General features: G+C 44.4%; 1 protein-coding gene across 1 annotated transcript; it reads right to left on the minus strand.

The window, feature by feature from the left end:
• Positions 1 to 8,318: 8,318 nt before the first annotated feature.
• LOC137504793 (uncharacterized) lies at positions 8,319 to 60,284 on the minus strand. Its single transcript, XM_068233384.1, has 9 exons — positions 60,239 to 60,284; positions 58,855 to 58,987; positions 45,053 to 45,234; positions 43,599 to 43,731; positions 41,231 to 41,412; positions 37,915 to 38,066; positions 33,784 to 33,922; positions 26,159 to 26,283; positions 8,319 to 8,846 (listed from the first exon to the last, which is right to left on the minus strand). Exons 1-9 carry the CDS (start codon positions 60,282 to 60,284, stop codon positions 8,319 to 8,321), a joined length of 1,620 nt encoding a protein of 539 aa, XP_068089485.1.
• Positions 60,285 to 65,059: the final 4,775 nt, after the last annotated feature.

Raw genomic sequence — 65,059 nt, forward strand, 5'->3', positions numbered from 1 at the left:
ATAGCCTGAGCTTTATGATTGGCCCAAAAAAATCCTCCCACTCCTTCCTAATGATAGAGACATTTTCTGTCAGGGAAAAACTGAACGGAAACTGATGCAAAACTGCTGCACTTTCATCAGTTTGCAGTACGGTGGGGTACTTCCCCTAATCTTCCCCTGATCCGGACTGCAGTGTCCATCCTGCAACTGTGTCAAGTGTGGACCTAGCCTAATGCTATGGGCTGTCGATTTTTCGACTGTACAATCAATCACCAATCTTACCACTTATGTAGTATAAGACACTACCTCAGGGCCCATTCACACTTAGAAACGCAAAACGTCGGCGATTTTTGCCAGCATTTTGCAGGAGTGATTTCACACGGAAAAATCACTGGACAGTGCAGTCATTTCTCCGCGATTGCGTTTAGCACTTCTATAGCCCTGAAACGCGATCGCAGGGAAGTCGTCTGAAAATGGTGCAGGCGACGGGTTTGCGTTTCGCGTTTTTGGGCGATTTGCGGCGATTAGCTCAAATCGCCCAAGTAAGAATGGGCCCATAGGGTTTAATTACAATATGCAATAAAATCAGACCTCATTACAGAGCGGCTTACCCCCTAAATGACTGACAGCAGTGGGCCCCTTAGCGTAACCCTCCTCACATAATATGCAATAAAATCAGACCTCATTACAGAGCGACTGACCCCCTAAATGACTGACAGCAGTGGGCCCCTTAGCGCAACTGTCCCCACATAATATGTAATAATATCAGACCTCATTACAGAGCGGCTGACCCCCCTAAATGACTGACAGCAGTGGGCCCCTTAGCGCAACTGTCCCCACATAATATGTAATAAAATCAGACCTCATTACAGAATGGCTGACCCCTCTAAATGACTGACAGCAGTGGGACCCTTAGCGTAACCGTCCCCACACAATATGTAATAACATTCTACCTCATATCAGCGCAGGGTGGGGGAGAGAGAAAGACAGGGACACCAAGATGGAGAATAAGAGAGGAAAAGGGAAATCAGGAGAGGGAAGAGGAGATAAAGAAGCAAACCGAACACAAGAGACGTTAGAAAGAGAGGAAAGCTTTGATGATGATGATGATGATGAGTAAGCAGCACAATCCAGCAACTAACAGGTTACATTTGTTGTGAATAAATCACTAGCTGCTTCCCCCTTCCTCTGCAGAAACATGCTGGCTGTCTGGGGGCTGGAGAGTTTATGAACTCTGTGAAGTGTCCGGGAGTCTGCAGCTCATGGAAGCCAGCTCTGATCTCTGTGCCTCCTGATTGATGTTTACACTGGTCGGGCACATCTCTGCAGATCAGCGCGGAGACTCCATGTAACCAGCGAGGCAAGCAGTGCCCTGTCACAGCGCTGTATAGTACACACACAGGAAGCATGCATGAAGCTCTTGTGTGTGAAGTATACAGAGCTGTGACAGCCAGAACGCTGCTCGCTTCCCTGATTACAGAGTCACCATGCTGGTCTGCACATTAGCATATGGCCGGGCTGGCTGGTAACGCCCCTCCTCCTCCTCCTGCAGAAGCCTCCTCCTCTCCTGGCTGAGTTCCCACATGCTCTTTCGGCACAGGACTGAACGCCGAGGCGCTGGCCAGACACTGGGGGAGGGGATACATCAGTTTCACTAAAAATTAGGTATCAAATAAATAAATAAAAATATTTTTGGGGGAAGAATGTCCAATAAAGTATATATAGGCAGGGCCGGATTTGTACTCTTTACCGCCCAAGGCCGCTGTCACCAACCGCCCCCCTTCAGTATAGGTAGCAAGATGACCCCTTCCCTCTAGTATAGGTAGCCAGATGACCCCTCCCCCCCTTCCTTCTAGTATAGGTAACCTGATGACTCCCTTAATCCCTCCTTTTCCAACTTCCCACCTTTCAGTATAGGTAGCCAACTTTCCTTCACCGCAGCAGCCATCAGTGTCTTTCATTTCTCAGCTTATCTCCAGTGCAGAAGCTTCCTTTTCCCCTCTGTCTCCAATGCTGCCCAAGGCCATAGCTGCCTGCCACAATGCAAATGTGCACAGAGAGCAAGGTGGCTGCTGCACAGGTGGCTAGCAGGAGAGTACCGTGGTCAGGCGCTCACATGATCTCCCTGCATTGCAGCATTTGCAAATGCTGCATAAGGTCAGCCTGATGCTTTGGTGCCCTTGCTACTGTAGTGCCCTAGGCCATGGCCTAGGTGGCCTTGTCCTAAATCCGGCCCTGTATATAGGGGGCTAAAAATTAAGGCAGCAATATTTGGTCTCGGATCCACTTTAAACGAATGTGGATTAAGGTGGTGAATCTAAGTAGAACACCTGACAGCTCTGTAGCCATGACGTCACTTCCAGCATGGTAACAAGCGTGATCTGTGGTCAGTGCCATAGCAATAGCAACAGCAGCCATAGCAGCTGCTATGTGGCATTGGAGCCTAAGTTGGGCAGGCTATATTGAAATTTTGCTAGGGCCCAACAATTTCTAGTTACACTACTACTTCCATAATTAGAGCCTTGACACATCTAAAAGTGGCTGTGCAGGCATCTTCTATATGCAGACCCATGGCATGAATCCAATAGATAAGAAAAAGGAGAGAAGGGAAAAAGGGGTGACGCCTGGTCAAAGAGATATTTCTTACTTTCCATTGCAGAATTTTTGCCACTACAAAATCAGCATGTCATCATAAACAGCAGTTTAAAAAGTCACCAGATTAAACATACAGTGGCACATTCTAATTGAAAACTGTAAATAATTACAGAAAAAATACATTATTGCAGCCCTAAAAAACACTGATACAAAGGGGGTACATTAGTCTAAAACAGTAAAAAAAAAAAAAAAAAAAAGCGAGATCTAGGCCCATATGCAATTCACTTTGTCTCCTGAGCTTTCTCCTAGGTGATGCATTCAAAACTTCTCATAAAATGCCTTTTAACCAACCTGCGAGTGAGAAAATACTCAAAATAATTTTGATTGTACTTTTTGTTTTGTTTTTTTGGGGGGGGTAATTTTTCAATTGCAAAATGCTGAAAAGTTATTTTAAAAAGACACTGAAAAATTATCTCCTAGGAGAAAACTCTGGAGAAAAAGTTAATTGCATATGGGCCCTAGTGTCAATAGAAAACAACAAAAAAAAAACCTAATGGATTATCTACAAATTCAGATCTATTTCTTTGAATGAACATAATGTAATTCTAACTAATAATTCTAACTAATTAGTAACTACTGATATTAAAAATCCTTTTTTAACCTTCCTGGACGTAAAAGTTACGTAAAAGTTAGGAGGTCATGTGCGCTCCCGCGGCCGATCGCGCGCGTGCACGCGTGCTCCCGGCCGCGATTCGTTAGCCAGGGAATCAGTGAATCGGGCCATGGTGCCGGATCACTGATTCCTCTCCCCCGCAGAAAAAGCGTCAGCTTCCCTCAGAAGCTTCGCTTTTTCTGCTTCCTACGTCCTAAGCGTACATGTTACGCTTAGAGTGACGTCACATAAACAAACTCATCTTGTGGCCAAAAAGTAAAACTACGCCTAAATGTAAAAAAATATAGAAACACACATATATTTACATTTAAAAATTACAATTTACATCCCACCCTCCCAAAAATACCCACATTAAATGTTTAGTAAAAAAACATTACAATAAAATAAAAAACACGTAAATATTTACCTAAGGGTCTAAACTTTTTTAATATCAATGTAAAGATGAAATATTTCTAATTTTTCTAAATATTTTTTTTTAATTATAAGCTTGTAAATAGTGATGGATGCAAAACGGAAAAAATGCTCTTTGATTTCCAAATAAAATATTGTCGCCATACATTGTGATAGGGATATAATTTAAACGGTGAAATAACCGGGACAAATGGGCAAATACAATACATCGGTTTTAATTATGGAGGCATGTATTATTTTAAAACTATAATGGCCGAAAACTGAGAAATAATGATTTTTTTCAGTTTTTTTTCTGATTCTTCCTGTTAAAATGCATTTACAGTAAAGTGGCTCTTAGCAAAATGTACCCCCCAAAGAAAGCCTAATTGGTGGTGGAAAAAACAAGATATAGATCAGTTCATTGTGAAAAGTAGTGATAAAGTTATAGGCTAATGAATGGGAGGTGAACATTGCTCGGATGCATAAAGTGAATACGACTGAATGCGAAGTGGTTAATTTAGCCTCTAAATGGGATGCTGCACTTGGGTAAGTCTTGCTTGTTGCATTTAGGGATGGTCAGAAATGCCCATTTCCGATTCTGCTGAAATTCTGATTTCCCTCAATGGCAATTTTCGATTTTCCGATTTCCAAGGAGTATTTTATGAATCATGTTTTGCATCAGAGAATGCAAAAAAAAATAAAAATCTGAAAAACAGATTGTGATTGGTCTAAAATTACCACGGTGATACAATTTTTGCTTAAAAAAAAATCTGCATTCTCTGATTGGTCTGATGCTTCAGAGTTAAATTACGGAGTTGCAGTAAATCCGATTTCTGCAGAATTCCATTTTCCAATTTCTGTTTTTGGAATTCAGAGTGGAAATGCTGATTTCCGATTGGAAATACTGAAATTTCAATCCCGCGGAATCCGAATGAGTATCCTTAGTTGGAATGCCAGATGTGATGTAGACAGAGTTTTATGAGCAATCGCATCTCCCCTTCTGTTCAGAAGCAGGCTTGGGGCCTCAGGTGCTGAGCTGCCCTGTGCCAGTGTGCCTGCAGCGATTGCTCCAATTCGAGGCCACCCTTCTGTCCTGAGTTACTTGCAGTGGCTGCAGTGTAGTGACAACTCACATATGCACAATGACTCACTGCTCTCTTCTGCCGATAACCGTCCAGTAACATGGTTCTGTCTGGCCCCTCTCATAATGATGTCATCATGAGGGGCAATGCCTGGAACCATGGTGACCAGGTGCTTATTTGCGCTGCATCAAGTATATAAAGAGTTCCCCACTATGCCACAGCCACCACAAGTAATTAACTCAGGGCAGAAGGGGGGCCTCGCATCACCATCTGAGCAGGCAGAATGGAGGACATCTCTGCCTACCTATGTTGGGCTGGGTGAGTTGGACATCTAGCTACCTACACTGGTGGGGGGGGGAGGACATATGACTACCTACACTGGAGGTAAGGTGGGAGGACATATGACTACCTATACTGGGGTTGGGGGTGTATGAATACCTATATTGGGCTGGGGGACATATGACTACCTATACTGGGCTGGGGGAGGGGGGCAGGTGGGAGGACATCAGACTACCTACAGTAGGAGAACAGAGGCGCCAGCAGGATGAAAGCGGATAAAAACTTTAAAATTTGCTGGGAGGAAGTGGTGGACTTACCTCCATAAAGCAGACACGAAAGACTGTCTGAATAGTAGCCATCACATTTATTAAATAGTACCCCAAAAAAGTGCAACGCGTTTCGCAGGCCCAGCCCACTTCATCAGGCAATAAACGTGGGGACAAAAACAGAATTTCGGCAATAGCAGGTGTAGTGCCTCAGACTGCTATTGCCGAAATTCTGTTTTTTCCCCACGTTTATTGCCTGATGAAGCGGGCTGTGGCTGCGAAACGCGTTGCACTTTTTTGGGATACTATTTAATAAATGTGATTGCTACTATTCAGACAGTCTTTCGTGTCTGCTTTATGGAGGTAAGTCCACCACTTCCTCCCAGCAAATTTTAAAGTTTTTATCCGCTTTTATCCTGCTGCTGCCTCTGTTCTCCTACTGCTATACGGTGTCCACCCCTGGTGGAGGGGTGATCTACCCCCTTTCGCATCTAAAGAGAGCGACTTCTTATCCCCGAGTGAGGACAGGTCTAATCTCCTCACCTGCCTATACAGTGGTTGCCTTTGTGGTAACCCACATTTGTGAGTATAATTTTCTCACGATTACCTTTACTTCATTTATGCTTAACATACTACACTATATTGGGCTCTCAGTTTCTCTACACTTTTTGGAGTGCTTTATTACCCATACGGATATGGATTCAGGCCTATGAGTTACTTCCCCTAAGTGTGCCCTGTTCATCAGTGTGCCCTATAAGTGCTCATATGAGTTGCCACTTTTATTACCCCATTTGTGTCACGTTTATTCCTGTGCTACCACTAATGGCCTGATTATTCATGTGCTCATCCAATGCATAGTATATGCAGGTAAAACATGTGTGTTGGAGTGGTATGTACAGGGCTGGCGTTACTATAGAGGCAAAATGGTGAAATTGCCCCAGGGCCCCAGAGCCTATAGTGGCCCCCAAGGTGTCTTCCCCCCAACTTAAGTGTACTCCCCGCGGCTTCTGCAGAGTCTTTGGCAGAGTGATGTCTCACTGGTCTCAGCAGGTGTACTCCTCTGTCAGTCTGTGGCTCTGTGCACTTCAATCTTAATACACCACTGGCTGCATCTTCTCTGTGACCTGCAGCATGATATTACGTAATAACATGAACTGGGTCATGAAGGAGTGGCGCCCCTGTGAGGATGAAGTCTGTGCCCGCCGGGACAGGTGAGACACTACTCTGCCAAAGACTCTGCTGGGGCCCCCCGGGGAGCACAGTTAAGTTAGGGGGTGATGGGGGGTGGGGGGAATTGGGTCAGCAGCCGTCTTAGGAACCCTAGGGTAAGTCTGGCTGCAACAAAGCCCCTAATGCTGATTTTTGGTCAGGGAGGGTGCCTGTTGGGGGGCCCATAGGTGAATTTTGCCCAGGGGCCCCATTGTTACTAGAACCGGCCCTGGGTATGTATAACTTCTCATCTGCATTGCCATTCTGCAAACCTCTCTTACCCTGATGCTCATGTCATATCACATGAAGCAGCTCTCACATGACAATTGGGATCAGAGGAGTGTGCAGAACAGCACTGCAGGTGGGGTACAGAAAACATAGCTTTAAAGAGAGCTTACAGTCTATGCTATACGTGTGCTAGACGTGTGCTGCACCCTATTGCTTTATTGCAGTTTGGGTCCAAAAGGTTATGTCGTGTTTGTGATTATATGATGACTAACCACTTATTTGAAACAGAAGAGGGGTTATTTAAACTGTGTAATGTAATACACGTTCCAAGCACCTTTTGTACGGATTTGCCCTGTGTTGGGCAACATACAGCTGTGGCAGTGCATTCAATATTATGCCTGATACACACCATGCAATTTCCCCTCATACAGGACAAATCGATTATTTCCAACAAGACCGATCTGATTTCTTGCATGGTATGTATCAAACATTACACAAGATTTGTGCTGGGATCTTAGGGCTGATTCACTTAGGGCTGTTTTATTATTTCACCTTACTTATTAACTCACAATTTATCTCTCCTTAAATGATTTAACACATTATTTATCTTTCTTTATCTGATTGATTCTAGGTACACACCATACAAATGTCCGATCTTAATTTTGATTGATTTTCTGGTCAATTTCCATAGAATTCGGACATGTTAAAAAAAAAAATCAATCTGGCAGGTAAAGCAGAAAATTGTATGGTATGTACCTAGCATAACTTAAGGTGTACCAGAGATCAATAGTATACAAAAATCGATACTTACCCAGGACTGTCTCCCGCCCCATAAACACGTGTGAGTCCCATGCCGTCCTCCCATGGCCTGACATTCAGCCGTGATCAGCCCCGGTAACTCGCTCAGTCATATCCAGTCTGGGACTTCTGCGCATGAGCGGACCTCCCGCACATCCGCAGTAGACCCGGACTAATGTCACTGAGCAAGTTACCGCAGCTGATCGTGGCTGAACGGCAAACCACAGAAGGACAGCTTGAGACTCACACGTGTTTATGGGGCAGGAGGAAGCCCCGGGTAAGTATTGATTTTTAAATACCATTGATCTCCGGTTTCCAATAACTTGTGATTTCTCTCTCCTTATCTAAATTAACTAATGATTTCTTAATCTCTTCTTATCCGTTTTATCTCATGAATTATTTCTCCTTATTTGATTATCTCATGCATTAGCTATTCCTTTGCTGGGAATACACGGCTCGATTTTGAGAGATTAAGATGACTCGATAGATAATTTCCGACATGTCCGATCTCCCGCCCGATCGTTTCGCCGCTCGATTCTGTATTGAAGTGCATGGAAAAATATAAGAAAAATGAGCGGAAGATAAGAGAATTGACTGCGGAATCGAGCGGCGAAACGATCGAGTGGGAGAATCAAGCGGCAAAATCGAGCCGTGTATGCCCAGCATTTCAGTTAAGGTGAAAAATAAGGAAGCTTTGTGAATCAACCCCCCTTGCATGATATCTACTCGAGAATGGAGAGAGACCAGGTAACCAACTGATTGGTTTCTGAAAGATACTAACCGTTTATGTATTACAAATTGTATAGTGTATGCTTATCATTACACTGGCCTGGGATAGGATTTCTCAGAAATGCTATTATGGATTATTTTTGGATCATTGACATAAAAACGATGCAATTCTCTCTCCTGGTTGAAATATAACTGTTTGGTCTTGTTGCATTCCTTCTTACATGCAGTCAGGTCATTGTAGTAAACACTTAGGTTAGAAATCAGTGGGTAATGTAGACACGGATTGTCCTTGGTGTACCTTGTATCTGATGAAATCCAAACATCTGGATATTCTGAAGTGATATAGCACTCAGAAGCATTTCTTTCATAAGTGGAGTTTCTGAGTTCCAATGTCTTGTTCAAAGGAACATGAACATCATTCTGTATGAAGTTGACATAGTCTTTTCTGCAGGTTTCGGTTGAAACATATCTCTTGTTTTCTGGATGCTTTTGAGCTTTGTTATCAGCTTCCAGGGTGTATCTGGGATATTGCATACCTTCAAACATGAAGGGAGCCGAAAACGGGTCATCAGATTTGTTGTCGCTTCCAATTGTTTTGGGGTGCAAACCATTAAAAGCCTAATAATACAAAAGTATATAGCAAAACATGAATAAATGTGTTATTGGAAAAAAATACAATATTTATATTAACTCTTTATCAAGAGAAGTTACCGGTAAATGCAGATTCCGTTTAGATTAGCAACAAAGGTCCTTATTTATATAACCTCCTCTGAATAGGTATTGCATCGCCACCGCAACAGTTGGCTGTGCTGATGCTGTTATAAACTGTTCTTATCACCTTGCTTCGACACCATCGTCTCACAGACTGTGAGATCACTTGACTCTCCACACAGCAAACAGGATATAGACTTGCTCAGGCTTCTTTCAATGTTTCCGTTATTTATTCAAGTCACAGGAATACAGATAGATACATTCATCATATCCTAGCCATGCCAATCTTCATGTTGCGTTATAAGCTCATGATTAGACTCCCTCTTGAAGTCAATCAGGTACCTTCTTCCTAACTACGTTACACTAAACTACCTATGTACAGCCAACATTATATCAGATTACATAAAGGAATAACATGCTTAGAGGTCCAAGTCGGCCTTGCGAGCTAGTGCGGAAGGAAGAAGCAGAAGTGAGTTCTCCATTGCTCGCTCCAGATTTAATACCGGCTAGGAAAGAGTTAAATATGACATCATCTTCGCCACCCCCTAAATAAGTCTATTGGTGGACTCACTTGTGGTGTCATCATACACACCTACTCGATTAATAATCGATGAGGCACTTGACCCAGATGCGGGAATGTGAATGTTTAGTAAATATGGCCAATGTTTACTGTTCCTGTCCTGTAAGTGGAGGTCAGAGTAAACCGATGTTCTCAGTATCTGCGTGTATCTTCTGCTACACGCAGACCCTGAGATGCCTCTGTCTATTTTAAAGGCATACACTGCGGACAAGCCTTTTACATAAAACTCAGGCCAAGTAACTGAGGCCTACTTAAATTATAACAACCCCCCCTAAAACGGCTTGACCCGCAGATCCCAGCGTCTGAACCTCCCAGTACCTGGTTTCTTTCTTGTATGTTTCACTTTTCGATGTTCGTGCTCACACAACTTCTCTGCTCTAGGCGATTACCCCTGGAAGAGAGAGAGCAAGACCTCTTGGTCTTCCTGTAACCAGGCTCTCTGGGGAGGCCCTACTTCTAAGTCCCTCAATACCACATGCTCAGCATTTGCGTCACTTGCGTATCACTCACAAACTTGCATGACCACAGAAAAGTGAAACTCGTTTGGTTGTTACAAAACGGAGCAGTGCCCGGTGCCTTCTAAAAGAGCGCCTTTATACAATCAGCTCCTAGGTACTACTAAACCTATACCCGTAACCCTGTAGATCCCTTAATTTAAACTATTGGTTCCGGAGATTGTTTATGAGGCACCAATCTCTGGACCGGTTAATTTATTTTACGTAATTTTAACCCGCAACCTCACCTGGATAACGATGCCTAAAGTTGTCATCCCCATCCAGACGACCAGTGGGTGTAGAAAGAACTTTGGAACTGCAGATGCCCCGTCCGAGTGTCCCTGGAACATCACCGGAACCTTTGTCCACCAGGGCAGACTGGAACTCACCTGCTCATTTTTGTGTTCTACCTCGTTAAGATCACCTGTATCATGGTGAAATCTTACCTCTAACTTAGTGTACTGTTTGTTTAACCTTTGTAACAAAATGTGGCCGTCTTGGATCAAACCCTGTTCCCCTTTGTCCCATGTCGTGTTCTCTTTCAGGATGGGAACTACCCGTGAAACTTTGACCTTTAGAGTTCTCTTAACAATTTGAGAAACAACGTCATCCAGCCTGGATGACAGGATCCATATGGGATCTCCACTCACACAATATGTTCCCCTTGGAAAATTCCCCTTATCGGAACAATTATGAGAATATACCTTGAATGTATCATTAGACCTTATGTTAAAAAACCAAACCCTTCCTTCAGCCACCGGAACTATTGGTTTGGCTTCAGGGTGGATCTTTTGAATGGTAGCCTCGCAGTCTGCGTTATTGAGCCCGCAGGCTTCTTCACTAAATTTGGCTTGCCCCGGCCAACGCAGATACTTCTGCAAGAATTGCCCACATGAGGATAACTCTACTTGCTTCACCTCCCCGTCTAGCACCAAAAAAGGTTGACCTCTCAGGTCCTGGTGTAAGACATGTGTTGAGGTGGGAACTAAGGAAGTGGCGGTGCCTAAAGGAATGTTGCACCGTTTCCATTTGTTCACCCAAACATCTCGAAGATGCCATGCAAAAGATCCTTCTCCAGAAAAGTTAATATACCTCCCCTTGTCCAATCTCTCGCTGACAAAATATGTACCCAGCTGTCCTGTCCTTGGACCTCTTCCCCCCTTATGTCCTGAGGCACAATATGTACCTGAGGTCGGGAAGACTGTACTCTCTGCAATCTTTCGATTAAGAGTACCTCATCACTTACCCAACTATCATGAGGATAAGCTGCTGCATATGGACTGTGTAATATCGTCCCCTGTTGTGACCCGTGTGGTGTGAATGGGGTTCCCTGTGTGGGCTTTCCCTCCCCCGGGACCGCTCTCCCCACCCTCTTTGTCACCTGGAAATGTGGCTTGATCTCGATTTTTACTTCTTGTTTCGAGAACCACCCACCCTCGGCTTTCCAGCCTTTACGTGTGTATAGTTGTTTCAGAGGCCCTCTCTGTTGGTAACTCCAGAGTGTGATGTTGTCCCCTGCGTCTCTCTGGTAAGAGAATTGACGCCTCCTGCTCGTTCCTCTCCAATCTGGAACCATCTCACTCTGCATAACCAAGACAAGGTACCTCTGAATCACACACTCCACCTCTTGCATGTACCCATTGTACTGCAATGTACCTTTTAACAAACCTTTGGATCGGTGCATCGATTCTGGGAGTGTGGCATTCAATAGCAGATTTACACTGCCATTAAATTCCCACTGCCCGCACACCTGACCCTTCAGACCTTTCACCCACATTGTGCCATGAAATTTGATTTCTCCTGGCACAAGTGCTCTTTTCCTCCATCCCTGCATGGTCCATCTGTGCCAATCAGAGGGAGGTGTGAAAGGATCAGAACCTTTGTCACCCAACATTAACATGCTTGGGCCTTGCATTCTCATTAACCCCTTATTATACATGAGAATGTCCTCTCTTCGTTCTCCTAGGACGAAATGGCAACCTAGGATCACCATCAGTACGGTACTCCTCATTATAAAAGCACCACCTTGGGAAAGAAAAACATTAGCAATTTGCACTATGCTTTGCTCAGACAGTTTTGTTAGTCTCTTTCCAATTTCAGGAATCTCGTGTTTTAGTCTCTTTCCGATTTCAGGAATCTCGTGTTTTAGTCTCTTTCCGATTTCAGGAATCTCGTGTTCCTCCAAGCTTAGATTGGCATCTGGAACCTTTCGCTTATCCGACTGACATCTCCATCTTTGCTGCCAGCACTGCAGCTGTCTCAATTCCATATTGCCAAACACCTGAAATCGAAATACAAACAAATCAATTCTTATTAATGATTTGGGATTCGCCCTGCGGCTTGTACTCTTTACACTTTAAATTGATCAATATATATCGTAATTGATCTCGTTACTTTATGGTTCTCCTGAACTCTGTTTACTCTTATTGGTAGATTGGAGTTAAACTTCACCCCCCTACCTCAGTACTATCCTCAGTACTTACCTGTTTAAAATATGCTCCCGCGGACTTCACCTATGGAAGCTCGCTTCACCTTTGGAAGCTCTCACCCCATTGCAGCTCACTCCACATCCCCCCTTATCTGTCCATGCGCGGCAGTCGCATGCACAGATTACGGATGCCACACCTGATGCTGCTTTGCAGGTGAGCCTGCAATGCTCTTACTCATTATCGCATTTACTTATCTAGAACTTCATTGCGATACCAGCTCTGCTAGAAGTTCTGTGTGTTGTACCCTCTGATCAATGTTTGCCGTGCCACTACCCCCAGACTTCACACAAAAAAAACCGGCTGCCTCCCTGTAGGAAGGAGCACTTTACACTTAAACTACACAGGGTGCAGGGCTAAGCATACCAGCGTCACATGCCTGTATGCAGATCCCTGAATGCCCACATGGAAGGTAGTCACATGGCAAACAGCGTACTGATACACTGTCACTCTGTAAACGGCAATTCTATCATCTGTATAATTGCCCCATGAACTGTTGTCAGTCCTTGTTCTTTGTGCTACAATTGATAGGAGCTGGAAAAAACAAATTTGACCAATCAGTGGACGAAAAAAAAACGCACACAAAACAGCTCCAGCCCAGCATAGACCTCTCAGTCCAGCTCTGGCCCTGTTCACGACAAAACCGGAAAAAAACGTTACCGCTCTGCAGAAGCGGCGACGGAAACCCGAATTGGTCAACTCCCTTTTTTCCAACTCCGGCACCCCCTTTGATGCGCTGTCCCCCTTTCCTTCTATTGGGAACTCATGCTGCACCACCCATTAAGGTGCCTCACTTACAGGAATAATCCCATAAGCAACACAGTACAGACCCATTTCCGATCCGTACTGCTCCGTGTGTCCCTGCACCGAGCTGGGAAACACTTCCTATTCTGGCATTCCTGTCCATGGACTCTGGGAAAAACTCTGGGGAAATACGTTGAAAACCGAGACACACAGGAAAATGTCTCTGTATTTCTACCCCCCTCCCTTTCAGCTGCTCTGCCCGGAGCCGCGAGCACAGCCTGACGTGACGTGGATCCCCCAGCCCCTCCTCCCCCCTGCCATGACGTGTGGGGGCCATGACTCACGGGGGCGGGCTCTCTCCACTGCCGCCATTTTGAGTCCTGGACTGCCAGCCAAGATGGCTGCTCCCATAGCAGCCTCTCGTTCCTATAGACCTAGGAGAGAGAGCAAACTCAAATAGAACATACATTTTTTTATGCATCGTTACACACAGCATCTATCCACAAAGCACAAAAATCAGCCTCAGCATTCCTTCACGTCTCAGCTGTAATCCGAACTGCAATCAGACATACGGATCCCCAGAGACGTAGGAATCTTTCTCACTCTATCACAGACATAACTAAGAACCGCCCGAGCGAGCTATACGACTCCAAACCACTGTAACTGTTTTAACTGTTAACATCCCAGCTAGAACTTCAACACAATACAGACATTGAAAAAACATGTTAGCAGCAGCACCGACTGGAAATGCGAGAAACGTGCAGAACATCTCACAAACAGAAAGACACTCGCTTTCCTCCTCTCTCCCTCTATCCCCTCTCTCCACAACTCATCTGCAGCTTATCTCAGCCATAACTCAGAACTATTACAGCGCCATTACTGAGACGAACAACAGACGAGCTGGCTAAACAACATAACAGATACCGACATTTAAAGCCTTTGAAGCAGCTCTGACTGGGACGAGATAAGCCTACTTATCTCTCTACGCTTTCCATTATGGACAGAGAGGGAAAAAAAAACACCCTGATCGGGCTCGGGAAAAAACGCCAGCTCACCGAAGAAAAACTTACTTCTCTCCTGTCTACTCTGCTACCCCTGCTGGTTTCCCTCTGCCGCGGGGGACCTCCCCCCCCCCCCCCTGCTCTATCTGGACATTCTTCCCAGCCTCTGTAGAGACATGGAGAGAAGAGAAGAGAGGAAAAAAACTGCTTTCCAGCACAAACATGCTTGAGACAAATGCAGAGATAACCACTCCGTAAATATACAACACAGGAAGCTTGAAACTGAAGAAGAAAAAAAAAAAACAAGCACATAAACCAGACTCCCCCCTCCCACCATGCATGGGAGAGATGAGAAGCCCGCAGCCACCATGCTGCAATTAACACAGAACGTACACATTAACACATTAACCTCTCCTTGTTATAATACCCAAATACAACACAGATAAGGCCATACAACAACGTAAACAAACTTGCCTGAGCAGCAGATTCTTCGCAATTCACAAGCATTCCGCAACTTTTCCCACGAAACCTCTGTGGACACCGGAACGTCAGTGGGGGGCATCCACCTTCCCCCACAGCGGATCAATCTCCAGCGGCAGTTGCGAGCAGCCGTAGCCTCGGAGAGTTCCTTCTGACCCAGGTTTTTAGGCTTGTAACCGTGTGCACATGCAGTTACAGTGTAACGTCCAAGAGTTTCGCCGCTGATTTTTCGAATTGCTGTAGTGTGCTTGGCTCCCGCACACTTCCCACACCACTTATCAGTATCAGCTTGATAAGCTTTACCGTCTGCGTCCGTCTATTCCGCTTGTCTTGCTGTGGAATATCTTGAAAACTTCTTTTTCGGCCCCGGCCCGTCCGCCTGTTTTGCTAAACAGGGAAGGGTTTCGGCACCACTGTTATAAACTGTTCTTATCACCTTGCTTCGACACCATCGTCTCACAGACTGTGAGATCACTTGACTCTCCACACAGCAAACAGGATATAGACTTGCTCAGGCTTCTTTCAATGTTTCCGTTATTTATTCAAGTCACAGGAATACAGATAGATACATTCATCATATCCTAGCCATGCCAATCTTCATGTTGCGTTATAAGCTCATGATTAGACTCCCTCTTGAAGTCAATCAGGTACCTTCTTCCTAACTACGTTACACTAAACTACCTATGTACAGCCAACATTATATCAGATTACATAAAGGAATAACATGCTTAGAGGTCCAAGTCGGCCTTGCGAGCTAGTGCGGAAGGAAGAAGCAGAAGTGAGTTCTCCATTGCTCGCTCCAGATTTAATACCGGCTAGGAAAGAGTTAAATATGACATCATCTTCGCCACCCCCTAAATAAGTCTATTGGTGGACTCACTTGTGGTGTCATCATACACACCTACTCGATTAATAATCGATGAGGCACTTGACCCAGATGCGGGAATGTGAATGTTTAGTAAATATGGCCAATGTTTACTGTTCCTGTCCTGTAAGTGGAGGTCAGAGTAAACCGATGGCCTTCTCTTAGGAACATGTTCTCAGTATCTGCGTGTATCTTCTGCTACACGCAGACCCTGAGATGCCTCTGTCTATTTTAAAGGCATACACTGCGGACAAGCCTTTTACATAAAACTCAGGCCAAGTAACTGAGGCCTACTTAAATTATAACAGATGCTAATAGTAAAACATTGGTAACTTAAATAATATTTTGCTATGCAGTACACGGCACTCATTCTCACTTGAACCTTCTGCTATAAGTGCTTGATCCAAACCCCCCCACCTAATGCATAATCCTAACCTCCTGTAAGTGCCTAAAAAGAAGACCTTATACCTAATGCCTAACCCCCTCATCAGTGCCTAACCTTAACCACCCCCCACCCCACCTAATGCCTAAATGTCTAACCTACACCCGATAAGTGCCTAAAACTAACCAGGAAACCTGTTACCCAAACGACTGATAGTTGTAGCTAATAGTCTACGATTGGCTACTACTAGAGATGGCTCGAACCTCCGATATTCGGTTCGCGAACTTCAAACGCGAACCTCCGCAAAAAGTTTGGTTCGCCTGAACTTCCGCGAACTTCCGCAAACCGCAATAGACTTCAATGGGGAGGCAAACTTCGAAAATTAGAAACATTTATGCTGGCCACAAAAGTGATGGAAAAGATGTTTCAAGGGGTCTAACATCTGAGTTTTTGCGTGGGGGAGTGGGATACACGCCAAAAGTTCCGGGGAAAAATCTGGATTTGACGCACAGCAGCGTTTTAAGGGCAGAAATCACATTGCATGCTAAATTGGAGGCCTAAAGTGCTTTAAAACATCTTGCATGTGTATACATCAATCAGGTAGTGTAATTAGTTTACTGCTTCACACTGACAGACCAAACACACTGTGTAACGCACCGCAAACAGCTGATTGTGTGTAGTGACGGCCTTGCTAAACTGGTGCGCACCATGGCCAGAGTGCAAGCAATGGCGGTTTTCAAGCCCATATGGTCACCGGGCTGAGGTAGCTCAATGACAGAACAACAGTGACTGTCCAGCTGATCGAATTTTGTCTGTCCACAATGAAGAAACGACCTTATTATCTTGGGCATGCCCCAGAATCCCCCAGAGACACTCATATAGCTGGCAGTCATTGCTTCATTGTGATACGCAAGCCCCTTCACCTCGGCAAGGTAATGATCACGAAGGGGAATTGACACATGTACCTGCCTTTTGTTTTGTTGTTGCAGCTGTAGTGCAGCCAGAAAAATTAGGCAGGCATGTACACGCACCAGAAAAATTATTATAGCGGCCGCTGCTAGCAGCGGTCTTAAAAATTCAGGAATCCGGCTGGAGTCCTGGACCCTGTTGGTGGTGGCGGAGAAAGCAGTCAAGCAGCCTGCAGGCAGAGATGCTGTGTGGGGACCGACTTAGTCATGGGGCAGGCCGTCACACGACGTGCAGGCAGAGATGCTGTGTGTGGCGACTGACTTAGTCTTCAGGCGGGCACAGTAGCCCTCCGGGATCCATGCCTCATTCAATTTGATAAAGTTGAGGTACTGAACACTTTTGTGACCTAGGCGACTTCTCTTCTCAGTGACAATGCCTCCAGCTGTGCTGAAGGTCCTTTCTGACAGGACGCTTGAGGCAGGGCAAGACAGAAGTTGGATGGAAAATTGTGACAGCTCTAGCCACGGATCAAGCCTGCGCACCCAGTAGTCGAGGGGTTCATCGCTGCTCACAGTGTCTACATCCACACTTAAGGCCAGGTAGTCGGCTGGATCCGGAAGGGCTAAGGTGAGATGTTGAACTAAATAATGTCCGCATGTCCGACATCACCATGAGATCGCTAGAGCGTCCTGTCCTTGCCTGTATGGACATGGGAGGAGGAGGATTACTGGCAGTGGCACCTTTATTCCATTGTGCTGTGACATCACCCTTAAATGCACAGCAAAGCATAGTTTCCAGCTTGTTCTGCAAGTACTGCATCCTTTCTGCCTTCTGGTGATTTGGAAACATCTCCGCCACTTTGTGTCTATACCGAGGGTCTAGTAGCATGGCCACCCAGTACAGCTCATTCCCCTTGAGTTTTTTTATACGGGGGTCCCTCAACAGGCTGGACAGCATGAAAGATGCCATCTGCACAAAATTGGATGCAGACGTACTATCTATCTCCTCTTGCTCTTCCTGAGCGATGTCAGCTAAGTTCGCCTCCTCCCCCCCCCCCCCCCCAGCCACAAACAATACCACGGGAAAGTTGAGCAGCACAAGCCCCCTGTGACACCTGCTGCAGTTGTTCTTTTGCCGCCTCCTCCTCCTCCTCCAAAACAACACCTTCCTCATTATCTGACTCCTCTTCCCCACACGACTCTTTCTCCTCCTCCTCCCCCCTCTGTGTTGCCGCAGGTGTTGAGGAATCATCTGCTTCTGCTGAGAATTGATCCCCCAACTATTCCTCCTGTTTCTGTTCCTGTTCACACTCCTCCACAGTTTGATCCACCACCATACGCACGGCAGCCTCCAGGAAGAAAGCATATGGGATCAATCGCTGATGGCACCTTCACTGAGACTCACCAGGTTTGTTACCTCCTTAAATGGCCGCATGAGCCTGCAGGCATGAGTGTCCAGTACTTTGGCCAGAACATCCCCATCTCCCCAGAGCGTGTCCTTTGACTGTAGTTGTAGAGATACTGTTTGACGGCTTTGTCCTGTTGTAGCAGGCGGTTGAACATCAGGAGCATTGAATTCCAGCGAGTCGGGCTATTGCAAATCAAGCGTCTCACCGGCAATTTGTTTCTCTGATGAATTGCTGCCGTTGTCACACACCACGTTGCCAATCTCCAGTTGGTGCGGGGTCAGCCACTGATCCACCTATTTGTTCAGAGCAGCCAGGAGAGCTGCTCCAGTGTGACTCTCCGCTTTGAGGTAAGACATGTCTAAGATGGTGTGATACCTGGCATGCAGCATAGGCCCTGGGGAGCTGGGGCTGTGTAGCTGGAGAGGAGATCGCAGCACCAGTAGAGTTGAACTGCCACTCAGCCAAGGAGGAGGAGGAGGATGACAGTGAAAAGGATATAGCAGGAGGAGAGGAGGTGGCACAACTAGGTCAGCTGCACAGCCACGTACTTCCTGCTTGCAATCGGTCACCAGGTTGACCCAATGGGCTGTGTAAGTAATGTACCTGCCCTGACCGTGCTTGGCAGACCAGGCATCCGTGGTCAGATGGACCCTTGACCCAACGCTGTGTGCCAGAGATGACACCACTTGCCTATCAACTTCCTGGTACAGTTTGGGTATCGCCTTTTTTGAGAAATAATTGCGACCTGGTATCTTCCAATGGCCACAAATTTTCGGAAGGCCTCAGAGTCCACCAGCTGGTACGGTAACAGCTGGCGAGCTAACAGTTCCGCCAAGCCAGCTGTCAGACGCCGGGCAAGGGGGTGACTGGCAGACTTTGTCTTCTTCCGCTCAAAGATTTCCCTCACGGACACCTGGCTGCTGCTGTGTGCAGAGGAGCAGGAACCGCTCAAGGTGAGAGGCGGAGTGGAGGAGGGTGGCTGTGATTGTGAAGGTGCAAGGTAGAAAGTGGCTGAAGATGTGGCACCTGAAGGAGGAAGAGGAAAAGGAGGGTGGCTTTGCTTTTGTGTGCTGCTTTTCCTCTGGTGCACTTCCCATTGCAGTTAGTGCCTTTTCTCCAGGTGCCTTCTTAGGCAGTTGTCCCTACGCGGCTGTTGGCCTTTCCACGGCTCAATTTTAGGCGTCAGAGAGAACAGATGGCATTGCTCTGATCTAAGGCAGACACACACAAAATTTCCAAACCGCTGAGCCCCCCTGGGATGATGGCACTATGGTGGCCTCAGCAGCTGACGTTGAAGGGTATGTTGGCTGGCTGTCCATAGGTGGTGATACATGGCACCAGACACTGCCACCAGCTGTTTCTGAAGAGGAGATCCCCCTGCTTCATTCAGCAACTTGTCTCCTCCTACTTCTCTCTTACTCCCCCTCTGAACTGTCCCCTTGGTCATCTTGTCTCTTAGGATCCCACGTGGCATTTGTGTCATCATAATCATCTTTCCCAGCTTCGCTTGCCTCAGACACCTCATAAACTGCACCAACAGCAGGTACTTCATCATCCTCCTCCTCACACGTAACATAGTGTCGCCTAACTCAGACATATGAGGTGGTGTAACTTGCTTAGCGCCTTCATCTTGTTGTAACAATAATGTCTGTGAATCAGTTAATTCCCCACCAAATAACTCCTGCGAAGTGTCAAATGCAGCGGATGTGGTGCTTGTAGTAGCGCTGGTGGCTGCGGAAGATGAGGTGTTCTGTGTTAAATAGTCAACCACATCCTGACAATCTTGGGAGTCGATGGGAAGTGTTTTTTTCTGAGCACTATACTTTGTCCAGGGCTGCACGAAAATCACATCAGCACGACCTTGAACAGACCTGCCGGGTGGCCTGCCTCCAGCTCTGCCTCTGCCTGTTGTTTTGTCCATATCGGGGGGGGGGAGGGGGGGGGGATGAAGTGAAAGGTATGCACTGACTTGACTAATTCAATGTGCAGTCACACAGGTGCAATGAAAGGTATGCAGTGACTGGTATTACAATACAATGTGCAGCTGTCACACAGGTGCAGTTAACCTCCTTGCCGGTCTAAAAAATCCGGCAAGGAGGAAGCGCCGTACATTTTTTTTTAAAAAAAATCATGTAGTGAGCCAAGGGCTCGCTACATGATAGCCGCTAAGCGGCGGCATCCCCCCACCCACTCCGATCGCCTTCGCCGATCAGAGTATGCAGGGAATCCCGTTGAGAACGGGATTTCCTGCAGGGCTTCCTCGGTCGCCATGGCGACGGGGCGGGATGACGTCACCGACGTCATGGACGTCGGGACGTCATAGGGAATCCCGATCCGCCCCTCAACGCTGCCTGGCACTGATTGGCCAGGCAGCGCAGGGCTCTGGGGCGGGGGGAGCGACTCGGCGCGGCGGATTGCGGCGGATCGGCGGCGATCGGAAGTTACAAGCAGCTAGCAAAGTGCTAGCTGCTTGTAACAAAAAAAAATTATGCAAATCGGCCCAGCGGGGCCTGAGATATCCTCCTGCGCAGGTTACCCCGAGCTGAGCTCGGGATAACCGGCAAGGAGGTTAACAGGTATGCACGGTCTGGTATATTACACAGCGAGCGGGCACACAGGTACTGTGAACAATTATGCAATGACTAGTGTTACAAATTTGCAGCTGTCACACACACAGGTACCGTGAACAAGTGCAGTGACTTGTATATAACACTGCTTGCGCTCACATAGGTAGGTAGGTGCACTGAACAGGTGGGTTTGCAGTGATTGGTATTACAAATGTACAGCTGTCACACACACAGGTATCGTGAACAGGTGCAGTGACTGGTATATAACACTGCTTGCGGTCACGTAGGTAGGTAGGTAGGTGGGTAGGTGCACTGAACAGGTAGGTATGCAGTGATTGGTATTACAAATGTGCAGCTTTCACACACACAGGTACCATGAACAGGTGCAGTGACCGGTATATAACACTGCTTGCGGTCACGTAGGTAGGTAGGTGCACTGAACAGGTGGGTATGCAGTGATTGGTATTACAAATGTGCAGCTGTCACACACACAGGTACCATGAACAGTTACAGTGACACTGCATGCGCTCACATAGGTAGGTAGGTAAGTGCACTGAACAGGTGGGTATGCAGTGATTGGTATTACAAATGTGCAGCTGTCACACACACAGGTAACGTGAACAGGTGCAGTGACACTGCATGCGCTCACATAGGTAGGTAGGTAGTAGCACTGAACAGGTGGGTATGCAGTGATTGGTATTACAAATGTGCAGCTGTCACACACACAGGTACCGTCAACAGGTGCAGTGACACTGCGTGCGCTCACGTAGGTAGGTAGGTGCACTGAACAGGTGGGTATGTAGTGATTGGTTTTACAAATGTGCAGCTGTCAAACACACAGGTACCGTCAACAGGTGCAGTGACACTGCGTGCGCTCACGCAGGTAGGTAGGTAGGTGCACTAAACAGGTGGGTATGCAGTGATTGGTATTACAAATGTGCAGCTGGGCCTGGCAGTGGCACAGTAGGAATTACCAAGGGGCCAAGGTCCCACCAGCAGCTGCGACTGACTGACAGGGCTGTATATGCAACACAAGTACAACATTAGCTCTCAAAAGAGCTGTTGAGGATGAGGAGTGCTTTTTAGCAATAAGATCAGCAAGAAGGAGCAACCTAACAAGCCTAACACAAGAGCCTAACAAAGCTTTCCCTATGTCAGCAGCCAGGTTCTCTCCCTTCTCTAATTACTGCAGCCACACGAGTGAGTGAAATGGCTGACGCTGCCTGCGTTTTATAAGGGGGGGGGGGGTCTCAAGGAGGGAGAGTATCCTGATTGGCTACCCTGTGCCTGCTGACTGTGATGTAAAGGGTCAAAGTTGACCCTAATGATGTAGTATAGGGGGCGAGTCGAACTCGCATATAGTTCGCGGTTCACCGCGCATGCGAACCACCGAAGTTCGCGCGAATAAGTTTGCGTGTGAATCTAGCTACTACAACCATGTTAACAGCTACTAGCCGCATTGGGAACCCTAATGGTCGCTTGGGCAGCGAATTACTGAAAATGAACACTTGTTCATTAGATCATGGTGTCCAATTTGCCTGATCCAAATTCCTCTAGTTATTCTGGTGTCCTACTATATAACACTGTAATATTACTGGCAGCTTATCGGACTTCTTCCCCACTAAACTGTCCCCAAATGGTGGTAGAAACATAAGATCCTAAACTGCTCAGAGGGGAACTAAAGGTGGGAAGTCCAGAGCTGTCATATACAGTGGGATGCGAAAGTTTGGGCAACCTTGTTAATTGTCGTGATTTTCCTGTATAAATCGTTGGTTGTTACGATATATTGATTTTATTTCTTTTTTGTGGTGCATAAATTTATGCACCTGCTTAATTTTATTTAAACAATTATTGCACACTTTCTGTAAATCCAATAAACTTCATTCCACTTCTCGAATATCACTGTGTGTGTCTTCTATATGATATATTTAACTGACATTTTTATCATAACAACCAACGATTTATACAGGAAATTCATGACAATTAATGAGGTTGCCCAAACTTTCGCATCCCACTGTATACTGCTATCAAATTTTCTGTGATGTTTTAGGAGTCCACGATAAATATAAATAAAGCAAAAAACAAAACTTCCTGGAATTTTATTATTAAAATTACACTCTTTTATGATAGAACAGGATCACTACTTTACACAACAACCTAAGCAAAATATGGTTTATTGTATTTGTTTCATTTAGCACAAAAAATATTTTTGGAAATATATTTCTGCTGTTAAAAGTAGTGCAATGGCACAGTGAATAGTACTTCTATCTTACAGGTCTGAGGTCCCTGACTCAAATCTCAGCCAGGACATTATATGCATAGAGTTTACATGTTCTCCCCATGTCTGAGTGTTTCCTCTAGGCATTTAAGTTTCCTCACACATTCCAAAATGTATTGATTAGTCAATTGTTTCCCTCAAAAAGGGGATTCAATTGGAATGTCTTTTGAAGGGCAGTTAGTTACATGACTACAGACTTTGTAAAGTGCTTCAGAAGATGTCAGTGAAATCTAAATACATAATATATTAACAATTCAAGCTTGCATGATAATGAAATTAGTGTAACATTAAATAATCTATTCTGTGTTACCAAATGAGTCTGCTAGTGTCAAAATATAAACCACTGCGTTAGGGTGTGAAGAAGTTTGAGTTCTCTATGTGGTTACTGTGTGGTTAGGAGATGGAGTGGTTACAATACTGTAGGTGTTAGATATATTCTATAAAGGTTTCAATCGGTTTCCTAGGGTTTCACGAGACACTGACAGACAACTGCATCAATTTTGTCTTCACACACTGACGACAAGCCTAGAGCCTACTGGTGATACTACTAGTGTCTACAAGTGATGCTACTGTATATGATTTATGCTGGTACCATTAAAAATCATTACACACTGCTCACACACAGCTGGAACTCTGTAATCTCAACACAGGCTCACCATAACTAAGTGGAGTGCAGGAAGTGTGGGTTGCTAGTCTTGAATGCACATACGGGTGGCTGGGTGCTTATGTGGCTAGCACTTTCTCCTGGCAGCATTGGTTACCAGGTTTGAACCTTGGCTAGGACACTAGCACTATCTGAGTTTGTATGTTCACCTTGTGTTTATGTGGGTTTCCTCTGGGCACACTGGTTTCCTCCCACAACACAAAAACTGGTAAATTACCCGGTTTCCACCACAATTACTCTACGGTGTGGTTCAATGGGCTATGATTATGCTAAGAATGTAAAGGTTTTGAGGACAGTTAATTAGATGAATTTTCATGTACGCTGTAGAACATGACAATGCTATTTCGATAAAAATAGGTGTATCAATTCCGTTTAAGGAAGGCTCTAGGCTATATCTTTTTACATATTAAAGGATAAGGAAATTTAGATTAATTTACTAAAATGCATTAGAGGAGGTGAAACTGCTGCTTATGTAGTATAATGAGGACCTCTGGTGGTGAGAATTTGTATTATCTCACTTCTACATCAGTAATGTACAAAAGTAAACCAAACTCGCTTTTGCATCACTTTTATTTTTCCTGGCTAATCAGTAATTAGGATTGTTAAAGGACATCAAAAATGAGAGGGATATGGAGACTGCCATATTTATTTCATTTTAGGCACAGTCACAGTGGTGCATTGCGGTGTATCGGCAGAGGGGTGATAAATCTGTATATCCATCTATATCACAAATAAGTTGTGCATCTAAGCAGCTTAGAAACTTCAGTATATGACTTCTCATGAATAAGTAATGTGTTTGTAATTTTCGGCATCTTTAAAAAGTCTTCACAAATGGCAAGTCATAATAAATTGTTCAGTTCTGTCATGTTCCATCAATACAATCAAAATGGTCTCCTTCATATAAACAATATCATTCGCTCACATCCACCAGCAAGCAATTGTAGGGAGTGTCTCAGACTTCCACAGGGCTGGCATCACAGCCCTTGTCGCATTTATTAAATGGATCCTTATGGACTTCTTCTAAGCTTTGAACACAATATTGTTGCAATATACAGATAGGTTTCTGGTTTGAATGGCAACTGAATTGTAGAAATCTTAGCAATCCATTTGTGAATTTCTGCCCGGTAGGCAGGGCAGCCATACTGGGAAAACCAACTGGGCCACCCTCATTCAGGTTTACTTTAATCGCTAACTAACTAAGGTAACTCCTGGATGAGCCTCCTAGCACCTCTCATCGCATTAATGGGCACCCCTGTGTGGCAGTGTTTGCCAGGCCCCAGATTCACTAGGGCCCCATACAGCAATCCTCCCTGTGATGCCCTGAAGGTGACCCTGCCAGTAGGTAGACAGTCTTGGGCAGAGCCATAGAATGTGTAAGGAATCTCCTCCTGGAGTCGCATTGCCAACAACTATTTGGAAGTGAGGTAAACATTCTATGTAAGCTGGAGGGGGTAAGGCACCATTGAGATATAATTATGGAGGCCTGCTCTTGGGTGGACGTGTTGAGGGAGCCCTTGTGCGCAGGTAGAAAGATTCTGTCCCACTGTTCAGTAGATAGTTGGAAGGGAAGTTTTGGGATACTTCTAGGCTATACAACCAAGAATTCATGTGCATTGGGGGACAGATTCAAAGAGCTTATTTTCAAACTCTGAATGAGTTTGATCTGGCTTGGTTTTGGCTTGTGATTAGCTTATAAAGCTCCACACCTGAAAATAGATCCAAAGTGAAAATTTGCCATAATTGACATAGGCATGCAACTCATAAAGGGATCGCATTACCCCTTGAGAGAGAAAACCCTGAATCCTGGGGAACATATTTAGAGACTTATATTTAAGAAACATATGGTCGAGACCAGGAGGAAAGTCCTGGTTACATTGCATGGGTGCCAGCGGTCCTGGGCCGGATGACAGCTTTTTTAACTTTACAGCTTTAAAAAAAGGTGTTATGTGAGGATTCGACCAAGTGTGTGTGTGTGTGTGTGTGTGTGTGTGTGTGTGTGTGTGTGTGTGTGTGTGTGTGTGTGTGTGTGTGTGTGTGTGTGTGTGTGTGTGTGTGTGTGTGTGTGTGTGTGTGTGTGTGTGTGTGTGTGTGTGTGTGTGTGTGTGTGTGTTGAGAAGGGGGGACCTGCCAGGGGGTCCGGACAAGGGAGTACTGGTAAAAGATTGTTCCACAGAGACTACAATAAATGTACTTTTTAATAGCTGTTGCTACTTTCTTTTATATGCTGGGACTGGAAAATGGAATGAATGATTCTGGTGTACAGCTGAAGTGGCTGAGTGGCATTGTAGATTTCTATATGGACAGCACAGCACTGATTTCCTATGAAACACCAGCCCATCTAAAGAAGTACATGCAGCTTACCAGAATTTGTGGAAGAACAGTTTTAGGATGAAACACGTGTCGGTATGTAATAAGGCATACTGCAAGAATTCCGACCATCACTACAGAAAAAGCAGATCCCACAGCGACTTCCTCTGCAGTGCGATCTGTGGAGGACATAACATTGTAACAATTGTTCTACAATTACAAGAAAAATAATAAAAATGTATGCATCAGTTGTAATCTTTACTTAAGGTTACATATTGGCATCTGTGCTATAGCTCTGTGGTTGCTTAGTTTCTTTACCAGCACTGTACACTTGGGTCTTATATACTAAAGTTTGCACTTAAGTTTTCTGTTATACACTTCTGCATGTAGCCATATACAAATCACATTACCGATATAAGAGAAAGTCATCTGTAAATGATTATGATGATTATGTTTTCATACATATCAGGTCACTTGACACCCAGTTACGGGAGAGACCATATCCTGGAGCTGCGTGATCTGAATTTATCGAAACATGCATTGTCACGTTTGTTGGGCACTACGTGAGTATCATCCAGCGATGTGCGACACACTAGGATGCAGAAACATCCACGCCAAAGAGGGAATGGATTGAACAGGTGCAAAAGATACTGCGCTCAATGTCCCGTAAACACCACTACTCCAGGCAGCACACTATACAGGAGAACATGTTCCCAAGGTATTCCAATCAAAATAGCAGCGCCAGCAGAGTCCACTTGTAACCTCCACAGGACCTTTAAAGATAAGCAGAGTACACGAGGGGAGCCCTCATAGCAAGTATCGCTTTTTCACAACACCCTTGTGCTCAAAAGGTAGTGCTGAAGTGACCAAAGCTATCACCAATAGGACAGGAGGACAACGCACTCCCCCCCGTTTTCCCCTGCTCACCAGATCACTGCTTGGCATATAGCGTATCAAATCCCATAAGACAGCTTCTAAAAAGTATAAGAGAGATGGCCTTGCATAGTGTAAATCAATTTAATAGAGCGCCCATGGCCCCTCTTAAAATCTACTTACATAAAAACTTCTTGTTAAAAAGCACATCATAGTTACACATCCAAGTGCAGCTCCATTCGCCTCCTGCGCGTCCCCGGCTGATGTCCTGTATACAGCGTGCGTGCGTCTCCCAAGCTCCGCCCAATAGAGCCCACAGACTGGAAGATGTGCCGAACAGCTCATCTGCAATGGCAAATGACTTCCAAAACAGCCTGTTGCATGGACGACAGCCAGCCACTGGGGTGCCACTAACTCCTCAACATGGAACTGCACGTCTGGTGTGGTGTTGCCGTTATCGTATCTGGACCAATAATGGTATGGCGGGTATTGTTTACATTTGAAAGTCGCTTCCGCTTGAGGAGGAATGACAGCTGTGGGCTTCTGTAGGGGTGTACCAGGTAACACCACTTTCCAGCTCATATCACCAAGCATCACACAGGCCCTGCAAAGGGCGTGATGGTCTTGGCCAGTAGCAGGTTTTATCAGCAGACAGCTCTGGTGCACATTGCAGGTATTTAGACAGTGGACTGGTACGTCACACAACTTGAGATGCCTGTGGTTGACACGGTGTTCCAACAAGACGATGCTCAACTGCACATTGCACGGCAATCTCTCAACAGCCTGAAAGGAATTCGCATCCTATTCTGGCTGGCAGGCTCACAGCATCAACAAATTTGGGTCACGCAACTTCAGGAACCGGCCTTACCCGAAACTAAGTGTCACATGACATGATAGATACAAAAGCAGACATGACTCTTTTAGAGGTGCTCATGCTCATCACTACTAGATGCACAACTATCTGAATTGACCTGAAGAAGCGGGCGAGTACCCATGAAACACGTAGTCTTGTTTCATCTTTGTGTTGAATAAATCTTTTTCCAGTTTACTGGTGTTGTATCTTCCGCCCGAAATTCCCGCGTTTGGCGGCAATCGCGCCAGTGAGGTCACTACCATAGGGTTACAACTGCGATTCGGCGATTAGCGAGAATCACCCGCTAATCGCGCTAGTGTGAATAGGCCTTTAGGTAATATATGTGTTCATTTGCTGTATGTCAGACTTTGTGAATTTGTATTTTATCTGTTATTGTTTACTGGATGTGCTTTCATTCAGGATTGGTCACTTCTTTGTCCTTTAGCCCATATTATCACCATACCCATCAAAACTGAATTGTCAGATTAACTTAGACCATCACTGATTCTTCATTGATTTATAATTTATTATCCTTGTACTGAGCCTTTGTAACTCTGCACTAGTAGCAGGCAGGGCTTTCTCACACATACCTTACATGCTTATATGTCTTTTTCCTCTCAATATCATAGAAAGCTTGAAGTGAAAGGTATATGGAGGTTGCCACATTTATTTCCTTTTAAACAATACACATAGCCTGGCTGCCCTGCTGATTACTTTGGTTGCTGTAGTGCCTGAATCGCACACCTGAAAAAAACATGCAGCCGATCTTGTCAGATTTTTGTCAGAAACATCTGATCTACATGCTTGTTCAGGATGTATGGTTAAAAGTAATAGAGCCAGGCAACTGGTATTGTTTAAAATGAAATAAATTTGTCAGCCTCCATATCCCTCTCACTTCAGGTTCCCTTTAAATCTAAATGTAAATATTACAAACAACCAGTACAAGGTTTTGTTCTTTAAAGTTTTTTTTTGATGCTCTGCCTGCACCAGGTATTACTAGAGTTAAAGAGACACTAAAGGGAAAAAAATATGATATAATGAATTGGTTGTGTAGTACAGATAATTACTAGAAGAAAATATTCTAATATTTTTATTTTCATTTAAATAGCGTTTTTTTATAACATTGCATCATTCTCTAATATTTGCAGTTTATTCACTATTCAGCATTCTAAATGTTTTTACAGAGCAGCCTTGTGAACTATTGACCTGTCCTCTGGAGAGAAAAATAAAATGCAGTGTCTGACAGTTGAGATAACAAGCTTCAGAAGACAGAGCTCTCTGCGACTTTGTAAGTCATGGAACGCAATGGCTTTTTTTGCATAGATAACAACTGGAGTTTCTTAACTCTTCCTGTACTGGAAACAATATAAGACTTATGTGTCTGCTCCTAACGTTTCATTTCTTAGCTGTACTACACATACAAATCATTATATTATGAACATTTTTTCGCTTCAGTGTCTCTTTAAAGGAAACTGAAGTAAGAGGAATACGAAGGCTGCCATCTTCATTCATAATACACATACACAATGCCAACTGACTAAAGATTCTCATACACCTAGTGATTTTTCTGTACAATCAACCATTCGATTTGATCTTTTTATTGAATCAAGAGAGAATCTAGTGTGTTTCAGTATGCCCAATCGATGAAAAGTGGCTGATATAATGTTGAAACGACCAGTTCAGTCGATCGAGCAGGATGCAAGATATCAATCGATCGCATAGGAATTAGCTACTGTTTAAGTATCATTCGATCAACTCTGAATTGATTTTTGCATTCAAAGCATGGAGACATAAAATCGGTCAGATCGATTAATGAAGGTGAATCGCATAGGATATAGCTTGTAGTGTTTGGGTCACTAGTTGATCGACTTTCGATAAACCATAAGGAAGTCGATTCCCCAATAAAGTCGATCGCTTTTTCGATTGAATCAGAATTGAAAAGAGCATGCAGACCAGATGCTTCAACAAAAGTATACTAAAGACAAAAGCTCAGCATGACAGCCGGGCAACTGGCAGTATTTATCAGAGAATCAAGATGGCAGCTTCCACATTCCTATTAATTCACGTTCCCTTTAAGTACTCAGAATGGGGAACTGTAAGCAAGGCCTGTTTGTTCTTCTCTATTTTTTTTTATGAACTTAATGCTTGCCAGGTAGACCAGCAGGTGGAGCTCTAAACACATATGCCTTATGACTGCCACCCCTTTTTAATTTGCATGAGTTGCAGCAGATTGTTGGGAATATAAAACTAGTAATGCTTGCTTTCTGTCACCTGTGTGACTTTCAATCTATTGCAGAGTTTGCACTTTACATTTGCACATGAGGAAAGTGTAGTCTTTATAGTAAGGCAGATTTTATAATTTTATTTTTTTTAACATAGTTTTCTCACAAATATTTGGGATTAATTTCAGAATATGTAGATGAGAATGTACACTGATAAACCAGCCTCCAGTGAAGTGAACAAATTCAAGTGAATCAGGGTTAATAACTGCGCATGTTTTGTGGAACTCCACAGAGGAAGTTAATCAGCTTTACTGAGACACTAATTACCCCACCTGTGAAAGTTTGTGGTTTCCTGCAAAACATGTACTGTTGGTGGGCCTTGTGGACAGGGTTGGGGAACTCTGGTCTATAGGATCATTCAGACATGTTATTTTGAGCATGTCCATTGTCTCTGTTGAGATAGTAGAACACAAAGTCCAAGATGGCGCCGTAGAGGTCGCCACGGCCACAGGGCTCCGGACTTTTATTTTTTTGTCTTGCCCCTAAAAGTCACCCGCCTGCTCTCTTCCTCCCTGGTGAGGAGGGTGAGTGTGGATGGGGGCTTGCGGTCATGTTTGGTGACCCGCAGGGCACACGCGGCTAGCAGACAGCCCCCAGGAGCATCTCAGCGGTGTATGCGGCTCCTGCATGCACCGCTCGCAGGACCTCACACACAGGAACAGTTACCAGCTACGGGCTCAGGGCAGTTCAGGGACTCCCTCCGCTCTGAGTCCGTGAGTCAACAGCCAGCTTCCTTCACCACTGTCCCGTGGGCTGCCAACCTGAAATCACCAGCCGAACAGCGCTCTCACCATCCTCCACGTGACTTCCACGATCAGCTGAGCGGCCATCACCCACGTGGTGAGACTGCGGGACCAGGCGCTGCAAGGCTTTTTGCCGCCGAGGAAATGCCCTCCTCCCCATGCTGCTACTCGCCAAGCCAGATGAAAGATCAAATGCCCTCCTCCCCATGCTGCTACTAGCCAAGCCAGACCATCGGCTGCCGCCACCCACGTGGCCCGGACCTCAGCATCAGGATCACCGCCGCCAGGGAATTTAGAGCCACACGCAGGATGCCTCAATCCTCCGTCCAGGCTGCAGCGAAGGAGAGATGGGCAACCCTGCCTTTCTGCAGGGCAGATCATAAGGACCCTTGTGCAACATTACCCAGATGAGCCCCCAAGCTGGACTGCTCTCTCTGTCCTCTGGGCAAGCTGAACCTGCTGGGGCCCTCCTGGCCCCTCAGCTGCCATTCCCTGCTCCATCATGTTGTTCCCTGCTCCACCTAATCGGCCCCAGCTGCATGCCCTTTGCGACCACCAGCTTCATGGCAGGGCCCAGTGCACCCACCAGCTCCATTGCACAGCACTGTGTGGCCACCGCTGCGGGTCAGCCGCCATCCTCCTGGTTCCCACTGGGTCAGCCAACAAATCTGGCATCTTGCACTGGCTCCCTGCACTGGTATCATAGGTCCTTCCCAACTAAGAGGATGTCGGATGAGCAGCTGCGGACCCATCACTGCGGCATAGCCAGCCAAACGGGACGCTAACCAGTCACACCGCACTGCCCAAGGGGCCTCACTTTCATTTTTCTTTTTCATCTTCTCAATCCTTCCTCATTCTCTCTTCCCGGGGACGGGCTGGGGGCATCTGATTCAATTTATCGCTGCAGAAGCGTTTTGAGTGCCATGGACGGCAGCGGATTCCCCTCGTTCGTTCTCCGGGGCCCATCTTTACGGATTCTTCCACTTTGACTTATGATCTGTATGTGCATTGTATTTACTGTAGGTAATAGCTGTATGTATCTGTAAATGCACTGTATGCTTTTACTGTATCTTCTGTATATCGGCTGTATGCTTTTACTGTATCTTCTGTATATCTACTGTACCATCACCGACCCTGTTGTGCCAAAAACAATTCCGGGTACAACTCACATTGTACTTGGCGAAATAAATACATTCTGATTCTGATTCATCTTGCACAGTGTTTCTAGACACCACAAGAATATTGGACATGTCATAGGGCCAGTGCACACCAAAAACCGCTAGCGTATCCGCAAACGCTAGCGTTTTTTGAAGCGTTTTTTCAGATCGATTGTAGGCATGTTTGGAGTGATTTTCAAAACATGCCTAGCGTTTTTTTGGAGCGTTTTTGTATTGTGTTTTTTATATTTTGTTACAGTACAGCTGTAACTGAACAGCTACTGTAACAAATACGCTTGGAAAACCGCTCTGTTTTTCAGAGCGGTTTTCCACTTTCCTATACTTAAAGGGACACTTAAGTCAAACAAAAAAAATGAGTTTTACTCATCTGGGGCTTCCAATAGCCCCCTGCAGCTGTCCGGTGCCCTCGCCGTCTCCCTCCGATCCTCCTGGCCCCGCCGGCAGCCACTTCCTGTTTCGGTGACAGGAGCTGACAGGCTGGGGACGCGAGTGATTCTTCGCGTTCCTGGCCACAATAGCGCCATCTATGCTGCTATAGCATATATCATATACCACATAGCAGCATAGAGGGTGCAAACGTCTCTGGGAACGCGAAGAATCACTCGCGTCCCCAGCCTGTCAGCTCCTGTCACCAAAACAGGAAGTGGCTGCCGGCGGGGCCAGGAGGATCGGAGGGAGACGGCGAGGGCACCGGACAGCTGCAGGGGGCTATTGGAAGCCCTAGGTGAGTAAAACTCATTTGTTTTGTTTGACTTAAGTGTCCCTTTAACATTGAGGCAGAATCGCCTCAGAAATCAGCAAAAATGCTGCAAGACCCGAGTTTACGTTTGGGGAAAAAACAAACCGCTCCGGTGTGCACCATCCCATTGCAATACATTAGCCAAGTGGTTTTGAGCCCGCAAGCATTTTTAAAAACGCTCAGAACCACTCTTTTTGTGCACCAGCGGCCAGCCCATAGCCAACATAGTACCTACCTATGGTATGTCCGGTACAATGGACACAGCACAGTTACAACAGATCATACATCATATCTCCTGTGACTCTCCACCCTCTGGATATGGTGTAAGTATGAACCTAGCCTAATGGTCAAAAATGTTTAGAAATGCAACTTTTCAATATTTGGTAACTTCTTATCTGTCTGCAAGGGTCAGATATCCACCTCTACACTTGGTCTCTGAGGGTCTATTTCCACTGGGTGCCTAGTCTGTTTCCGAATGGTACGCTACACCCGTACTGCTGCAAAGCTGCAGCTGAATCACTATATCGCTATCGCTATAGCACGATTATAGGAATTTGGATGCGTACTGCAGAAAACTGCAGAATGCAGTGTAGGATTGCACCGGCATTGATCCGGACGGCATGCTGGTGTCTGAATAAGCAGCATTTCCCTGTCTGGCTCACATAAGGGGAAATGCTGCATATTCCTACATAATGTAACCTGGCCTATATACCTGATAGGACTGCTACAACTTCACAGCTTTAACTGTGAGATCAGCAGCTGTATGCAGAGAAATAATGGCCTTGTCTTGTGGAAAATACCAAGTAACGGGGGTCACCCTTTTTTGCCCTGTTAGCCTTAGCTCTCATATATGAAAACATGCATTTCTATGTCTTTTTTTTAAAACACAAAATTATACAGTGGATATTCTACTGCTATTACATGAATGACTGACTATACAGCAGTCGCAGCAGAGGCTCATTGTTTTATGCATAGCAGCCCTTTTAATGTTTCAGGCAAGTATATGCATACCTTTAAGTATGACACATTGTTTTGGACTTGGGTCACTTGTTATGTCATTGAATTTCATCTCTACACTGATACAGTACTGGCCAAGTGTTAGATTTGTAACAGTCCACACATTGTGCTCCGTGTCTTCTGTCCTCAGCACCTAAAGGGATATAAATGTAACATTTCACCAGAATCAGCATTCACTTTTTACAAGCATTTTTAAAAGAATGTATCACCACTTTCATTAAAATGTAATATAATTCACAGTTCATGAGTGTCATACAAACTATTTTTTTATTTAATCTTATCAAAAGTTATCACTGTATATTCATTTTCAGGGCAGCTGTATGCACACTAGATTTATCGGCATAGATGGGCCTGATTGGCCATCTCTGCTGAGCTTAGCCCAGAGAGTACATGAGGCTTAAAGTGAACCCGAACCGAGTACAATGATTTAAAATAAACACATGATGTACCAGTAAATGAATACTACATACTTACCTCGCCATCAATTCTTCTCAAAAGCTCACCATTTTCTTCCTACAATGTTTCCTTCCAATACTGACAAGATTATGTCAGAATTGAAATATATCAGTTGCAGTCAGTTATATATCAGTTGTTGTCAGTTATAGCTGAAAGGACAGGTGATGAGCAAGGTAATGTCCATATTTCCCTATTGCTCAAGTGGGCAATTTTAAAGTTTAACAGTCTGCTGACCAGGAAGCTGTTATGGGGTATTAGCCATTTTTAAGATGGCGGATGGAGAATTCCGTTGATCACAGTGGGCAAACAGAACGCAGGAGAGGAGTAAGTATAACTTGTGCATGTTTATTTTGACTTTTAATTTTCAGTTCAGGTTTGCTTCAAGGTGTGAAAAATAACAAAGATGAACAAGTCAGTTAAGGTGTCCATTAACAGTACAGATTTTTTTTAAATCAAATTGTACAGAAAACCATGCAGCATGTGGAGAAATTGATGTGAAATGATTCTATGGTCGATTGAAATACAGACTTTTGTCGGAATATTGGAGCCCTAATCGACCTGTTTATGGGAACAATCGATAATTACATTCCAACTATTTACAATCCTGAAAATCTGATTGGATGATCACATCTGAGGAAAATATTGTACTGTTAATGGGCACCTTTAGAGCGATATTTTCTTGACAAGTGCTAAAAAGTTATTTTGTAAATAAGGTGAAAAATAAGTACTGTAATTAGAAATAATTCATAAAAGAGGTTTCATGAATCAACCTCAACATTTCAAACGTTTTTCCATCATTCTTTTCAGGAAACGCGTGTCAGCAAATCACAGAAAACTTACAACTGAATCTGTTAAACCTTAAGGGTAGATAAACAGAGTTATCTTATGTACCAAAGGATATGACTGCAATACACCAGTTATCTATATGTGTAACAGCTGCAAACCCAAGTGTTTGGTAAAAGTAAATATTTCTTCTATACTTTAGTTTGCCATTTAGCGCTGGAATCTCGTTGTTTATCGATTAGCAGGTGACATGCTATTGCTGGCCATGGTGACTGATGCTGGATTCACTGGAAGACTTGATTGATGAATACATAGGTTGGTGATGTGACTGACACTGAATTTGCTTCTGGATACATTAGTACATTTTATTTTAAAAGCAAGTTCATTTTTGATTTGTGAGTTTTATACCAGCAAAACAGAGTAACCAAGCAGCCCGGGGTGACACAAAACCACCAGGAAAGTATAGGGGACTAAAGAGACCGAAAAGCCCTCCTACTAAAAAGCAATGCTTGGTGTGATGCCTTCTTAAAACAGAAGGCAAATCACACCAAGTTACAGTATATCAGTAAAAAAAAAAACACCTTTTCACTCAGTTTTTTTGTTTTTCCCCTTTAATATTAACTCTTTATGGGTATGGGTAAGCAGTACTAATGTGTAAATTGTACTCATTATCCTGGGCTGGGAAGGGACAGATATCTGGTTGCTTCCAGAGGAAGGGGCTTCCAGTTTGCACAATAAGTCTCCCCAAATCTGCTAACGCATTGGACAACTGTGTTTTCAAAGTGGGGTATACTTTGCTGCCGGCAGAGGCTGCCTCCCATCTCCTCCCTAATGAGGAAGACACTGACTATCTCCATCTGTGATGATTCTGGCTCCGACCATTGACAAGAACACTAAAGTTACTAAAGCAGAAGGTTTCCACATTAGAGTAAGGTCTAGGCAGGAGTTTATTTGGACAGTAGTAAAAGTACAAAAGGGTACAGCCCTGAGCTAAAACCTAAATCCTACAGTGGCCAGGAGAGTAATATTCCAGAAATGGATATGTTCACAACCCCCATGATTTAATTAACTTTTCAAATTACTGTATGTGTTTGAGTATAAGTCTAATATTTCAGCATAAAAAAATGTGGGGATAAGTTACCCCCTTGGCTTATATGCAGAGGTATTCCTACTGGAAAAGATACATACAAAGCAGGATAAGAAAAATCTGGCAGAACTTTATTTAACATAGCTGACAAAGACAAGACATAGATGACCTGACAGAAAACTTGAAATACTCCCCATGGTACTGTACCCAACAACTGTTAGGCCCACTCGGAAAAAGACTCATTGGAACGCCAATAGTGCCTTTCCTGTTGGGGAGGTTCTGTGGGTTAGAGAGATTCTATTGTTCTTTATACATTTTTTCTAAATAAAAAAAATCCTTCAGCAAACAGTGCTAGTATATAAAGTTCAAACGTTAAATTGGTTCTTAACCACTTGCCGACCGCACGCTTATACCGTGCGTCGGCAAAGTGGCAGCTGCAGGACCAGCGACGCAGTACTGCGTCGCCAGCTGCAGGCTGATTAATCAGGAAGCAGCCGCTCGCGCGAGCGGCTGCTTCCTGTCAATTCACGGCGGGGGGCTCCGTGAAAAGCCTGCAGGCCGCCGATGGCGGCTCGCAGGCTAAATGTAAACACAAGCGGAAATAATCCGCTTTGTTTACATTGTACGGCGCTGCTGCGTAAGGCAGATCGGCGATCCCCGGCCAATCAGCGGCCGGGGATCGCCGCCATGTGACAGGGGACGTCCTGTCACTGGCTGCACAGGACGGATAGCGTCCTGTGCAGCCCCGATCACCAGGGATGAGCAGGTAGGAGAGGGAGGGGGGAATTTCGCCGCGGAGGGGGGCTTTGAGGTGCCCCCCCCCCGCAACAAGCCTGCCCACCAGAGCGATCAGACCCCCCCTGCACACCATCCCCATAGGGGGGAAAAAAGGGGGGCGATCTGATCGCTCTGCATGAAACCTGATCTGTGCTGGGGGCTGCAGAGCCCACCCAGCACAGATCACAAAAAATAACGCTGGTCCTTAAGGGGGGGTAAAGGGTGGGTCCTCAAGTGGTTAAAGTACCCCGGAACTGAGAGAAATACGGAGGCTGCTATATTCATTTCCTTTTAAACAATATCAGGTGCCTGGTAGTACTGCTGATCTCTTTGGCTACAGTAGTGTCTGAATCACACACCTGAAACAAGCATGCAGCTAAACCAGTCAGACTTCAGTCAGGAACACCTGATCTGCATATTCTTGTTCAGGGTCTATGGCTAAAGGTATTGGAGACACATGATCAGCATGGCTGCCAGGCAATGTGCATTGTTTAAAAGAAAATAAATGTCAGCTTCCATATACCTCTCACTTTAGGGGCTCGATTCTCTAAAGTGTGATAACTGCTATCCGGGCGCAAAGGGTAGCGGGCGAACAGCGTTACTTCACGTGATAAGCAAAGGTTTGCGTGCGATCACGTGCCATTTTCATGTGAAAAGCGCATGTGATCGCGCGCAAACCTTCTCTTATCACGCAAAGTGACACTGTTTGCACGCTACCCTTTGCACGCGGCAGCTCGCGTGATAACTGCTGTGATAGCAGTTATCACACTTTAGAGAATCGAGCCCCTGAATGAAAGACAGTCTGCTGGCAGCAAAAAATATGTCCTGAATAATTCAGAATTATGAAATTAGATCCCTTTAGCACAGTTTTCTGTATTTGTGGCATGCCATGTCCAATTTGTCCATCTTCACCAATTTAGTGCAAAAATGAATGCAAATGATATTGAATCATGAGAGAAGTAAGGTTCTCAATAAAACATGCCTTTACACAACACTGCTGTACTCGTATTGAGAAACCTTACCTTTGACAAAGTTGAGGTGGTAATGCTAAATGATATACACTCTTTTGCCTTTTCAGGATGCTCGGTGACGTATAACAGCTGTGGAGCGGTTATTTTTACCAGGATTGAATCCCAGAAGGGATACAAACTCACTTTTGGAGATGTTATATTTGCTAAAAGATAGAAATAGAAGAATTCAGGATGATAACAGTATAGTTGTGTTTTTTTCTAAATATTCAGTGGGCCAATCACTACTGTATATCTCCAACACGCCTCCTAAACAATACATCTGCAACTAGTGATAGCACATTTAAAGAGGAATTACGGTCTTCTCCAAGTCCCAGGCTGTTCTAGGCTTGATTCATGAAATATAATCCCCTCAAGCAGTGCAGGTTAAACCAGCGAGTGCACGCTACTGTCAGCAACTCGCAACATCAAGCGCCCATCGTTGCCACCAATCACGGCCTTGAGCGAATTGCCCTGCACAGCCACTAATGGCAGCATGTATCATTAAGTTCTATGGCGGCACCTTTTCTTCTATAGTGCTGCTCATGCCCAAATGTCCTGTTTTGCTACAGGGTTTGCTTTCATCAGTGAAATGTAATAAAAAAGGACAGGGGTTAAAAGAATATAAAAAAAACACTGTGTTCGTACATTTCACAAGCCACTCCTCCAACTAGGCAATTGCTGACATAAACATAATGAGAAGTGTCATGTGACAAAGGATAAACAAATCCAACATCTGATACATGAAAAAACTAACCACACAAACATAATTTACAAACCACTTTCACTTTACGTCAACGTGTCCAGGCATGCCTGGATGGGAAAGAATGGAAACATAAGCATAAACACCAATACAGTGGTGAGCTATCAGTTATTGCAGGACTATGTAGCATGGCAACTGGCCATGTACAAATAGACGTATTCAAAAAAGAATGATAAGCTTAACATGTGTAGACAGTGCAGGATATACACAATTTAGCTAGCGAGTTACCTACTTTACATTGTAGCATTGTGTTTTCACATCAGGAAAATCACATGCAATTTTTCTGAAAATTAAAAAAAAGCATGGTATTTTAACATGCGTTTCTATGCGAATTTCCTCGTGCGATTTTTTCCCAGTAGCCCAAATTTACATGTTCTGCCTAGTTACAACATGACAGGTTCCTTGTTCCAGAAAGAAAACAGATGTGACAATTTGCATTCTAATGCGATTTCTCCCATTGTATACGAAAAATCGGATACAGAATGCAAAAATATAGAACAATCTGTCAGTTTTTTCATGCATACAATCGCATGCAAAAATTTGCATGAAATGGTAACTAGCCCATTCTCAATCATTGGTTTTCATACAAATGCAAATTTTACATACAAATGAAAATTCATGGAAAAAATCAAACAAGTGAAAATTTAGTGTAATAGTAGTATTTATCTTTGCTTGCAGTATTGTGTGCTTGCTTTATGTTTGTTCTGATACACGGTGGATAACCCATAAGGAACAGAAGGCATCTTCACAGACACAGGGACTAGTGTTGGGCGAACAGTGTTCGCCACTGTTCGGGGTTCTGCAGAACATCACCCTGTTCGGGTGATGTTCGAGTTCGGCCGAACACCTGGTGGTGTTCGGCCAAACTGTTCGGGTTTGTCCGAACTGCTCAATGCCCGGCCGAACAGGGCCCCTGTTCGGCCGAACAGGGCCCTGTTCGGCTGAATACGGCCCCCCTATGGGGTCGCAGGCATAAGGGGGGAGCATGCCCCGATCGCGGGGGGGGGGGGGGGTCGGAAATTCCCCCCACCCCCTCCGCTAGCGCTCCCCCCTCTGCCCGCTTCCCCATACAAAAGTTTAAGCAAAGTACCTGTAATAGTGGATGGCCTGGCAGCGGCACTGTGGAGTGAGGAGGAGGAGTCCGGAGAGTGACGCGTTGAGGGAGGCCGGGCAGCGGGCGTGGGGTCAGAGAAAGGGCGGAAGTACCACAAGGGTACTACCGCTGAACCGCCCGCTGCCCGGCCTCCCTCAACGCGTCACTCTCCGGACTCCTCCTCCTCACTCCACAGTGCCGCTGCCAGGCCATCCACTATTACAGGTACTTTGCTTAAACTTTTGTATGGGGAAGCGGGCAGAGGGGGGAGCGCTAGCGGAGGGGGTGGGGGGAATTTCCGACCCCCCCCCCCCGCGATCGGGGCATGCTCCCCCCTTATGCCTGCGACCCCATAGGGCCCCCAAAAGCGGGATGTTCGGGAAGTTCGGGGTTCGGCCCGAACATGCCGAACATCTCGGCCATGTTCGGCGAACTTTCCCGAACCCGAACATCCAGGTGTTCGCCCATCACTAACAGGGACACAAACAGTCATCTAATGTCTCTAATGTTTAGTTGTCACTATTATTGTAACATTCTAAATTATTAAACAAAGAATGTATTTCAGACCAACAGCAGAAATGAATCACTTCGGTACCAGCGGACTCTAGCCCTTTAAAGTCAACCTTAAGTAAAAAAAAAAAAAAAAAAAATTAGTTTTACTCACCTGGGGCTTCTCTCAGCCCCCTGCAGCTGTCCGGTGCCCTCGCAGCCTCGCTCCGATCCTCCTGGCCGGGAGCACGAAGAATCACTCGCGCTCCCAGCCTGTCGATTCCTGTCGCCGAAACCGGAAGTAGCCGCCGGCGGGGACAGGAGGATCGGAGCAAGGCTGCGAGGGCACCGGACAGCTGCAGGGGGCTGAGGGAAGCCCCAGGTGAGTAAAACTAATTTTTTTTTACTTAAGGTTCACTTTAAGGACCAGAGACCAGTGGTACTAAATACAGGGGCACATGGAATCGCAGCTGCTGCCGTTCACGCTGCACACCTATTGCCTCAGCCCACCCGCTCTGCCTTCTCTATGGCGGCAGAGCTCTTTGAGCTGGTCAGGAGTTGTTTTTTGTATAGGCTCCTGACCCTGTGATCAATGTGAGCCAATGAGATCGGCTCCTGACCAGCTCACAGAGCTCTGCCTTCATACCGACGGCAGGGCGACTGAGTTTCAGTGGACAGATTACAGGTTTACCTGTAATCTGTCCACAAAGGATGCTGATGGTGTTCCTGTTTCCTGCCAGACCAGGAGCACGTTGTCAACGTACCTTATCCAAAATGTCACACACGAATGGTGGTAGCGGCGGGGGCGTGGGGCATGGAAGTTGAAATCTACGTCCTGTCTACGTCCTGTCAGAAGTAAGTCCTCAAACAGGACGTAGATTTTAACCAACGCGGTCCCAAACAGGTTAAATAGCAACAAAATATCCAAGCTTTGTAGTTGTCTCTTGTTTTTATATTGTTCTTCATTTAGCACAACTTTAACTTACTATCTTGTATGGGGGTAAAATACTTGGTTTCCTTCCATGTAGAAGTCGTATTCCCTTGCCTAACTCTGACTCTTCCCCACATTGGTTCCTCCACATGTCGCTCCATCAGCGTTTCTGTAGTCACATCACAAGAGTTTTCACTTCTCCAACAGTCTATTTTATTTTTCCAGTTTTCCCCATATCTGCCATAGGAAAACCAAACCACCACGGTTATTGTTACATTTCACCCTTGTATCATAAATCACTGAAAGTGCAAATTAAGGTGGAACTTAAAGGAGAAAACCAAATAAATCAATGTATCGCTTATTTGATATCTCTTGACTGTTAAAGCGGAGCTGTCAGCCATACTGTCTCAGAAAAAAACCACATATAGAAGTAGATAAATACTTGCTCTACTTACATAACGTGTATTGCACTGTCCACATTTTGTTTTTAGTTATTTTTCTATAGTAAAAAAAAAAGAAAATCCTTTTCCATTTTGTCTGTGTCTATCTTGAAGCCAATCCTGACATTTCCTCCCTTACTCTGTCTGTGTATCATTGCCCCGCCCCCCCCCCCCCCCTCCCAGTCCCTCTTGAGAATGTTCGTTAGATGTTCCCCAATCCTCCTATTCAGCTTTCATTTTTTTTTTTCGAACATACATTAATGGACATAGGCATGTGATTACATATACAATCCTTGCTGATTTGCAGTTAATATTTCTCTTCTATCAAAAGTTCTTGAACCATACACACTCCTGAAAGTTTTTTCCCTCTTCACGAATTTGCTTTTATTGCAACAGTTACAGGTCATCACCATTCCTAAACGTTTTTTCGAATGGGCTAACCAAGTAAAATTTGGAGTCCCCTCCAATAAGGTCCAAAATGTGTCGCAAAGCCGGTGGGGTCCCTTTTGGTTCCCGATGTCTTTGGGCCCTTTTATGTTATTGTTAGAAGGGATTCCCTCTTAAATTCTTTAACTTTGTCTAAGTACAAGCATTCTTGGGTATCCCCATTGTAACAACCTCTCCATAAGTGCTCGAATTTATTCAAGAAATCAGTCTCTGAGGTACAGTTCCTTTGGAAACAGAGGAACTGCCCCCGCACCCACGCCCCTTCCCCCAAGGTGGCCCTCTCCTAGGAGTCCAGGTGGAAACCCGTATTGTGCAGAAGTGTATTCCCAGCAGTGGGGTTTTCTATAAGTAGCAGTTTTTAAGCCCTTATCAGCCTTCTTAATTAGTAAATCCAAAATGGAAAGCTGATTATAGCCCCACTGATAAGTAAATTGTGGATTTCTTAGGTTTACCTGTAACCTGTCCACAAAGGATACTAATGGTGTTTCTGTTCCCTGCCAGACCAGGTGCATGTTGTCAACGTACCTTATCCAAAATGTCACATGCTTTTGAAAAAGATCTAGATGATACATATTTAGTCTCTCTCATAGTCCCTAAGTGTAGGCATGTGTATGCCGGTGCGCAACATGCGCCCATTGACGTGCCCCTGATCTGGGGGAAGAACTGTCAATCAAATGCAAAGCTGTGATAATTCAAAAGCAAATCAAGAGTATCACAAATAAACTGATTAGGTTTCTCAGACTCAGAGTAGTACTCATTCAAGAAAAATGCCACTGCTGCCACTCTCATCACATGTGGTATAGATGTGTAGAGTGACTCCACCTTGATACCAGTTGCCAGTGTCCCTCATATATGATGGTAGCTCCACCATGTGCTTCAATTTCAGGTCTAAGTACTTACCTACATTTTTAAGGGGCATCCTATCCCTGATACGATTGGGAGTCGGGGGGGGGGGGGCAATTGGTCTGACACCTGCAACTGATTGGAATCTATACTGCTTGTTTGTAGTCGTTTATGATTTCTCAATCTACTTCTACTCCTGGGTCTATTCCTATTACATTTAATAAAAAACCCTCCCCTTTCTTCCACCTTCTCATGTATTCATTAAATTGTGTCTACTTATGCTTAATTCTCTTCTGATTCCTTTCCACCTCTCCCTTCGACCATTTAAACTTTCAAAATGCTCACTGTCACAAGAAGGGTCCAATTTGGAGCTACTCACGGCAGTAGCATCGTTTAATTCTTCCTATATGTTACTGCCAAGACGAGAATAAATTATACCACTGTGAGGAGCTAAGGAAAAAAATTGTGAATAATTCAAAGCATTAAAACATCAGCTACTGCATTTCACTAGTGCATTTCTAAGCTGTACATATTTGCTTGATATAAACATAAAAATGCATATTGTGTCAGACATACAGAGTTGATCCATGGAGAAAAATGTAGACCTACAAAGCTGAGGTTGGTGGTAATGCATGGTGGTCATCTGCAAAAATACATTTATATCAGGTGGAGCAGAGTAGGAGATCTACTTACATCTTGTACTGTACTTCATAACTGCATGTAGGTTGTTTATCACAGACTGCTTCCCAGTGCAATACAGTCCGGAAATTTACAGAATCAAAATATACATTCCTGATCTGGACTCCAGTATGCACATCTGAAGTGCCTAAAGAAAGGGCACAAACACAAGTTAGGTGAAAAAAAAAACAGCTGAACCTATAAATGCATTAACAAATTTTACACTGAAATGTATACATGATCAGTTACTTACAAAATAGAAGATATATTTGTTTATTTTCTTGACAAAGGACACATTAAAAATTATGTTAAAGTTTGTCTTTTGAGTTTGTACATGTCAGAGTTACAAAGTATGGCTACCACTTGGTTTTTAGAGGTGTAATTTACTAAACACATTTGCACTGATTGGCTATATATTAGGAATCTTTTTTTTCATGGAATACAGGCTGTCCTGGGTTTATTAAAAACACATTTTTGCTGTATGTGTGGGAATATAACTGCAACACCACAAACCTTAAAGGACCAATATCGCGAAAAAAGTAGGCAGTTAAAATCTGACAGAACCGACAGGTTTTAGACCAGTCCATCTCTTCATAGGGGATTATCGGGGTTTTCTTTGTTTTCAACAGCATTTCCCCAACAGCAGTTGCAAAGTCTAACTGACAAAATAGTGTGCACAGTGAGTAGGGAGGCTGGCTGGTATCTTACTATTTTGCCAGTTAAACTGCTGTTCAGGAAATGCTTTTGAAAACAAAGAAAATCCTGAGAATTCCCCTTGAGGAGATAGACTGGCCCAAAACCTGTCCTACTTTTTTCGCGATAGTGGTCCTTTAATTTGTTAACCTTTTGGCAATACACTCTGTATTCTGATATTACCTTTGTGAGCATTGCAAATATTTGCTACCTAGTAACAGTACCAACAAAACCAACGGGATCTTCAAAGCACACAACTTTATTGTAATACAAAATCCTATTCCCCATAAAAATCAGGGCTTCGTTGGAGTGGTTGGTACATGTGGGTGGATGTATGATTAGCAACCGGCTGTGTGTATACACACAAATTCATGCCTTATATTGCGCTTGATTTTATAGGGGGATAGGGTGGTTCATATCTTATGGTTTTTGTACTACAATAAAGTTGTTGGGTGCTTTGAATATCCCGGTGGTTTTGTTGGTATTGATTCTGTAGGCGAGCTCCCCTTTTGCATTCATAATGCAATTACTTAAAGCCAGCGCTCCTAACTATTGTTCTGCATAGTAACATACAATTTAAAAAAAAATAACATTCAAGTTTTCTAGATGTTTTCTAATATGCTCCAACCTTAGTAAATTAACCCCGATAGATATTGTTGGTGTTTGAATTCAAAACATCATTCCAAATACCCCTGAACACCACACTTCAGCCCCATTCAGCATGGGACTTTCTTTTTTATATATATTTCATTAAGTGTGGAATGCATCTGACTTACTGTGACCTATTGCTGGAAATGGCCTCTTCCTAGTCCATGAAGAGGTCACATTCCCCGCTCTTACTCTCACTCTTGCCCATACTTCTTTTCCAAGAGTTTGTTTTTGTAGTAATTCTGTGGTCATATTGCAGGACTTTTGTGTTCCAAAGCATTCGGTTTTATCTGTCCAGTTGAATCCACGTCTACAATTTCAAAAAGAAAGCACAATATAGTTATCCTTACTTTGTAGTACAATTACTATAAGTAAGTCTAAGGACAGTTTATCTCTAGGAAGACAGCTATTCTGAAATATTACAAGTTGTGTTGCTCAGTTTACCTCTGTTTGGTTAAGGACTGGAGCAAAAGTTGATTTGGTACAATTTTTTTATTATTTTTATAGTGGCGGCATTTTCCACAGCATTTTACAACTTTTATAGTCTTGTTACTAACTGTCCCTCAGAGGGGCTCACAAAGGAATCCCTATTATAATCCATCATAGTCTAGGGCCAATTACCTGTATATTTTTGGGGTGTGGGGAGAAACCGGAGAGCCTGGAGGAAGCTCGCACAGTGATGCTGGGATTCAGTCCTAGGATTTAGCGCTGCAGGACGATAGCGCTATCCACTAAGCCGCCATGCTGCCCATGTTAAATACATAGACAATTGAAGTCAATGGGGAAAAATTCTGGTAGTTTGTTCTGGTCTTTTGAGAGCAACTACATCATTTAAATGCACTAAACTGGCATGACAAGAACACCAAATGTCTGTGGAACATTGTATTATTTTAACCACTTCTGTGCCAGGGGGTGGTTTTGCTGATCGGTGCTGCGTGGGCTCTCCAGCCCGCAGTACCGATCAGCTAGCAGCCAGGGCGATCAGACTTCCCCCCTTTTTTCCCCACTAGGAGGATGTCCTGCTGGGGGGCTCTGATCGCCGCCGGCTGCTTGCGCTTGCGGGGGGGCTCTTCAAAGCCCCCCTCCGCAGCGCTTCCTGGCCTCCTTCCCCTTCCCTCCCTCTCTCTCCCTCGCGCCGGATAGGATGGGCTTCAGCCTATCAGGTGCCGGTGGTCCCCGGCCAATCAGAGGCCGGGGATCGCCAATCTCCTCTACGGCGCTGCTGCGCAGCAGCGCCGTATATATGTAAACACCGGGGAAGATCTTCCCCGTGTGTTTACATTTACCCTGCGAGCCACGATCGGCGTCTCGCAGGGTGTTCACGGAGACACGCTCCGTGAACTGACATGGAACGGCCGCTCAAGCGAGCAGCCGTTTCCATGCAATCCACTTCAGGATTCAGGGGCGTAGTTAAGCGTACGCCGAATCCTGAAGTGGCTAAAAAGGAGGGAAATGTGTACAACTATAGGGAGAAGCCTCCTGTCTGTTGGGATACTTCAGGCATATGTCCTCTTTATCCTCTTTATATGCATGGTATAAGGGAATTAATTTGTATTTCAAAACATTTAAAAGCATATGAAGATTAATTCAGAAAACCAGGAAGTGTGTCGCACTAGTTGACTAATATGTGCTATACCAAACAAATAACACATGATCACAAACTTCTTCCATGACCCAATAATAAGGAATGATAATGGATTCACTTTGGTGAGTTCTAAATTGAACCCCCGCTGTGCTGAACAAATTATTACACATTTTTTAACAAACAGTGCTGTCTAGTTACCCTTCTTTTTTTCTAGAATATTTTATATAGAGATGATACACAACTCTGTCTCTTAAGCCTGGTACACACTTTCAATTATGATTGGCCAATCACTGACCAATTTCACCACCCGGATCAACAGATATTGAATACTATGAGCAGATTTTGAAGGAAAATCCTCATATTACATGGTGGTGGTAAAATTGGTCAGTTATTGGCTTAAAGCCTGGTACAAACATCCAATTTTGATTGGCCAATTTTACCACCCCCATGTAGTTTGAGGGCCAACAGATTTTTTAATACTATGAACAGATTGTGTAGGTAAGATCTCATAGTACATGAAGGTGGTAACATGAGCCAATCAAAATTTGATGTGTGTACCAGGCTTAACGCCTGGTACACACCTTTAATTTTAATTAACCAATGAACACACATATATGGTTTTGTGTACATTGTTGTAGGCATCTTCTGCACTGTCCATTAACTGCAGTGCCTGGTGCTGCGCATACCACAATATTAATTGCAAGACCTTTTAACAACTTATTGAGGTTTTAACAGAACTGACTAGGTAGCTAATGACAGGAAACAGTAAATGTGAGTGTGCAATTTAGCTTAGGCTCTGTGATATCTCTTTAGATGTGCATCCATCGTTCCTAAATAAAATATTTTTGTAGTTATGGTAAAATTTTGCTCCTTGTTTAGCTGAACTCAGTGGTCCACAGTGGTGTAACCAAGGAGCTTGGGGACCAAGTGCAAGTTACATGGGGCCCCAAGCACTCTTTTGAGATGGAGCCCTAAAAACGACCAAGGACAGCTGCAGTGTCAGAGAGGTGTAATCAGTTTATTAAGGATTAGTAAGGATTACTACTATTCAATGCACATATAGATGTGTTCATTACCATCACAGCACCAATAAAAAGCTAATAAGATGGATAAAAGAAGGGCCCCTAATGGACCCCTCCAGTCCAAGTGTGGTCGCTGCCTCTGCATCCTGTATTTCTAAGCCACTGGTGGTCAAGCAATAGGGGCTGCAGATGCTGTGACTGCACCTAGACCCCTAAACCAAAGGGCCTTCTTTTAGCTGCTGCATTACATGTCTAATATATATATATAATATATAGGATAGTGTGTGTGTGTGTGTGTGTGTGTGTGTGTGTGTGTGTGTGTGTGTGTGTGTGTGTGTGTGTGTGTGTGTGTGTGTGTGTGTGTGTGTGTGTGTGTGTGTGTGTGTGTGTGTGTGTGTGTGTGTGTGTGTGTGTGTGTGTGTGTGTGTGTGTGTGTGTGTGTGTGTGTGTGTGTGTGTGTGTGTGTGTGTGTGTGTGTGTGTGTGTGTGTGTGTGTGTGTGTGTGTGTGTGTGTGTGTTATATACACATTAAGGCTCTAGAACAAAACTGCCATTTGTCCAATGTCATGAGAGCCATAAGTGTGAAGATCCAACGTCATGTCTATTTTAATGGACTATCCACAGAGGTTCGGGGTAAACAGCACAGCTGTGGACAAGCCATCACTCCCCCCTGACAGTAGGAAGCCTTAATCCAAGAATGTCTAAGTTAAGCCAACACCCCAAGCCATTTTTCCTTAACCTCTGAGTGTAGTAGCTGGGAATCTTAGTACATCAGGACCTACCGGTATATCTCAGACACCTAGAACATTAATTAACTGTGATCTAAATAAATGAGATAGGGTTTACATTAATTAATTGGTAGGACATTTTATTACACAATATCTGTAATGTTTACCTGACCCCTCACTAGTTCACATTAAGGATGGTCAAATGGGTGTAAATTATTCTGACATGATGCAAATTATATGGCAATTTTATGCAACTTGGAAAGGGAGTGCTGCATTTGATCGGTCCATTTTAAATCTGCAACTGTACTGGGTTTGTCTTTTACTATGGAAACAGATAATTTGCAGATGCATTTTCTAGATTTGGAAATCAAAGTGGACCCTGATAGTGCTAGTATTAGTACTACTAATTATTTTAAACCCACGGACCGAAATGGCTATCTTGATTATAAGAGTGCACACTATAAACCATGGCTGAAAAATGTGCTGTTTGACCAGTTTAAACGTTTACGTAGAAATTGTACTAATAATGGGGATTACTTATCACAATCAAAAATATTAAAATCGAGATTTCAGGAGAAACACTACCCTGTCTCTATAATACAATCAGCTTTTGAGAGAGCTGCTACTCTCTCACAACAGGACTGCTTATTGCCTAAAGACCTGGTGAAGAAAAATCATATAGATGACCCAAACTCCGCTATTAATAAAAACATGCCCATTATTGTCAACTTCTCTGGCCAGGCCAAGGAGTGCAAGAGTATTTTTGATAAATATTGGCCAGTGTTACTTAGCGACCCCATACTTAAACAAGCTCTTCCGTCTAAACCTAAAGTCGTTTTTAAAAGGGGGAATAATATTAGGGAGTACATAGCCCCTAGTAAACTCCCCACAAAGAAATCCTTGATGAATAAAACTCCACAAATGGGGACCCAGGGCATACTTGGTTGTTACTCTTGTAAATCCAAACGTTGCCTGTGCTGTAGAACAATTATAAATGGGACTACCACTTTCAGGGCCAATAATTCCATTGAATATCCTATAAAAAATTATGTGACGTGCCAAAGCACATATGTAGTGTATCTCCTTAGTTGCTCATGTGATCTGGCTTATGTGGGCTGTACCACTCAAAAATTTCAAACTAGATTAAACAAACATAGATTTAATATTACTAAGGGGGACCCGAAGCATGGGGTGTCTCACCATTTTAACTTAGCTCATAACAGGAACTTTGATGTTCTGAAGGCCACCATCATAGAGCAGGTTTATCATTCGAGCAAATACGAAAGATACCGGGTCCTATGTAGATGGGAGTCCTTTTGGATCCTAAAATTGGGAACGCTCGAACCAGGCGGTCTAAATACATGCCTGGAAGAGACAAGTCATCTTCGGTCAGTGGCACTTTGATTTACTTTCTTTCTGGCAGGGTGTATGTTTATACATGGACATGGATGCATGTGTGTATGTATATAGATGTATATGCAATATGGTCTATGCAAGCCCTATGGGGACTAAGTGTAGATATGGGCGAATATTGGAGTATGTGGTAATATATGGGGGTGTACCACCCCTACTACACATTATTGCTTCAAGAAATAGGGACTTGCACAACCCACGCACCAAGATGACCTCACAGTACTCTGGCTCTGCCTCTTGCAACCATGTCTTTTCACGGAGTGGTACTGTATTTCCTCTCCAGTCACTGGTCCTTTTCAAGCACACCATTTAATTTTACATCATGTGATGGGATCAGACATCAATTAATACACAGAAAGTAAAGACATACAGTGGGATGCGAAAGTTTGAGCAACGTTGTTAATCATCATGATTTTCCTGTAGAAATCATTGGTTGTTACGAAAAAAAATTGTCAGTTAAATATATGATATAGGAGACACACACAGTGATATTTGAGAAGTGAAATGATGTTTATTGGATTTACAGAAAGTGTGCAATAATTGTTTAAACAAAATTAGGCAGGTGCTTAAATTTGGGCACCACAAAAAAGAAAGGAAATCAATATTTCGTAGATTCTCCTTTTGTAGAAATTACAGCCTTTAAATGCTTGATCTAGGTTCCAATGAGATTCTGGATTCTGGTTGAAGGTATGTTGGACCATTCCTCTTTACAAAACATCTCTAGTCCATTCAGGTTTGATGGCTTCTGAGCATAGACAGCTCTCTAACTCTCACACCACTGATTTTCAATTATATTCAGGTCTAGGGCTGAAATGGCCTTTCCAGAACATTGTATCTCTGCATGAATGCCTTAGTGGATTTTAAGCAGTGTTTAGGGACGTTGTCTTGTTGAAAGATCCAGCCCCGGCGCAGCTTCAGCTGTGTCACTGATTCCTGGACATTGGCTTCCAGAATCTGCTGATGCTGAGTAGAATCCATGCGTCCCTCAATTTTGGCAAGATTCCCAGTCCCTGCACAGCCCCACAGCATGATGGAACCACCACCATAGGTTACTGTAGGTAGTAGGTGTTTTTCTGGAAATGCTGTGTTTTTTTCTCCATGCATAATGCCCCTTGTAATGCCCAAATAACTCAATTTTAGTTTCATCAGTCCACAGCACCTTATTCCAAAATGAAGCTGCTTGTCCAAATGTGCTTTAGCATACATCAAGTGGCTCTGTTTGTGCTGTGGGTGGAGAAAAGGCTTCCTCTGCATACAGCATCTCCTTGTGTAAAGTGCGCCGAATGGTTGAACGATGCACAGTGACTCCATCTGCAGCAAGATGATGTTTTTTTTTTGTTTTTTTTTTTGAAAATTCTTTTAATTGAAATTTTCAGGTTTAAACAAAACTAATAACACCAACAAAACACCCTGTCTTCCTCACATGCAGGTGAGGCGACAGGAACCACAGGAAAGAATGCAGACTGTTTCCACACGTCTTATATATTGCATACAAGCAAATTGGCTGTTAAGAAGCAGAGGTATTGCGTTGCATATTTGGAAAACAAATAAATACATTTATGCAGATTTAAGCAAAATTTATCAGAGACATTGTACTTTAGTTACATACACCCAGTTTTTAGTTAGGAGCTATATCTATATTAATGTCTAGGACCTTCCACATGTCTTAGTTACCCTTAATAAGCTAAAGTAAATCTCAGAGATCTAGTCTCAGTGCACCCTATGCAGTATCTTTATTGGAGATCCACATTCCCCATATCTTATTAAACTTGGCGGAGCATCCCCTTGCTATGTAAGCTGCCTTGTATAGGTGAAGAGAGTTGTTTATCAGTTTCTTCCAATATAAGTAGGTTGGGGGAGCTGGTTGTTTCCATTGTAGCACTATTGCTTTCCTGTAATAAAATAATAGTAAACCTATCAATTGCCTTTGGGATCTGGGGGAAGCAATCATATGCACGTTACCAAGGAGACAGATCTTAGGTTCTGGTGTAATGTGTGTCTTAGTAACAGAGCTTATGTAAGTACATATTTCTCTCCAGGTGTCGGCAATCAGGGGGCAGTCCCAGAAGATGTGGGAAAAATCCGCTCCAGTGGCACCACATCTCCAGCATGCGCTCGAAGCTTCCCTGCCAAACTTGCTCATTTTATAAGGGGTTAGATACGCCTGATGAATAATTTTAAATTGGATTAACTTGTCTCTGGCGGAAATCAAATATTCAAAGGGCTTAATTAAAGTATCTTCCCAGTCCTCGTCATCTAGGTCAGGTATCAGTGCGGACCAGGGCAGTTTAAAGACCGTGACGTGGGGTTCAGTGATTAACACTATACTTTGGTATATTGCTGAGAGTGCTTTGGTAAGGTTTTCATTTGTAATAATATCTTCAATAGCAGTAGAGCTAAGTATGATTGGCTCGTGCCCAAATTGTGCCCCAAAAGCATGACGCAGTTGTAAATATCTAAAAAAATAGGAGTTTGGCAGGGAAAAAGTGACCTTAAGAGCATCAAACTCTGTCAGTTTTCTGTTTGAAATGATGTGTTCCAGTTTAGTTATCCCTTTCCTGATCCATACAATTGGATCAGGGATCTTATAAAATTGTGAAAGGGAGGGATTGTTCCAGATTGGGACCCCTGGAGAGAAGGAGTTTTGCGATGAAGAGAACCAGGATTGGACCAAGTTCCATGCTCTCAGAACCACCTTCATATTTGTAGTTAATGGGTACGGCGCTCTCACCCCTCTATACAGTATTTGGGCAAGTGCCTCGTAGGACCCCAGGATGGCCGCGTCTAGTATTGTGGAAGCATTTGATTTGTCTTGAACGAGCCACCAATGAGCCGTAACTAACTGACTAGCTATAAAGTATTTATATAGGTCTGGGAAAGCAAGTCCCCCCTCTGTCCACGGTCGCTGGAGCTTTCTAAGGCTAAGTTTTGGAGTTTTATTGTACCAGATGAAACTGGACAAAAGGGAGTTTAGTTGCCTAAAGAAGCCCCTATGTAGCCAGGTTGGACAATTCCGGAGAAGATAAAGATATTTAGGGAGAAGCTTCATTTTAATAAGATTTATTCTTCCAATTAGGGAGAGGGGGAGAGCCTGCCACCCCTGAATCCTCTTTTTAGTATATAGGATTAAGGGAAGTAAGTTGTCTGAAAAGTAATCCGCAGCGTTATTGGAAACCAGTATCCCCAGATATTTGGTTCTGGATACTACTTCCAGTTGGGGCTGTATTAATGGAGCGTAATTTAGTGGAAGAAACTTGGACTTGCCCCAATTTACATTTAGACCAGTAAATGGTGAGAACTGATTAAATAGCTTCAGGACTCCTTTAAGTGAGTCAGTGGGATTTTCAAGGTAAATGACCATATCGTCGGCATATAGGGACACCCTCTCATCCAGCCCCCCCACCCGAAAACCACAAATATCTGGCTGTTGACGAACAGCAGCAGCAATAGGTTCCATGGCCAGCGCGAAGAGGGCCGGGGAAAGAGGGCATCCCTGTCTGGTGCCCCGTTTCAATTGAATGTCCTGTGACAAATCTGCACCAATTTTGATATTAGAGCGAGGGTGATTATAAATAGTTTTAAGCCAGGATATTAGTCGGGAGCCCATCCCAAATTTAGAAAGAACAGCCCAAAGGTATTCCCATTCCACTGAATCGAAGGCTTTTTGTATATCTAAAAAAGCCAGAGCCCGAGGAGAGGCAATGCCCTCCGAAGCCTGAATGTGGGTATATATGCGCCTCAAGTTAATGTCAGTAGTCTTGTGGGGCATAAACCCGGTCTGATCTGGATCGACTATATCGGCAATATGTTTATTAATGCGGGTGGTTATTATTTTGGTTAGAATCTTTAAGTCATTGTTAAGCAGGGAGATTGGTCTATACGAGCCACAGTCTAGTGGGTCCTTGTCTTGTTTCAATAGGAGAATAACATGAGCTTGTGAGAAGGTCTTAGGTAGTTCTCCATTAGTTAAACATTTGTTGTAAGTCGTTTTTAAGTGTGGGGCGAGAATACGCATGTAGCGTTTATAAAATTCAATGGGGATTCCGTCTGGTCCGGGAGATTTTTGAGGGGGGAAGGACAAAATTGAGTCCAAAATTTCCTCCTCCGAGATCTCCGCATCCATGGCATTAGAAATGTCTTCTTCCAACATTGGGAGCTTAATGTTTGCCAAAAGTGCGGATAAGTCGGATGGGGAACCCTCGAAGTGGGAGGAATATAGTTCTTCATAAAAGTCTTGAAATCTGCAAAGGATGTCTTTCGGGGAGGAAAGAATTTCTCCTGACGCAGATTTGATTTCGGGGATGTTGGAGTGTTGCTGGGGGTCCCGTGCTATGTTAGCTAGTAATTTGCCATTTTTGTCCCCCTTCTCAAAGGTGGCCTGTTGCCATTCTACTAATGATGTTTTAGTGAGGTCGGTCATGTGTACGTTGAGTGCACGTTTGCTGTGCATCATTTCGGCATAAGTGGAGTCCGAAGGGGCATCTGCAAATTTTTGTGTGGCTTTTTCTTCAGAATTCGTCAAAACGGTCAACTCTTTACTAAATTCCTTCCTGCAGCCGCTAATCATATTTATATATTCCCCCCTAATTGTTGCCTTGAAGGCGTCCCATACATTCTGAGTGGAGGCTGTATCAGTATTGATATCCCAGTATTGGTTTATGGTAGTTGTGATTTTCTCTGCAATCTTATCATCATTAATCCATTTCGGATTCAGTCTCCATAGTGTTTTATTGTGTGGAACTGGTATTGTGCACGTAATTTCAAGCGGGGCATGGTCCGAAAGACCACTGGGGAGATATGTAGCTGCTGTCATGGAAGCTAGTAGGTCGGTATTGCCAAAGGCGAGGTCTATCCGTGAGGCAGATTTGTGTGTGGCAGAGAAATGTGAGAATGCCATTTTTTGGGAGTTCTTCCACCTCCATATCTCCGTAAGGGAGAGGGAGTCAGCCCAGCTAGTTAAGTCAGTGTTTGCGTTACGTGCCGTGTTGGTAGAGTCAAGTTTTGAGGAGATAATGTCATTGAAATCACCTATGATAAGCAGTTTAGCTGGTAAGTATTTTTGCAGTTTAAGAGTTATTTCTTCTAGAAATGATTTTTGCAGGGGTGGAGGCGCATATATACCCACAATACAGTAAACTGTGCCACAGATCGACAAATGGAGTATAACATACCTGCCATCTGTGTCCGGGAACGCCGAGAAAAATTTGTAGGTAAGAGATTTGTTGAGAAGGATCGTGACTCCTCTGGCAAAAGTAGAATATGTGGAGTGGAATGCTCGGTGTACCCAAGGCTTGACTAGGGATTTGGCTAGGGTGCCATCCATATGTGTCTCTTGAAGTATCAGTATGTGGGGCTTGTTTTTGGAAATGTATTGAAACATCAAGGACCTCTTGAATGGGGATCTTAGACCTCTGATGTTGCAGCAAGATGATGTTGTAGGTCTTTGGTGCTGGTCTGTGGGTTGACTGACTGTTCTCACCTTTCGTCACTTCTGTCTATCCAAGATTTTTATGGAGTGGTCTGCCACTTCGAGACTTATCTTGAACTGAGCCTGTGGTCTTCCATTTCCTCCACATGTTCCTAACTGTGGAAACAGACAGCTGAAATCTCTGAGACAGCTTTCTGTATCCTTCCCCTAAACCATGGTGGTGAACAGTCTTTGTAACGATTGTGGAATTTTCTCCGTGATCAGCGCACAGGACGTGCGCTGACACTGCGGAAATCCTCCACAAGCGTATAATTTGAGGGAACCCAGCAAAAGGTGCAACGCACCTGTAGAGGGAAATTCCTGTCGGCAGATGGAGCTGTGGAGTGCAGAGGAACAGATCCTCTGCCCTGCCACAGACGCCAGACAGGAATTGTACGAAAGGAAAAAACGCAGGGCAAGATAGCCCTGAAAGAGAGAGAGAGCAAAGCGACAGAGGGTATGCGTGTCCACCAATCTAGTCGCCACCCTGCGACGATGAACACACAACCATGAAGATCAGGTGAGAAGACAATCGCAGGAGATGGCGATTGCTAACAGCGACACAAGACAGAATAAGCACAGAGGAGGAATGTATGTGTGTGCACCAATCTAGTCGCCAACCTGCGACGGTGGATACACAACAGAGGAAACCGAGTAAGAACGCAATCGCCTGAGAAGCGATTGCGAATGAGAATGAGCAAAGGGACATATTGTATGTGTGTGCACCAATCTAGTTGCCAACCTGCGACGGTGCATACACAACAGCAGATATGAAGTAGGAACGCAATCGCGAGAGAGGCGATTGCCAGAGGTGACACAAGGCTACAGCAAGGCAGAGCACGAGAGTAGCAAAGGCACAGCAAATCATACAATGAAAAGATAAGGAAAATAATAAACGCTAACTAAACGCGAACACCGCACTCATTCGCAACAGCGAACGCGTTTTCTGCGCGGTCTCCGCGTGTTAAGCACAACAGAGACAAGCACGCCTAACTAACCACCGACAGACAAACATGAAACAGAGGCTTGTTTAACGGTTACCTCACCGAGCCTCCAGCAAGCGTTCGTAGCAGACAAGACAGGTACACAAAAACAGGGATAAGTGCGAGATACAATCCACTGCTCTTTCCGCCAGAGCGAGTGCGGCCCAAGTAAGGCAACAGAGCTAGCAGGATCCACTGCTCTTACCGTCAGAGCAAGTGCGATCCAAGTATAGCAAGGGAGTTGCAGACCAGAAGGATCCACAGCCGCTACTGCTAGAGGCTAGTGTGATCCAAGCACGACAGACAGACAGAACAGAAGGGCCTACCAGTAACAACCGCTGTTCTGGTTAGCACCCCACAGACAGACAGAACAGGCAATACAAATAATACCAGCCTGACTGCTCTAGCAAGGATGACTAGTGCAGTCCCAGGAATTACTCTAAGCAATTCTTCAAACAATAAGCATGGCTGACACTCCAGGAGTGTTTCACAGGACAAACCCTTATGACCCGCGACTTACTGTGGAATCACATGGTATATATAGAGCAAGCCTACAAAGGATGTGGCTAGGCAATTTGCATGATAAACGTATGCAAATTCCTCAGCAGCAGCAAGCTGCAAAACTGACAAAAGGTCTCTCTTCCAGAGACCTGCAGAATGCAGACCTGAACAGTGGTCAAAAATCTGCCTGCCTGCGCAGGCAGCTGAGCGGATCATTACAGTCTTCAGGTAATTTGAGAGTTGTTTTGAGACCCTCATGTTGCTACTCAGAGAAATTTAAAAGAGGAGGGAAACTTACAATTGAACCCCTTAAATACTCTTTCTTATAATTGGATTCAACTGTGTATGTAGGTCAGGGGTCACTGAGCTTACCAAGCCAATTTGAGTTCCAATAATTATTTCTAAAGGTTTTAGAATCAATAAAATGACAACAGTGCTCAAATTTATGCACATGCCTAATTTTATTTAAACAATTATTGCACACTTTCTGTAAATGCAATAAACTTCATTTCACTTCTCAAATATCACTGTGTGCGTCTCCTATAGGATATATTTAACGGACATTTTTTTATCGTAACAACCAACGATTTATACAGGAAAATCATGACGATTAACAATGTTATCCAAACTTTCTCTTTCCACTGTATGAGGGAATTCATTAATATAAACCAATGAAAGCTTTTAAAGCATTTAAAGTGCTTACAGGTGCTTTCATCTTTTTTAAAATGGGTGTTTTAAGGGTGTTCAAGCAAAGAGTAATACTGGAATGAAAGGGACTCAATAAAAATGTCCTCACTTAAGCCTCATACACACGAGGCACCGTTGTAGCTGTTGCTAGCACACAGGAGACGTGTGTGCAACAGCTCGCCGAAGGTTCCACCCCCCGCCGGAAGGTCCGTTATCAGTGTGTGGGTAGCTGTCGCTAGTCCGCATACACACGCAGAACGCGTGGCGGACCAGCGACAGTTGCAGAGACAGAAGTTGCCGGCGATTGAACTTTTCAATCGCACGGCAACTGCTTTCTCCGGCGACAGTTCGGAGTGCGCGACTCATACACACGGGGCAACTGTCGCCCAGACATGCGCGTGCCACGTGTTTGTGGTGACAGTTGCAGAGACAGAAGTTGCCGGCGATTGAACTTTTCAATCGCACGGCAACTGCTTTCTCCGGCGACAGTTCAGAGTGCGCGACTCATACACACGGGGCAACTGTCACCCAGACATGCGCGTGCCACGTGTTTGTGGTGACAGTTGTGCCCCGTGTGTATGAGCCTTTACATTTTGGAACCGGATGCCAGTGGTCAGGTAATTTGGTAACGATGAGTCTCCATATATCAGATAACTGAATTTTCAATGGTAAGTTCAGATCTCCTATGTGGCTGTGCTGAATGAAAAGTGAATAGCAGTTCCTACATGGGAAGTGCCAGTATGTCCAGTATACACATTTTAATGCAACTTCCTGGAAGCCAGATCCTATTTCTACAGAGTATGAGGAATCGTCTAGCTTGGAGTACAACTAGAAGCAGAGGGAAAGACCAGTCTGTTAGGTCAGTAAACCTTATCCACTGTTTTTGTTTCCCCAAGATAGGAGATTCTGCCTAATATTATTATTATTTAGTATTTATATAGATCTGACATCTTTCTCAGTGCTGTAAAGAGTACATTATCTTGTCATGCCACAGAGAGAATGATGTTGGATAAGCAGCAACTCAAGTAGTAACTACTTGAAACACTATGCCGGTGCCTTGCCTCAACTGGATTGCTCATACAGCTAGTGACCCATCAAACATGAAAGAAGAGACGGCACTCCACTGGCTGCAATCAAAGTGCTGTGTATTACCGAACAAGAACACTACATGTTACGAAGGAACACCCTCCTTCATCAGGTGTAAAACAGCCTTTTTTTTACATTATCTTGTCACTTAACTGTCCCTCAGATGGGCTCACAGTCTAATCCCCACCATAGTCATATGTCTATATATGTATTGTGTAGTGTATGTAGGCCCAATTTAGAAGCAAACCAAATAACTCGTCCTTATGTTTTTGGGATATAAGAGGAGGAGGAAACCCACACAGACATGGTGAGAACATACAAACTCCATGCAGATAATGCCCTGGCTGATAGTCGAACTGGGGACCCAGCCTAACCACTATGCCACCGTGCTGCTCTGCATAGATACCAGAAGACTATTAATACAAAAGTTGAAACGTTTGTATAAAAGTGGTACTTACATCTTGTACTGTACTTCATAATGGCAAAAGGGTTGGATATCACATGATGTTTTCCAGTGCAATGTAGCATGAGAATCTGAAGAATTAAAATGTACATTCCAAATCTGGACAGTTGCACACACAGCTGAGATATCTAAAGCAAGAGGGAACAGGACTTAGGTTTCAAAAGAACACATATAAATACAATGTAGCAAAATAAGAGTTGTAGTTGAAAATAATACAAAGACAACATGCCACATGTTGAAGCTGAGAACTTTCTATAGTGGTTTGAAAATTTAAGCGCAGTTTGAATTTGATGCTGCAACAGATGTAAAAAGATTGGACAGGCACAGCAATAAACTGGAATATGTATGCAATGATAAAAAATACTTGGTGGAACATCTCAGAAATACTTAATTGGCAACAGATCACATGGTTAGGTTATCTACTGGGTGGCATATATTTATGTATATGCCAATCAGTAGATAATCCTAAAAATAATCCTAACATTTGTATAATAATCCTAACATTTGTATAGAGCCTGGTTTCCTGTGTCAGAGGCATCGTCCTTAACTAGTACACTATCCAACCACTGCAATGATTTCTATAGAAATAAAAGCACTTTTCTGTCAATCTGCTAATAATTGCCATATTCATAAAAAGGGTTGACCAGCTTCTCCCTAATGTCACTATTTTCTCCCTTCACACATTACTCTCCCCTTCAGCATAGTATGTAAGCATGCTGGGAATAGCTGCAGAGTTTCTGCCTCCACCTTTGTTAGAAAGCAGGAATGCTGTTACTATTTCTTCTCATTATGTATTTATACTTTTCCTTCCTTCTCTGTAGGCAGGTAGTGCCAGAATGGCTAAGCTCAAGAGGGTGATGCTTTGCTGCCTGAATAACATCAGGCCATATGATTCTTGACATCAAGAATCATATGGCCTGATCACATGACCCCCTAAAGCACCCTTCTTGAATGTTAAAGACATGTGACTCATCCCCATCTCTAGAACTCAGAAGAGGGAGGACATAACTATCGCCAAGTGCTGATGGTGATTTATCAGGGAATATGGAAAGCATGCAATATTAGTACAGTGGAGTCTCATTTATCCGGCATGGGCAGGGATAGCCTGATGTCTGCTTGCCAGTTGCTTGAGAGGTCAAGTGAGACTGCCGGATGCCTGGTACTCTACTGTAACTCATATTCACTCCCACAAAAAGTAAAAACACTCAACAACTTGAAGATTAGGGAGAGAATGAGGCGCTCCGACAGGAGATTCAAAGATGTTTTTGCTGGAATCCAGTGAGAAACCCTGTATCTAGTACACATCACAGCTGCTCAATAAGATAGGAATCTGAGGAATTCAGAAGCCAAAGAAAATTTGACTCTTCAGACCAGCTCACCTTTTTCCAATGTTCCATGGTCCAGGTCTGACCCGCACGTGCCCATTGTAGGTGCATTCAGCAGTGGACAATTGTCATGGACCTATTGACTGAACAGCAGCTACGCAGCCCCATGCGAAGCAAGCTGCGACACATTCTGTATTCTGACACCATTTCCTCATGGCTAGCATTACACAGGGTTTTTTTTGCAGAACTGTTCTGTGAGTTCAGACCAGACAGCCTTTGCTTCCCACAGGCATCAATAAATCCATTGCTGGTTCCTCAGTTGCTCATCCTTGGACCACTTTTTGTATGTGCCAACACCTGCATACCAGGAATCTCCCTCACAAGACCTGCTGTTTAAACTTTAGAGGATGCTCTGAACCAGTCATATAGATATCATAGTTAGGCCCTTCTCAAGTTCACTCAGATACCTACTCTTGCCTATTTTCCTGCTTCCAACACATCACCTTCAAGCACTGAGTGTTCACTCACTGCCTAATATATTCCACCCAAGGACAGCTGAAATAAGATTATATGTTATTCACTTCACCTGTCAGTAGTTTTAAAGCTGTATCTGATTGCTCTCTCAGTCTTATTTTGAACATGTGTATATCGCACAAACACACACACACAACTTTATACACTTGTATAGGTGCTAAACAAGATATCTAATTCTGTCACAATCCAAGTTACTCACAGAAACAGCTCAGCAGATAAGGTTTCAGGAGCAGATCCATCCTGCATCTATTGCTATTAGATGCTTTGCATGGCTATTTTACTTCTCTCTGTTAGCACAGGAAAATAACTTCTCTTTTTTAGTCAACAGGTAAAAGAGGAAGTAGGCTACTCCCATGGATTAACTTTTATGGCTCACCCCCCTTATTAATTAAACTGAACTTAATATGTTCATAAAAGACATATTTATGTCTGCTAAATGTGAATGATATTAAATAGATTTATTAAGCATTTCAGCACTACATTCTTAGATTAATACAGAGATCTGAAAGCGGTTTACAGACATCCACTGCTAGTTGACCAGTCTAAAAGCTTACAGTCATTTGTCATCCCACACCCCCTGTACTGCTGTCTTGTGCTGCTGCCTCCAGGACCAGACATATCACTAAGCACCGTAGGCTCATGCATGTAGGCACCCAAGACACAGATGCAACTGGCCTCAGAGTCCTGCTGGTCCTTCTGACTCACTAATTTTGGTCTGCAGTGCTAGCAGTCTTGCACAGGGCAGATCAGTTACAGATACTGTACACACAACATGCACTTTTTTTGTGCTGTGCTTTAAATTTAGAGAGAGGAAGCAACAAAAACTGTTCAGTTCTTTATCCGTAGCTACCTGCTACCCAAATAGTGTGTCTCAGCAGCATTACCTTGCAGAGGGGAAGTTATATCCTCCTGCATGATGTGTCTTTTCCAGCACAACTGGAGACAGTGTATACACAGCGTCAGCAACTTTGACAGTGCTACATTCCAGGATAGAGCCATTACAGCTGCTTCTCTGCCAGCTATTGAGTGGAGCCACTACTATTTAGTATTCACATAGCAGCTAGGTAAATTAAACTAGGGACTATCACAGGCTCCCTAGTGGCCTGACCGCTCAATGCCTTCCAATGTATTTCAACCCACAGACTGTCCAACTTCTTGGATGCAATCGATGTGCTGGAACCATTGGAATTTTGGTAGCAGAAAGGCTAAAAGGGAGCTTGCGAACTACAGTAACACAAATTACACACGATTTCAAAACTGCCACCACCTCTGTAGAAAGGACAGAGAAGCTACTCTAACTGATTCTCAGACCTGCGAATGAAAACGGTTAAAACACACTCTGTTTTATCTATCTGGCTATACGGACAGCAGTAGTGACTCTTCAGAAAGCTAGGATTCGTTCTGTGTGGCTGAATAGTAGGTATGCTGAGAAATAAGTGACTTTTAGAAGTCGTTTATTATAAATGCAATATAAATAATTAATTTATACAGAAAATTATTAAAATCAATGAATAAAGAGAAAAGTAACCCAGTGTAGAATAAAAAGGGAAAAAAATAAACAAATACTTAAGTTCAGATGAAATGTCCGTTTTGGGAACTCTGAGCACATGGAAAGTCTTTGTTCCGGGTCAAAGTATATCCAAGATGGCCGCTGGCTCAGTCCTCAGGCCAGCAGCAGCATTCGTGACGATGGTAATATGGAGGACTGTAGAGGAGTCCCCGTCGAGTACTTTTGAATGACCCAGATTTTTGGGTGGGTCTCAGGGTCAGCCCCTGGGCTGGACATGGTGCTGTTAACCTTTTGGGTGGAACGTTTACGTCCACAAAATATGACATTTTCATATTCCAGCTAAAGCTTCCCGCACACAAATAATCACAGATTCATAGTCCTCAGAATATGACAATTCTTATGATATCAAACTTGGTTAGTGTCACATGTTCTGGCACGAAGCAGCTGAATACCTCGGTGGCTGGGTATGTCCGCGGCATAAATGTAATATTAAAATATTCAGCAGATCCGGACCAGCAGAATTATAGTGGGATGCAAAAGTTTGGACATCGTTGTAAATTGTCATGATTGATCATGATTTTCCTATATAAATCGTTGGTTGTTACGATAAAAAATGTCAGTTAAATATATCATATAGGAGACACACGCAGTGATATTTGAGAAGTGAAATTAAGTTTATTGGATTTACAGAAAGTGCACAATTATTGTTTAAACAAAATTAGGCAGGTGCATAAATTTGGGCACCACAAAAAAAGAAATGAACTCAATATTTAGTAAATCCTTCACCATGTACTGTATACATCTATCCTCCCCTGTAATCACCCACTGATCACCTGTCAATCACCCATCAATCACCCCCTGTCACTGCCACCCTTCAGACCCTAACCTGCCCCTTGCGGGCACCTGATCACGCACCCACACCCTCAGAGCGCCCGCAGACCCGCCCTCAGATCACCTCCCAAATGCATTGTTTACATCTGTTCTCCCCTCTAATCACCCATCAATCACCCCCTGTCGCTGCTACCCATCAGATCAGACCCTAATCTGCCCCTTGCGGGCACCCAATTACCCGCCCACACCCGCCGATCGCCCTCAGACCACCCCCCCCCTGATCACCTCACCAGTGCATTGCTTGCATCTATTCTCCCCTCTAATCACACCTGATCACCTATCAATCACCCCGTCACCACCTGTCACTGCTACCCATCAGATCAGACCCTAATCTGCCCTTGCGGGCACCCAAACATTCGCCCACACCCTCAGATTGCCCTCAGACCCCCCCCCCCCCTTTATCACCTCCCCAGTGCGTTATTTACATCTGTTCTCCCCTCTAATCACCCCCTGTCACTGCTACCCATCATACCCATCAGATCAGACCCTCATCTGCCCCTTGCGGGCACCCAATCACCATCCCACACCCTCAGAACCCCCCCCCCCCCATCACCTCGCCAGTGCATTGCTTGCATCTATTCTCCTCTTTAATCACACCCTGATCACCTATCAATCACCCCGTCACCCCCTGTCACCACCTGTCACCGCTACCCATAAGATCAGACCCTAATCTGCCCCTTGCAGGCACCCATACACTCGCCCACACCCTCAGATTGCCCTCAGACCCCCCTTTATCGCCTCCCCAGTGTATTATTTACATCTGTTCTCCCCTCTAATCACCCTGTCACCACCTGTCACTGCTACCCATCAGTCAGACCCTTATCTGCCCCTTACGGGCACCCAATCCCCCGCCCACACCCTCAGATCCCCCCTGATCACCTTGCCAGTGCTTGCATCTATTCTCCCCTCTAATCACACCCTGATCACCTATCAATCACCCTGTTTCACCACCGGTCACTGCTACCCATCAGATCAGACCCTAATCTGCCCCTTGCAGGCACCCAAACACCCGCCCACACCCTCAGATTGCCCTCAGACCCCTCCTGATCACCTCCCCAGTGCATTATTTACATCTGTTCTCCCCTCTAATCACCCACTGATCACCCATCAATCACCCCCTGTCACTGCTACCCATCAGATCAGACCCTAATCTGCCCCTTGCGGGCACCCAATTACCCGCGCCCACAACCCTCAGACCCCCCCGATCACCTCCCCATTGCATTGCTTGCATCTATTTTCCCCTCTAATCACACCCTGAGACACCCATCAATCACCTCCTGTCACCCCCTAGCACACCTACCCATCAGATCAGGCCCTAATTTGCCCCGTGTGGGCTCCTGATCACTAGGCCAAACCCTCAGATCCTCCTCAAACCCCCTTCCGATCACTTCCCCAGTGCATTGATTGCATCTATTCTCCCCTCTAATCACCCCCTGAGACACCCACCAATCACCTCCTGTCACCCCCTAGCACTCCTATCCATCAGATCAGATCCTAATCTGCTTCTGATCACCCGACCAAACCCTCACCCGCCCCACCGCAGTGACAGAATTTTTTTCTTTCTGATCACTGCTGGTCTCTATGATTTAATTGTGACTGAGACCAACCGTTATGCCACACAATACGCAACCGCCAATCCAAGAAGCTAGCATGCCCAGCCTTTTCGGTGGAACCACTCCAAGTTTCCGAACGTAACATTTTTTGGGGTCTTCTCCTTAACATGGGTCTAGTCAAAAAGAATGTATTGCGGTCTTATTGGTCTACGCACCCAATACATCACATGCCCATGTTCTCTACTGCCATGTCCAGGTCACGATTTGAGAACATCCTGCGCTTCCTGCACTTCAGTGCCAATACAACCTGTCATCTAAGAGGCCACCCTGCTCATGACCGGTTCCAAAAAATTCGGCCCCTCAGACCACCTGTCATCAAAATTTGCA

This window comes from Hyperolius riggenbachi, chromosome 4 (assembly GCF_040937935.1).
Source record: "Hyperolius riggenbachi isolate aHypRig1 chromosome 4, aHypRig1.pri, whole genome shotgun sequence".
In the NCBI taxonomy this organism is placed as follows: domain Eukaryota; kingdom Metazoa; phylum Chordata; class Amphibia; order Anura; family Hyperoliidae; genus Hyperolius; species Hyperolius riggenbachi.

Coding starts and splice junctions, on each gene's coding strand:
- LOC137504793 (XM_068233384.1), bottom strand. CDS start 60,284: ATGGGCACGTGCGGGTCAGACCTGGACCATGGAACATTGGAAAAAG. Junction 58,988..60,238: donor CCATGGAACATTGGAAAAAG/GTGAGCTGGTCT, acceptor CTCTTGCTTTAG/ATATCTCAGCTGTGTGTGCA. Junction 43,732..45,052: donor ATTTCCAGCAATAGGTCACA/GTAAGTCAGATG, acceptor CCCTTTCTTTAG/GCACTTCAGATGTGCATACT.